Genomic DNA, 70,721 nt, shown 5'->3' on the forward strand with positions numbered 1-70,721 from the left:
CAACTGAGCACAGGCCAGAACCTCGACAGCAAAGGAAGCTGACATCCGTCATGAAATGGTACCATGGACTGCAACAGAGACGAGTTGTTTCAGAGCGCGTGCGCATGCACGCACACACACAAATGGGAGCAGCTAGAGGCTAAAAGTGTGTGTGTGTGTGTGTGTGTGTGTGAGAGAGAGAGAGAGAGAGAGAGCAGGGAGGGAGGGAGGAAGAGAGCACTTTTCCAAAGAGCCCCAATGGAAGACTGATGACTGACTGCGCACCTGGAGCTTCTCGCCAGGGTGGAGGACAGCAGAGGGGTTTCTACTGAAGGTCCAACAGAAGGTCTCACTGGGAGGCTTTGTGTCCAGAAAGAAGGTTCTCACTAAAGGCTTTGAGCAGAACATTCCTCGTAGGAGAGTTTCAGCTCAACGGTTCGCACGGACAAAAGGTTCGGGCACAAGAAGGGGACGATTGAGCCTGGAGGTCTTCTGCACGACTCCACCTGGACCTCCGTCCACCTTCTCCTTCCTCCTCCACCTTCTTCTCCTGGACTCGCACATCTCTGCTCTACTCCGGCTCCTCCTCCTCCTCCTCCTCCGTTCGGCTGCGGGGCTCGCGCTCCACTCCACTCCAGTCCAGGACCCTCTTTCTGGACCACGATGCAGAAGAAGCTGAGCCCGAACGCGCGAGTTCCGCCGCCCCGCCGGGACCCCGAGCTCCAGCAGCGGCTCTCGGAGCCCGGAGGCTCCCCGCTGAAGGAGACGGATCCCGGGCAGGAGCGCGACGGAGCCGCGGGGGAAGCGCGCGCCAAGCGCAGGATGCTCGTGGGATTGGACCTCATGTGCCTCTTCGTAGGTAAAGGGTCGAACTCCATCGTCGGGAGGCAGCGCAGCCGCGAAAGATAGATACGGTCAGCATTAAATAAACAGAGTGACCAAACATGGTCGTCATTAAACACGCTAGCATGGTCGTAATTTACGTGATCATGTACCTGCTGTATATTTATTTATCAGACACTTTTTCTCCAAAGCGACGCATAGAAAATACAGTCAGTGTTCATTACATTACAGAGACGTGCGGTTTTTAGTTTGTTTCACCACCGATGTTCATCACACGAGTAGCTGCATGAAACTTTTTCAGAATATCGACGATTCCTGATCACCTTCCTAGTTCTAATTTTTTTAATAATATATATAAAATTTACATGACAATACAGGAGTAGCTGCGTAAAGGGTTATCTGGCCATCATCTTAAAGTTATGTTGCATGAACATTTGCACCTTACATGAGTTTGAGATGATGGGCGATGAAGTGAGTCTGGAAGAGGTGAGTTATAAGACCTTTTGTAAATGTGGACATAGATTCAGCAGTTCTGAGTGGGAGGGGGAGGTCGTTCCACCACAATGGGGTCAGAACCGAGAACCTTCGTGCTTTACCTTTCGTGCACGGGACCACCGAGCGGGCAGATGTGGAAGAGTGTAGCAGTCTGGTTGGGGTGTAGAGGATGGTCAAGTCTTGTAGATAGTCGTTAAACTATCAGGGTGATGAAACTATTGGGCGAGATGGTGACACAGCGAGTAACACTGCTGTCTCACAGAAATTGGGTGGTGCGAGAGGATGTGGGTTTGATCCCCACTCAGTCTGTGTGAAGTTTGCATGTTTCATGTCTGTGTGGGTTTCCTCTGGGTGCTCTGGTTTCCTCCCACACTCTAAAACATGCTGTTCAGGTTCCCCCATAGTGTGTGTGTGTGTGTGTGTGTGTGTGTGTGTGTGTGTTCGTTCCACTGATGTATGGATGAGTGACCCATTGTAAGTAGTATATCTAGCAGTGTAAGTCACTGCGGTGAATAAAGTGTGTGGGCTCATAACACTACATAGTATCTATTGGAAGTCACTTTGGAGAAAAGCATCTACTAAATGAATAAATGTATTGGTATGTTCACTGACGACCATGTCCGGTATATGCGATGGGACGAGGGCGGCGTGTCCACCAGTGGACAAGTGAAGACACCTGCTGACATCCCGCTGTCCAGCTGCTCTTCCCCTCAGCTTATCAGCAGCAGCTCGGTGCGTTGGCGGTGTGCGTGTGTTGTGCACGCTGGTGTCGGACAGCTTCTTCATCTCCAGGCTGCGATGACGTAAAACTAGGAGAGGCCATGATGTCACGGGGGGCTAATTAAAAGTGTGTGTCGGACACACTCCGTGTTTGCAATTATTACATTTGTGAGCTTTGAGCTCGGCTGGGGTTCCGCACACGCACGTCGTGTTGGACGAGCTGAGGACAGAGTGTTTAACGTTCACCATCCAAGTGCTTGCGGTGGAGCCACTGCTCTCGGCGTTAGCGTCAGCGTTCTCGTTAGCTTCAGCTTTCGAAGCCGCGCCGTCCTGCACCGACGCTGTTAATGCGAGTGTGTGTCCGACCACGATCGCAACCGCAGCCGCCAGTCAGTGAGCGATCCAGCGTCTCCAGCGCTTTCGCTCCCATGATCCTGTAGGATGTTGCTCTAAACAGGCCCCTGCGGGAGCGCTAATGGCGGTGTAAAACCGCGGTGAAGGCCGCTTCCACGTCTTTCTCCTGAAGCAGCGCTCAAGAGCCGACGGAGACCAGCGTCTCCTCGCCTCATTACAGGGTGCCAGGCGTGGAGCGCGCGCGGGTGTGTGTGTGTGTGTGTGTGTGTGTGTGTGTGTGTGTATCTGAGAGAGAGACCCAAGTCCACCACCAAAGTCCTTGACTGCACCTCCATCTGTCCTCCAGCTTTTCCTTCTCTATGTCCATCTGTCTCCCTCCCTTTGCTTCAGTGAAACCCTTCATTCCAAACCCCTGGATGTCTTTATCTGCGGAGCACAAGTGCCTGTCTCGGTGGTCAGAGTTTCTAATGGTTCTACCATCTGTGTACGAGCGCAAGTCCCTGCTGTGTGTTTGAGCTCGTTCTCGAGTCGAGGACACCCCCAGCTGCTCCTTTCGTAACCCTAACCCTTCTCCCTCTTCCACATTTGGCTCCTCCTCTTAATCCTGATCCTTTCCTGGATCCTCCCTCCTCATTGGACCCCAGTTGGGTCTGGGATCTGATGCAGCTTGTAGCTCATGTAGGTCTTTCTCTGCCAGCTTGCAGGAATCTGGAGGAGCCAGTTTATGGGGAGGGTGTGCAGGAGGGCAGAGGGGGGTCAGCATGCGTGTGTGTGCGTGCGTGTGTGTGTGTGTGTGTGTGTGTGTGTGCGCGGGTGTGTGTGTGTGTGCGTGTGTGTGTCCTACTGCTTCTCCTGGTCTTAGTCGCCCACAGACTGCTGTCGTGGTGCCCCCCTCCCCCCCCCCTCCACCTGGAGGCCTGATGAGTGTTCATCTAGGGATCCTTCCTCCCAGTGTGCTCAGTTTTCAGCGCACACACTACACACACCTTATGATCACCTCTTACCTCCACTTACTCATCAGTCACCTCTACTGGTTGATAAGAGCTAGACTTGACCCGTCACCGCACTGCAGGACCTTCGCCTTTCTTCTGGTTTTAAATCACAAGACCTTCATCTCTCATCAGTTTTCACTCATGTCTTATAACCTAGAGCAAACATCGATGACTCATGTTCCAAAGTTCTCTGTGTGCCTCCAGTTTCCATTCCTTTCTTCGCCTGTGAGCTGAAGGCTGTGACCCCGTACCACAGAGGGTTCTTCTGTGGAGACCCCAGCATCACATACCCACACCTGAAGACGGAGTCCATCCCCGACAGCCTGCTCATCGGTGGGGGCATCGCCATCACGGGGCTTGCGGTGAGGAGGGGGGGTTATGGCAATGAGCGTGGTGGTGAGGGGGTGCCATCCTGGAACCCTCTGTGATGCAGAAATTGAAATTTATGCCCAAATTCTCAACTGTTCCAGTACCTTAGGAGACATGAGAGGGAAGCGAGGCATTTCCTCAGATGTCTTTTGACAACGTTGGGTGCAGCTCTGCACACGTGGCTCCAGGAACTTTGCATACGCTGACACTTAACCCTAACACCTAACCCTAAGCATACGCTAACCCCTAACCCTATCCTTGTCAGTGAGCCAAAAAAACACATATTTTACATATTGCAGGAATGCAATGATGAGCATGTCAGACACAACGGTGGTAGTACTGATAATGACACATGATGATGATGATGGATGCTAACAAAGCAACACTTTGCTCCCCTGCCTTCACAGATTGCTCTGGGCGAGTGCTACCGTGTGCGTTTTTGTGATGTCTATTCACGGGCTTTTGTGAGGAACCTCTACGTGTCCAGCCTATACAAGGAGCTGGGTAGCTTCCTGTTTGGCTGCTGCGTGGGCCAGTCACTAACCAACATAGCCAAGCTGAGCGTGGGGCGCCTCCGACCACACTTCCTGTCCCTCTGCAATGTCACCTATGCCTCTTTGAACTGCATGCTCGGGACCTACGTCCCCAGTGTGGTCTGCAGGCTGACTGACCCCAGAGAGGTGGAGGAGGCCAGGTGAGTGTCTGTTAGTGTGTGTGTGAGCTGGTCCATGTGCTGGTATGCTGCTTTTAAGAGCCTGTAGAGGATGGTCATCCTGTCTCTTTCTTTGCAGGAAGTCCTTCTTCTCAGGACATGCCTCCTTTGCTATGTACACCATGCTTTACCTGACGGTGAGTCTCACGATTTACTAAGAGCAACACAACCACAAGAGGCACATATAGCAATGTAGCTAAACAGAGATTCATCCACCTCCTAAAAATAAATGTGCGTGTGTTACAGAAACCAATCAACATCCTATAGAACAGATCTAGGTCCTACAGAAACCCATCTACATCCTATAGGACAGATCTAGGTCATACAGAAACCCATCTGCATCCTGTAGAACAGATGTAGGTCCTACAGAAATCCATCTACATCCTATAGAACATCTGTAGCTCCTACAGAAACCCATCTGCATCCTGTAGAACAGATGTAGGTCCTACAGAAACCCATCTACATCCTATAGAACATCTGTAGCTCCTACAGAAACCCATCTGCATCCTGTAGAACAGATGTAGGTCCTACAGAAATCCATCTACATCCTATAGAACATCTGTAGCTCCTACAGAAACCCATCTGCATCCTGTAGAACAGATGTAGGTCCTACAGAAATCCATCTACATCCTATAGAACATCTGTAGCTCCTACAGAAACCCATCTGCATCCTGTAGAACAGATGTAGGTCCTACAGAAACCCATCTACATCCTATAGAACATCTGTAGCTCCTACAGAAACCCATCTGCATCCTGTAGAACAGATGTAGGTCCTACAGAAATCCATCTACATCCTATAGAACATCTGTAGCTCCTACAGAAACCCATCTGCATCCTGTAGAACAGATGTAGGTCCTACAGAAACCCATCTACATCCTATAGAACATCTGTAGCTCCTACAGAAACCCATCTGCATCCTGTAGAACAGATGTAGGTCCTACAGAAACCCATCTACATCCTATAGAACAGATCTTGGTCCCACAGAAACCCATCTACATCCTATAGGACAGGTCTATACCTACAGAAACCCATCTACATCCTGCAAAGATACATACATGTCCTAGAGGAAGTCATGCACATCTCACAGAAATTCACCCATGTACTACAAAAGCTCACTAAAATATCTGATTTTGTTTTTTGTTATGCAACATTCTTCTCAATGAGGCGGCACAGAGCTCTGAATCTGCACACGCACACACACACACACACACACTCCTCCGAATAGGGATAGAAAGAAACTTCCTGAAAAGACACCATGCTTCAGAGGGAAAGAATGTGGCTGCGAATGAAAGAGAGGAGCAGCAAATGAAAGCAGAGTTGCTTTCGGCTCCGGACAGTAGTGTCTTTGTTGGGGACGGGTCGGGTCGTGAGCTGCCGACCCACGCTCCCTCTCTGCGGGTCCTTTGTGTGTGTGGAGGGGGTTCAGCCTTGGGCACAACTGCGATTGCTTGCAGCGAGAAAGAACTGCAATCAACAAAATGGGGCGAAAAAATTCACGTGTTCCTCTCCACTTCTTATTTATTCATCACGGCATTTTCTTCACTTTTCTTATCTGTTTAGTACACTTTGTTGCGAAGCAAGCGCAGACAGAATTTACCCTTTGAGCTGACAGCTCACAGTAAAGAGTGTGGGGCCACCTTAACACAACTCACCTCCACGGTGTTTACAGCTTGTGTCTGGCGTTGCTGGGGGTCGAGGAGCAATAACACACACACACACACACACACACACACACACACACACACACACACACACATTTTCAGAACCGTTTGTCCCATACGGGGTCACGGGGAACCAGAGCCTACCCGGTAACACAGGGCGTAAGGCCGGAGGGGGAGGGGACACACCCAGGACGGGACGCCAGTCCATCGCAAGGCACCCCAAGCGGGACTCGAACCCCAGACCTACCGGAGAGCAGGACTGCGGTCCAACCTACTGCGCCTCCGCACCCCGTGGAGCAATAACAACTAATGAGAAATGTTGTACGTGTTTATGGAAGAATTGGGGGAAAGTCATTCGTGCCTTCAGTAGCAGTGTGTGGAGAACGAGTGTCGTTCATTTGCCTTTGTCGTGAAAGGTTCCGGCAAAAGGCAACGCCTGTATGAGTCCAAGGAGACCTGTGTTATGAAGCTTGTAGGGATTTCGACTGGGGAGCAAGAGGGGCGCTGCCTGTGTGAAAAGAAGGATTTGCAAACAGATTTAGGCTCCCTGCCGCGTGCGTTTGTGAGCTCGTTTCAGAAAGGGGTCAATGAGCCGAATGCATCGCGTGTCACTGGAAACAGCGGGACGGGGGCACCGCTCACACTTGAGATCCTCGGCACGGGGAACGTGACCGAGGGCCACGCCGTGACCTCCGGCACCTCTGGGAGGGAACGTGGAAGCAGAAGCGTGAGCGAGGAGATACCGAAGCCTGGAGCCGTATCCAGGAGCGCTTTTCCCACCGTGTCCGACACACGCTTCACGCGGTCGTTGATTCACGCCCCCCCCACCGCGTGGAAACATGTCGCCACGGTCACTGCCAGGTAGAGACACAGAAAAGTGTGCTTCCATGAGTCTTTTTGGGTAACTGCAGTGTGGTTTGGTCTTCTGTTGCTTGTGCGCTCATCACATGACTGCTCTTCGTGTCCATGTGCCCCCGCCCCCCACCCCTATGTCTCTCGCCCAGTTCTACCTGCAGGCCCGGCTCACCTGGCGAGGGGCACGGCTGCTGCGGCCTGTCCTCCAGTTCCTCCTGGTCCTGCTGGCCCTGTACACGGGCCTGAGCCGCGTGTCCGACTACCGGCATCACCCCACCGATGTGCTCGCCGGCTTCCTGCAGGGGGCGCTCACGGCATACTGGGTGGTGAGTGTCACGCGTCCCGATTTACGCGTTGATTGCACGCTACAAAGCAGGGGCGCTCATGACCGACTGTGGCGATGCTTCCTTCGCCACTCCCATTCGCTCCTAATTCCTTAATTAATTGCACGAAAAGCGCAGCGTGCGGCTGGAGGTCTTCGCGCGACACTGCTAACGTGGCGCGACGTGTTCCAGGTGCTCGGTGAAAGTCTACGTGGAGCGAAGGGCGGCGCAACTCTGGGATGCAGGAGCCGTCGCTCGGATCACTGTGTTTCAGCTCACAGTTGATCCTCGTGATCCCGCTTTGAACCTTGCTCAACCTTTCCATGGTATTTCTAAGCTGCTCTCAGTCCTCCACAATAACCCCTTGAAGGCCCCGCTGCTCGCGTGCTGATCCCTATATAGTCACTGGCTCCTCGTGTTGCCAATGGTTGCTATAATTGTTTGAGGACACAGACATCATCCAGTTGATTCATTTTCTTTGTGTCCATTGTGTTGAGAGTGTGGAGAATGTGAGAGCAGTGAGCTCACCCTGGGTTTACCCACCGAGGGACAGTCGGACAGCGGCGTTCCTCGGCGCCTCGGTGATCAATAACAAGACGAGGAGCCTTTTGCTCATGTTAATGATAAATCTGTCAAAAATCGGTATTGAACAGAAGTTTGTGGAGACACTTTATTTTTACTTTGTCTGCTTCAGTTGATTATAATGGAACTGAAATTTGATGATGATGATGACAGATGAAGCCGACCCTAACTGAATTATAAATGTATTAAAGTTTTACGCAGTATTTCATCTTTACTATAGCTTAACCCAATCAGCTAATAAATCAAGGGGCATCTTTCTTATTGTATCTCTGAAAAAGTGGCTTTCAAGTTATGAACACATTGAGTTGTGAACAGACTTCCAGTCGCAGTAGTTTGTAAGCTATGGAACCCAAGACTTCAACTGCAGTTTCGCACCGTTCCTGCAGAGCGTGTCACCTTTCGTAAAGACGTGTCACCGAGGTGCCCTGTCCTACAGCGTTCCTCTACATCGGCCCTTATTATGACCGCCGTGTTTCCCCATCTAGCTCATCCCTGCGCTCTCACCTGTCCCGCAGGTGTTCCACATCTCCTCCATGTTCAAGATGTCCTGTGCAGACCTGTCACCCATCACCGTGTCCCTGGAAAGCCCTCTGTCCAGCCAGCAGACGGTGTGCTGACCGCGGCCGTAGGGTGAGAGAGAGAAAGAGAGAGAGAGAGAGAGAGAGAGAGAGAGAGAGAGAGAGAGAGAGAGAGAGAGAGAGACGAAGGACGGAGGATGAGTACGGAAGGGCAGGAGCGATGAGCAGAGGCTTTCTCCCCGTCCACAGCATCGACTGGAGTCCGTCCACGAGGCGGAGAAAGGACGTCTGTGACACGAGGACAGAGACTGAGAGAGGCGTCACACACTCACACGCCCTCCTTCTGGTTACGGTCACACTCGAGCAAGAACATCTCCCAATTGTGCCAATATATATTAAAAGCACAAAATGACAGTATATATTACAGTACGACTGTGAGTACAGCGAATGTTTCCTGTTAAAAAAAAAAAAAAACAAATGTCCTTGTTAAGCAAGAACCAGCGTCTCCGAATTCTCTTCTCAGAGCTGTTTTCCTGCAGGTGGTTCTGTGATGCTGCTAGTTTGACTGCAGTGGTCAAACCGTGCCGACGCGTTCAGCGGTGCCCTCGCCGGGTCCAAGGTTCGGGACGCCCGGCACCGCCCCGCTGCGCATTCTGCACAGAGTCAAAATACTGGATTTCTGCACAATGAGGCGTGTCTGAGGTCCAAGCCATTTCAGCCCAAACTCCAGGTGCCTTTAATCACAATCACGGGATGTTTTCCAGAAAATTCTGCCTTTTTCAACCACTTTGTACCTGTTTGGTAAAGCGGTGACTGACCGTGACCTTTGACCTCCGACCTGCACCTTCAGACCTGACCGGGTCGCCGCGTGGCTGCTGCTGCACGGTCGGCTGCGTTTCTTCATTCGCAGCGCTTGAATCGTGGAGTGGAGCCCTTCTGTTTTCACTAGTCCTCCTACACACTTCCCGTGTAAAGGCAAACGTGACTAATTGTCTGTTTATTGTCTCTCGTCATCGCAGGAATGTTAAGAAGTCGCTAATTGCACTGAGCACTGTGCACACACGGTCCCACGCGCGTCGTCCTCGACACGGTGTCCAGCGACTGAGCCGGCGGCGTAGAAATATGCAATATTTATCGTTTTTTTCATATTGTAGAGTGTTTGGTTTTTCCACGAGTGCCACGGCAATAGAAATAACCACTGTTCTCATTCATTCATGCCTGTAAAGAAGAAATAAATGGAGCGTTATGTCATGTTTTTACTTCTTTGAGTTCTGTCGTCAATTTCACGCTCGACCGGTTCCTCAATTTGTCCCTGCAGGATTACCGCAGAATTACCGCAGGATTACCGCAGGATTACCGCAGGATTGCCCCCTGTCCACAAACCAGGCCCCTCATCAAGACATGTCATGTTCAAGCATGGTACGTGCACGCTTACCTTTACTATACTACGGTACCTTGCTACCTGGTCCATCATGTCTGGCGAGGCGGTGCTCAGGTACAGGTACGTCAGCACAACACCTGGATGCGAGTGGAGACCATAGAGTATCTGCCCGTACGGCTCCATGGGAAGGACCTTGAGAAGGTGATTCACTGTTATCTGGAGGGCAGTTCTGGTCAGGGTTCTGTTTGGGTCAAACCTCCTCTGAGGTCCAGCAGGGCATTTACATTTATATGTATTCATTTAGGAAGGGGGTGCGGCGGCGCGGTGGCGCGGTGGGTTGGACCACGGTCCTGCTCTCCGGTGGGTCTGGGGTTTGAGTCCCGCCTGGGGTGCCTTGCGACGGACTGGCGTCCCGTCCTGGGTGTGTCCCCTCCCCCTCCGGCCTTACGCCCTGTGTTGCCGGGTTAGGCTCCGGTTCCCTGTGACCCTGTATTATGGGACAAGTGGTTCAGAAAGTGAGAGAGTGTGTGTGTGTGTGTGTCCCGCCCCCCAGTCTGAACTGACAATGACGGAAAAGAAAACTTTGTCTCCGCAAACTCCTCCTCAGTGCCAGCGTGTCACTAGAGCACGTGCAGCATTACTCCACCGAAAATGAGCTGTAAACACTGTGGAAGAGAGCTGAACCGAAGCAGTTCCACTGCTGTATTGTGTGTGTGCTCCTTAGGCCGAGTAATGAAAAACCGCATGGCTACAATGGGAATTTTGAGAGAGCAGGTAGGTGGAGAAAATCAACCCTAAATAAAATGGAAAGTGATGGAAATGTTTAATGTGACACTTCCTAGAAGGAGAAGCCAGTGTGATTACTGTCAACATGTTTCACCGACTCCTATTAGCTCCTGTGGGAGCAGCTGTCTCAGCAACAGCGGTAGCAGTGCGTCCGGTAAAGCGGGTCCTTTACCAAGGTCACGCAGACCAAGCGACCCCTGCGTGATCCAGCTGTCGGGCCCAGGTCCAGGTGCGCAGGCGAGAAAAGGAACTACAGGCCAGCTGTTCCGCTGCCGCTCGGCACTGGCGTGGGAGCCGATGGATGGTGCGGAGAAGAGGGTTTGTGCCCGGGTTCGAGTCGGGGCTTGTACTCTTGCGTGCCGACCAGGCTCCGTTTATTTACGTTACAATGTACCGCGACGCGTCCAACAGCGAGCTGCTGCAAAGCTGGTGCTGCTGTGTGCCGTGACCTGTCGGGGCAGGATCAGGGTTCGAGCACAAGTGTGGCAATGAAGAGGAACGGAGAAGCTCTGCCTCTTCACCTGAGCGTCTCTGTTACCCCAGAGCAGCGCTGCACTTTCGCTCTTCCCAGCTGTAACTCACACACGGTCCCTTTATCGGAAAGCGGTCGACATTGTTAAAATTCAAGCATTTTCCCACAATTCCATCGCTGCGGAGGTCCGCTCTGTCCGGAACCCCGCTTCAGGGGGGTTTCCTGGAAATCGGAGCGCTTCGGTGGAAGCCGTGTTTCTTTTTTTTACAGGGCTTATCCGACGGTCACACAGGAAGTAAGCCATGAACTGGGTGCGTTTCAGGCGAAAAACCCACGTGCGAACCCAGTTACTGAGATGTAGCTGCAGTCGTGGTGGACAGGCATGGTGAGGACTCTGAAGACCACATGGTCTTGTGCGGCTCAGAAAGAGCAAAATTTTCACAAAAATTAAATCCTTATGGCGGTGACACGTCTTATTGGCTCTCTGTATGTCTCAGCGTGTGTCCGTGTTCAAAGTCCTGTCCCTGCGTGGAATGTGCATCTAATCCATTGCCATCTCTGGCTCTCCAACAGCCTAAACCATATCTGCATGTGTGTGTGGTGGATTTACATTTCCCTCTGCTCGTGTGTGTCTGTGAGTGTGTGTGTGTGGTGGGGGCGTGTAAACCACCACAATGGACTCCTTTCACTCCATGCCAGCACTCTAACTGGCCTGCTGCCCCATGGTGGACATGGTGGCGCTAGTCATGCTGGGGTTGGTCACGGGTGGAGCTGCTGATGGTGGAGCTGCTCACTGTGAACCCTCTACAGATGGAGACCAGCCAAGGAGGTCACGGATGCCCTCTTCCCCCACGGGACACGGTGAGGACAGTACAAAGCAGTCTAGGCTTCTTTTGGGCTTTCAGCCTTCTTCTGCGGAGAAGCTCTGAAGGTGCCTTTATTGCCCTGGATGCCCGTCACTTGCAACACGGCATGAGAGTAGGTCAAACTGATCGGATTTCATCCAACTGATTGGTTATCAAAGCCCTGGCAACTGCAAGCTCAGGTTTGCCCAGGTGCAGTACAGTAAATCATTACATACGCAACCTGCGTGGAGTGGACCACCTGCTGCAGGTTCCTCACACTCTACTGCATAGTAGAGATTTCCCTCAAGGGATGAAGGAGGATGAAGGGACATTCCAAAAAGCCAGAGTTGTCATTAAGAAGGGGCAGAGATATAGGGAAGGGTTCGAGACCTAAACAAAGGCAATGGGATTCCTCCCTTCAGTCCGTGGTACAGAAGAAGTTGGAAACCAGAGCTACGCTGCCTGGACCAGTTCTCCACTTAAACGTACAGTCGTTGCTGGCAGAGAGAAAAAGCAGGGCACTTGTCGGAAGAGCCACTGCGAAGCAATCAGCAGATGTGATGCGAGATAATGTGCAGGACATGGGCCAACCATCTTCACCAAGAGACTGTGGGTATCTGCCGGAGTTGGACAGCCAAATATATGATTCCAGGCCAATGTAAAGACCTCTCTCCAAAGGGACAAGGATTATAGGCTGAAGCTCACACTGGTATCTCTGACTGCTCTTCCAGAGTTGGGAAGAGCAAAACAGTCTGAGAATCAAAACACAAATTTTGACATACAGATCGAAGCAAAAACCGATTACAAAAATTGGATGGAACCCAGGGGACCACTGCGGTCGAAACTCCAAACCCTCAGAAGTTTCAGGCAAATGAATATAAGAAACTGGAGAAGCTGGAGATGCTGTGTCACTGAGCCAACTTTGTGGTGGGAAAGTGGTCTGAAAAAGGACCAAACCCAGGAGCACCAAAGTGTCAGGAAGGAGCAGAAAGAGTTAAAAGCACAACTAGAACCTCAGTGCTGAGAAGAGGCATTTTCAGGAACCGCTTGTGAGGATGTGCAGAAGGGCAAACGCTGGGGCAGCACCGCCACCATGAGGCCAAAAGCAGGAATGAGCCATAGAGACAGAACATCCAGTGTGGATAAACAATGAGTGAGGAAGATGTTCATATTAACATTTATTTATTTGGCAGACACTTTTCTCCAAAGCAACTTCCAATGAGCTCTGTGTAGTGATATCAGCCCACACACCTTATTCACCGTGGTGACTTACACTGCTAGATACACTACTTACAATGGGTCACTCATCCATACATCAGTGGAACACACACTCTCTGTGACACTCATACACTATGGGGGAACCTGAACACATCTTTGGACTGTGAGAGGAAACCAGAGCACCCAGAGGAAACCCACTCAGACACGGGGAGAACATGCAAACTCCACACAGACTAAGGGGGATGGAACTCACGTCCTCTCACACCACCCAGGCACTGTGAGACAGCAGCGCTACTCACTGCGCCACCCTCTTTAGTTAAACCTTTTTTAAATGCTCTCCTAAAAATTGATGTTTAAGTCAAGAGTAAACAAAAGCACATCCTGCAAGAGACAAAGACCTTTAAATAGAAACTAATCTGTAACCTCTGTCAGAGCACAGCTTGTTTGTATGATAATAAGAAAAGAGAAAAATACAGAACAAATAGAAGCTGAGAATCAAGGGATCTGTGGTAAACATGCTTCTGGTGAGCATGAGACCAAACATAACATTTATTAAGAAAACGAAAAGAGAGCACTTTACAATAAACGGTAAGTTATATTACTGGCAACATGCAAGCTGAAGGAGACCTTCTGAGCGACAGCCCTCCGTCCTGATGGTGTGTGTACAGTGCTAGTTATCTTGAGCACTGATATCTCTGTAGAGATAAGTGAGACTTGTCAGAATAACCCTCTCCTGTATTGTGCTGGCACTCAATGGGCTGGTGGTGGAGCGGAGCCACAGATACAGGGACTCACAACAAGGGCCCGTTTGACCCTATACAATAAACACTTGTTAGATTTTCCACAGCTGGAGCTCAGATCTTTGCTCCTCAAGCAGAACCAGGACAGACTCAATGTGATCCTGAAGGCTCCACGGACTCACAGAGACAAGCAGAGACAAGTAGCAAAGCGGCTGAGGAGCTCAAGGTATGTGACTCCAGCTTCATTGCTCCCAAACAAAGAGCTGCCCATCTCACAGCTCTGGGGTTCTTCTGTCAGGTGGAACAGCGACCTACCTCAAAAACCCACAGAATAAATATATTAAGAAACACTGTTGCGGTGCAGTGAATTACTGGTGTATCAGATCTTTCGAGCTGAAGCCCACTTCAGCGACTAACCACTCAACACTCAGGTATAATTACCCCTCAAAATGTAATAAATGGGACAGCAGGAAGTCACGTTGTGGTTGTGGCCATAACTTTGAAATGCACAAAAAAAAAAGGTTTGAATCCCAGCTCCTGCTGTAGTACAGTGATTAATGTACTTACAGTGAGCTTATACAGTAAAAATTACTCTGCAGTCTGAATGAGTAAATCAGTGTAACCAGTTTAGTGTACAAATCTAACACTGTAAGTGGCTTTTGGAAAAAAGTGCTGCATTAACGGACGAATAATGATATATTCCCACTAATGGTCACATTTAAGAGCTTTTTTCAATGTCTCACATAGCACAGGAGTATCGCATCAAACTGAAATTAGTGTTTATTTTTCATTCTAAAGCTCATCTGAGGTAGACAAACAAAAGAAATGAGACACATTTAGAAAGCAGAGGCAAAGATTAGTCTTCGTCTTCACATACTGGACTTATTAAAAGTGTACAATACACAATAAGAATTTAACTTATGTTAAAATCTCGCTTTTTTCTTTAATTGTACAAAACTGTGGTCTTTCGAGACCTCACGGTTTCTGTTCGCCATGAATGCAGTTACATCTCAGTAACTGGGTTCACACATCAGTTTTTGCCTGAAATGCAATTCATCCTCCTGCGACAGTGTGCTCTTTGGTGGGACTTTATGTATCACTGCAGAGCAAAGCTCTTCCCATACTGACCGGATTTATGCTGCTTTTCACTGGAATGGGGAAGCATGTGCTGCTTGAAGTAACACGGTCAGGAGAAACTCTTCCCACACTCGCTGCATTTGTACTTCTTTTCACCAAAATTAATGTGCTGGTGCTGCTTCAGATACCCCGGTAAAGAGAAACTCTTCCCACACTGGCAACACATATGTGGTTTCTCGTGAGTCAGGTGATGGCTCCTCAGGCAAGCCAGGTTAACAAAACGAACGCCACACTTGTTGCAACGGTAAGCCTCCTCCGAGTGCAGCAACAGATGGTCTCTTAAGCAGTAAGACCGCAGGAAACACTTCCCACACTGACCACAACTGTATGGTCGTTCACCAGTATGAGCCTGCTGGTGGGTTTTTAAGCCGGAGAGCCGAGCAAAGCACTTCTCAGACTGGTCACAAGCGTACGGTTTCACTCCAGAGTGAACAACCAGGTGGCACTTCAGGTTGGAGGACCGAGCGAACCGCTTCCCATACTGGTCACAGCTGTGCGGTTTCACACCTGAGTGGACCACGAGGTGGCACTTCAGGTCAGAGGATGTATAAAACCTTCTCCCACACTGACCGCAGATGTGTGGCTTTTCTCCGGAATGGGTCAGCTGATGTCTTTTCAGCTTGCTGGACAGGACAAAACTCTTCCTACACTGAACACATATATGCACTTTGGCACATGAGTGTACCCTTTAATGGATTTTTAAATCTTCATCACACACAAACATCTTCCCACACATGATGTAAAGGTGTGACTTCTCCTCGGAGATGGGCAGCTGGTAGTTCTTGGAATCAGGAGATGCAACAAACCTCTTCTCACATCTACCACATCTATGTGGCTTCTCACCAGGACAGACTGGTTGGGTTTTAAAGACACCTGTCTGAATAAACTTCTTCCCACATTGGAAGCAGCTATGCAGTGTCTCAGCTGAGTGACTTTGCTGATGTTTTTTTAAGTCTACCTGTCTTTTATAAACCTTACTACACTGAAGGCATTGAAGCTTCTTGGCCTTGAGGGTTAAGGAACCAGCTATGGGTTCCTTGTACTGCTGCAATACATCAGCTTTTGTTTGGATGTGATCTGCTTTGGTAGAAGTGATGTCCATCTTGTAGAAATCTAAATTCTCAGCTGCAGATTCAAAAACTGCCATCTCTGTACCAGATGATCCTTCTTTCTGAGAATGATGGTCAACCGTATCTTCATCACTCTCTGATAAACACTGTTTAGTGAAAGGAGAAGAGTCCAAGCCAAATTCATGCACTTGTAAATCAGCAGACTCCTCCTTTATGTAGGCCGACACTTCTGGTTCCGTTTTAATTTGATCAGAATGTCCATAAGGCACCTCATCCATCTCTCCAACTCTGACTCTCTCTATTTCACCACAATAGGAAGTTTTGCAGAGGTCCTGATCGTCAGGTTCAGTTTTTACAAATGCATCCATGAATTCTGACTCCTCTGAAAGAGAAGTTATCATTTTTCCTCCTGGATCAACACACTCAGATTTAAAAGGTCTTAAATTATTGTTGGGTCCTTGTTCTGCCATCATAATCCTCTGCAATCTTCCAGCCTTCTTCTTTGTTACTCGGCTTGATGAGGTCCTGTGTCTCTCCCGTCAATGTTTACCTATAATTTAGCTCATGCCTCATTTCCTTGTCTCCTGATCTGTTTCAAAACAGCATATTCTGCAGGACCAAAGAGGATAACAGTTGCATTAGCACCTAAACTAGCCCAGAGGATGTGATGCCAAAAATGCATGAAATGGGCTCAAAATCTGTGCAAATAACCAGAAAATAAAATATAGAAAACAATTTCAAAATAAAGCTGAACTAAATACACAATTTCCAGGATTAAAAAAAATGTGTTGAAAAATTACTTACATTATCACGTTGACAGCCAACAAAATTTCTGCTTATTACACAGAGAACATTTCAAAAATTACCTATTCTTTCAGAGTAAAATAAAGGGGCAAATATATGGATGAATTTTCCTTGTCTTAAATATTTCATTAATTAGCATTTTCTTCTTTGTAATGAAGCAATATATACATATCGTATACAGGCTATTGTGTGGTTACTCATGCATTTCATTTTAAAGCATTAACTGTATAAACAAAGGATTGCATTTTTCATGGAATGTAACACTGAAAAGATAGTATTTTACAGCTGTTTTTGTTTACAAAGAACACATACTACAAAGCCTGTGTTATACTTTTATACATTTTTTGTATAATGAAAATTTTATTCACATTTATTAATTTATCTGACACTTCTCCCAAAAGAGATTTTCAATATTAAGATACAGCTGTGTAATTTTACTAGAGCACTTCAGGGTAAGTACTTTGCTTAAAGGGTCTACAGCTGGAGGTGGGATTCAAACCTGCAACCTTTGGATCCATAGGCAACTCTAACTACTGTGCTATCAGATGTATTTACACAGTATGTCATTGGCTGATAGGCTCCAGCTTACAAACCCTCAGAAATAATTTAAAAAACTTGTCATTTTTCACTGGACAAGTGTCAATGGATGGATGGATGGATGGATGGAGACCTTATTCAAACTACAGAGGTGTGAACTCTAGCATCTCCTCAGTAAAACTGTACATTTTAATGGGACTTCAATCAGCTGTTTATACATGGAGCTCCACTGGGACCAAAGTCTACATCCTGAACTGGAGGACTCCGTGGTGAAGGTGAATCACGCCACATTCCGCACCTTTCACAGAAAAGTTAAGCACAACATGACAACATGAATGACATGTCACACAGCACAATATTAAACTGTCTGCACACAATATTCATCCCTTTTTATTATGAGCAGTGGGTCCAGGGTGGAGATGAGCTCCTGAGGAAGGTACCTCCGGGTGGCTTTTTAACCACACACTGCTCTTAAATAGCCATCTAATTATCACACGATTTATAGCAACTCCTTCTTAGAATAAATACTAACATCACATTGTAAGTAAATACTCACAGAATCGGTATTAGACAACTAGTCTATATATATTATGTGTATGAGTCATAATTAAAAACTGCCTCAGCAAAGCGGCATTTTGCGGACATTTCTCTGTTAAAGGACAAACATGCTCTGAGCTCCACATCACGGGACGGATCTTCTCAACACCTCGGTCTCGATGGACCATCTCCTGTTCTTCGTCAGCGCTTTTCGCACGTAAACTGTGTAAAATTGTGTAAAAACGATGTGTGTGATTCCAGTGACCCGCTCCGCGGCGCCGAACGAAAAGCTCGCGCTGGGTGACGTCACATCCCGCGACCTAACCCTAACCCCAAGGCTGAGGTTTGAAATCCTACAGCTGTAGACTTGTTGTAGTTCCCTTGGCCTTGGCCAGTGTACTGTTAATAACCCGGCTGTAAAAATGGGTAAATAATTCTTGTAAGTAGTTTAGGGGAAATAGCGTCGGCGACATTCATTGCTTCGTAGTTTTCGACTCCAGCTCCGAAGTTCCCGCGCCATCATAACATCGCTAATAAATAAAAAAACTAAGCTTCCCGCCCTGTGGGGCTCAGAAAACGTTGCGTAGTGTAGCATAGCAAAGGGCCCGAGGCCTCCAGCTGACTCTGAACATAGCTGACGCGATACACCGTCATTGCGCTACAGTAGCCAAGGAGCATGCGCAGAAGTGGCGGCGGGTTCCGCAAACTACGAACGAGTTTTACTTGACTGTTATGAGTTGTTTTTTGAAAGGAATTGTCCAGTATTGGTGTAATTGATGATACTCTTAAGTTTTAACTGAGGCGAAAATTATTATTTTGCAGTAGTTATTGACACCTTTTTTTTTTATTATTTCCTGTCACATCAGAAAACAGGCCGACTGTTTTTCCCACTAAAACAAACAACCGCCCAGTTTAGTTAAACTTGATTAAACTAAGATGGACCAGGAACATCCTGATGGACCAAACACAGAGTGTGAAAATGGTGAGTTAAACTTACATTTTAGTGAGTTCAAAATGTGGTCCTTACAAATATTTACTGTAGAGACCATTTGTTTTCTTTGAGTTCTTTTATTTTTAAACATTGTTTTATGTTTGTGTCATTGACTTAAATGATAGGTTTACAGCTTAGAGAGCAGGTGAACAAATTTAGCTCTGAACTACAGCTCATAATATTATTAGTACAACAGAGCAGTGCGAAAAGGCTCATTTTACAGCTTGGTCAGGTTTCTCCATGGATGCAGGGATGGAGAGGCAGAGACACTTGTAGAATCTGAAAAGCACGCATGGGAGAGGGACGCACCAGACTAGGTCCATGATGTTATGAATGTCAGCAGCCCTATCCCTCAGTGCCAGAAGTGTGAGAAGAACAAGAATGGGGCGGCACAGAGTAGCACACCAAGTAGCTCTGCTGTCTCACAGCACCTGGGTGGTGCGAGAGGACGTGGGTTCGATCCCCCTTAGTCTGTGTGGAGTTTGCATGTTCTCCCCGTGTCTGAGTGGGTTTCCTCTCACAGTCCAAAGATGTGTTCAGGTTCCCCCATAGTGTATGAGTGTCACAGAGAGTGTGTGTTTCACTGATGTATGGATGAGTGACTCATTGTAAGCAGTGTAAGTCACCTTGGTGAGTAATGTGTGTGGGCTAGTAACACTACATAGTATCCATTGTAAGTCACTTTGGAGAAAAGCATCTGCTAAATGAATAAATGTAGATGTAAGTCAGAGTTGAGACATGTTGGAGCTGCTGTGTTGTTTGATCCAAGTCTTATTGAGAAGCAGAGTAGTGAGGCCCAGTCATAAAGTCTTCCTCCTCCTTTTCCTCAGACTGACTGTTCCATGGAGCTCTGGTGAAAGAGACACTGGAGAGAGATGATAGTTGAGGCTAGAAGCTCAATAGCTTTTATAGTGGAGCCTGTAGTGACATACTGGGTGGGAATGGACAAGAAATACTTGTAAGGTAACGTGAAGACAGAGGAGTGGAGCACAAAAAACAGTCTTAACTAGAAAAGTTACCCAGACCATCTGCTTCAACCATAAATAACTTAATTAGCATAAGTAATTTTCAATTAGGTAACCCAACTAGAGTTTAGCTTAGAGGAATTATTAGTGCTTTGGAGTTAACGTGAAAAGGAGTGTTTGGAGTTTAAGCACTTCATTTTTCTGCACCTTTATCTCGTTTTTATAAGTTACTACTCAGGTGGCCTCATCCAGTGCAGGGCTTCAAGAAGTTTGACACAAGTTTTTTATGATGACAAGGATCAGATAAATAAACCAACAGAGGGAAGTAAAACACCACATGAGAAAGGTACCCCCCCCCCCCCCCCCCCCCCCATTTATTCCCCGCCCTCCCGATTTTACTGTGTTTCCAGATGGGAAGGATCATCTTGGTGAAGAACCAACAGGGCACAGAGCAGTTCCTTTGCATCATAATGTCACAGCTCAGATTGGAGGCACTGCTATCCAAATCAACATTTCAGACTCCACAATTGGACAATCTGTCAATACAGCCATCAACCTTTACGACAGCTGTGGTAAGGAAGATATGACTTCACACCTGACAGGGAGCGATTCTGGGTGTTGGATCTTAAAAAAATCAGAATTGTAGTAAGAAGGAACTCTGGAGGATGTTTTTCAAATTTGCTGAATCAGATGGTATAAAATTTTTCATTATTTTGACTTCCATACAAATTATCCACATCAGTTTGAAAAAGATTTTGAACGCTTTTATTATGCTTTCGATTAACGTCACAGTAGACAAAGATTGAGTCATCTCTTGCTCTTCCAGGTTCAAGGAGTGGAATAAACTCCACTCAGTCCTGTTCTCAACTAGCTTCTGTGGAGACACCTGGGCAACAGGGGCAACACGTAAGAGCCTTCATACTTCTACCCGTGTCTTCTATAGATATTCATTACACCTACATGTGGCCACTGAATACACCATTGTACATTTTGTCAGCTGATTTGTCTCTCCATAAATCGAATAATGATCAATAAGCAGATCAGGTGTCTTTCTTTAGAAAGGTACATCTGTCCAGAAAGGTTGGACAATAACTTGGAAAGTTATTAGAATCAATGACTGATAGGAGCAGAACTAACGGATGCTGAACCAGGACATAGTCATCCCTAGAAATTCTGCTTGTTATCTAGACGGCATCTGTATAACATTATGTCCTGGATGGAATAAATATACAATATAAGCACTCAACAACCTTGCTTCGTTGCTGTCTGATTTTTAATATTTGTCTTAAATGTTAAAGTGTTAAATGTTAAACTTCTCTGTTTTTATAAGAGAGAATTCTCATGCACTGCTGAAGCCCAAGAAAATTAAGTGAGAAACTTTATGAATGATAAGGTCCTGTTGCCTTTTTTGTTTTTCTATTTCTCAAATCTTACTCCAGTTTTCAATGACGAATGAGTCCTTCCTCACTGTTCAGAATAATGAAGATCCAGGTAAGTTTTTGCTATATTTCCACTATTTAAATGTGGCCGATACTTTACTATCACCTCAATACATTATTATTTAATTCCACAGTGAAGTGCTTATATTTCCGGAAGTATGAGTTGGCTTGAGTAGCCAATGAAAAAGTAGACCATGCTTGAACTTTACAGCTAACAAAAATATGACCTTTTCATCAGGTTTTATTCATAGCCCTCAACAAAAAATACAAATATCTATTGTACCACTTGACATAGCATCAGGACAAGTAATTCAGTATTAATTGCTGAGCAAACATCCAAATATGCAGTGTATGAGTATTAGTCATGAGCTCTTATGTTTCTCTATGTAGTTCAGCCATGCTCAAATTAAGCTGTATGTTGTAATCATTGATAAACTATTTCTATATTGTTATTTTTCCTGCAGAAAGAGTTCTTTTGAAAACAGTTCAAAAGGAACATAAATCTACTCTACAAAAAACATTTCAAAACATTTTTGAAGGGATTGCAAAGCAGGGAAACCCAACCCTCCTGAACAGAATTTACACTGAGCTATACATCACAGAGGGAGAGAGAGAAGGAGTCAATGATGAACATGAGGTGTGGCAGATCGAGAGTGCTTACAGGACACACAGTTCACTAGACACTCCTATCAACTGCAACGACATTTTCAAGTGCCTACCTGGTCAAGAGAGAACCATCAGAACTGTGCTGACCAAGGGCATTGCTGGCATTGGAAAAACAGTTTCTGTGCAGAAGTTCATCCTTGACTGGGCTGAAGGAAAAGCCAGTCAGGACATTGATTTAATTTTTGTTCTTCCTTTTCGGGAACTCAATTTAATTAAAGATAAAAAGTACAGTCTTCTTGAACTTCTTCATGAGTTCCATCCAGAAATAAAAAATATCGAAGACATCAAATTTCATAAATACAAAGTTGTGCTGATCTTTGACGGTCTGGATGAAAGCAGACTTCCGTTGAATTTTCATCACACGAGGTTGTCTGATGTTAAGGAGGCCACATCAGTCGATGTGTTGTTGACCAACCTCATTAAGAGGATTCTTCTTCCTTCTGCTCTCCTGTGGATAACAACCAGGCCAGCAGCAGCCAGTCAGATCCCTCCTGAGTATGTTGACCAGGTGACAGAGATTCGGGGGTTTAATGACCCACAAAAAGAGGAGTATTTTCATAAAAGATTCAGTGATGAGGATCTGGCCAACAGAATTATATCTCACATACAGTCATCAAGGAGCCTCTACATCATGTGTCACATACCAGTTTTCTGTTGGATTTCAGCAACTGTTCTTGAGAAAATGCTAGGTAATGATGGTGGTGAAGAAATACCTACAACTCTGACACAAATGTATACACACTTCCTGCTCATTCAGACCAACATAAAGAACAAGAAGTATCATGGAACCAATGAGACCGACTCCAGAAACGTGTCACAGTCAGACAGAGATCTTATACTTAAGTTGGCAGAGTTAGCTTTCCACCAGCTGGAAAAGGGAAATATCATATTTTATGAAACGGACTTGAAAGACTGTGACATTGATGTCAGTGAAGCATCAGTGTATTCTGGGGTGTGCACCCAAATCTTCAAGGAGGAATCAGTGATGTATAAGAAGAAGGTGTACTGCTTTGTGCATTTGAGCGTTCAGGAGTTTCTTGCTGCTCTATATGTTTCTCAAACCCACGGCAGCAAAAAAATGGATTGTCTCACACTATTTGTTAAGGAAAACTCTGGAGATTGTCCTACTGAAATGTCTTTACATGAGTTGCACAAATTCGCAGTGGACAAGGCCTTGGAAAGTAAGAATGGACATCTGGACCTCTTCCTTCGCTTCCTTCTTGGCCTCTCACTGGACTCCAACAAGAGTTTCCTTCAAGGGTTATTGACACAGACTGAGAGCAGCTCAGAGAGCATCAAGAAAACAGTAACATATATTAAAGTACTGTCACAGCTAACTAGGAGTCATTCACCTGAGAGGTATATAAATCTTTTACTCTGTTTGGTTGAACTGAATGACTTTTCCCTTCTAAAGAATGTTCAGAAAGACTGGGACAGTTCTTCAGGGAAGAAGCTCAGTCCTGCAGAGTGTTCCTGGCTGGCCTATGTACTCCTCACGTCAAAGGAGATATTTGATGTGTTTGATGTAGACAATTACACCAAGGCACCACAGGGTCGTATCAGACTGCTCCCAGTTGTGAAATGCTGCAGAAAGGCTGTGTGAGTATTCACATGTGGATCATCTACTTTTAAATGAAAAAGTCTTAAATACTTTGTTTCAATGTTTGCAAACTGCTGTTATTTCATTGTGAGAATCAGACCATATATCGATATACAGAAATGTATATGTGAGTGTAGAGATATATGCATGAATATCATTTTTGGAACAATTTAATGTAAATATGATATTCAGTTAAAATGGGGAAAAAAACAAAATTTATTATGGGAATATTAAGTGATGTGTTCATTCATTTTCTTCTTTGAAATACACAGCTGCTCACTGCTGCTAACTTCTACTACTAGTAGTAGTAGTAACAACAACCACAAGCTGGGGTGGCTGGTAGCAGTGTTTAGATAGGCTGCGTTCTGACCCTGAAGTTGTAGTTTCAAATCCCACTTCCAGCTGTAATAATTTTTGAGCAAAGAACGTACCCTAAATTACTCCAGTTAAAAACTACCCAGCTGTATAAATGGGGAAATAATTGTAATTCCTTTGGAAAAATGCTTTTGCTAAATGACCAAGTCATAATAATAGTAATGCCATCACTAGTACAACAATTTTTTTAGTAATAGTTTCACTCATACCTAATTTTGCATTGAATGAAGTCTATGCACTGTTGTTAACGATATGCTCCATCAATCTTCAGATTAACTCACTGTGAACTGACAGCAGAGTCCTGTGGATCTGTGGTCTCAGCTCTCCAGTCAGTGAACTCACAGCTGACAGAACTGGATCTCAGCTACAATCACCTGAGGGATTCAGGAGTGGAAGAGCTCTGTACTGGACTGATGAGTCCTCACTGTAAACTACACACTCTGAGGTATGGGGTGTGGAAGACTATATTCTCCTTGATATAATACTGTATTGTATTATATGTGGTACAGATTATTAAAAACCATTACAACTCAGTTTGAGTTTATGTTTGTTAGCTGTTCATCAGTACAAGAAGTATGGGTGGTACCCATATATATATTATATATTCAAAAGGCTCTCTCTGCTTCTTACAGACTCGTTGCCTGTAGATTCACAGCAGAGTCCTGTAGATCTGTGGTCTCAGCTCTCCAGTCAGTGAACTCACAGCTGACAGAACTGGATCTCAGCTACAATCACCTGAGGGATTCAGGAGTGAAAGAGCTCTGTACTGGACTGATGAGTCCTCACTGTAAACTACACACTCTGAGGTATGGGGTGTGGAAGACTATAATCTTGATATTTACATGTACTCATTTAACATATGCTTTTCTTCAAAACGATGTGCATTTCATAGAAAATACAGTGTGTACATTACAGTAGGCAAAAGAGACATAGTTGCAGACTCATGATGCTTAAGTGCAGTTAGTTTGTTTCTTTCCACCATATGAACCAATTTTTATCACACAAATTTGACTTTAAAGTTTTCTGATAAAGTTTTACCAGAATATCTATGATTCCTGATAACCTTTCGTGTAATTTTTTTTTTATTTTTTTTTGGAGAAACATATAAACAATTGCATTATGTGACGGGGAAGCTGTGTAAAGGTTTTTCTGGGCATGATCTTAAAGTTATGTTGCATGAACATTTATACCTTACATGAGTTTAAAAGATGATGGACAAAGTGTGTCTGGAAGAGGTGCACTTTAAGACCCTTTTTAATTGTGGAGAGAGATTCAGCAGTTCTGAGTGAGAAGGAGAGGTCGTTCCACCACAACAGAGCCTGAACCGAGAACCTTCGTGCTTTACCTTTCGTGTGTGGGACCACCAAACGGGCAGATGTGGAAGAGTGTAGCAGTCTGGTTGGGGTGTAGCGGACGATCAAGTCTTATAAATATCTGGGAGCGGTTCTGTTGATGCATTTGTAGCCCATAACCAGGGTCTTAAATTTAAACCAGGCAGCTATAGGAAGCCAGTGCAGAGAAACGAGTAGAGGAGATACATGCAAATGCATCGGGAAGTCAAACATAAGTCGTACAGCAGCAGCGTTCTGTATCAGCTGCAGAGGTTTGATGGCAGTAGCAGGAAGCTCTCACAAGAGAGTTTCAATATCTAGACGGGATGTCACCATGGCCTGGACAAGTAGTTGGGCAGAGTCAGTTGTGAGGTGAGGACGGATCCTGCGGATATTATGCAAGATGTGTCTGCAGGACCGGGTTGTGGCTTCAATGTGCTGAGATAAAGATAAACTTGAGTCAATCGTCACTCCCAGACTCATAGCCGAGGAGGTAGGAAAATGAGTAAGTTGTCTAGTTTGATTGATGGATCATGATGGGAGGACAGGCCAGCTGGGAGGTGAAGAATCTCTGTTTTGGCAAGAGTGAGTTGGAGATGATGATCAGACATCTATGCAGCGATGTTCGACAGGCAGGCAGCAATGCTTGTGGAAATGTCTGACACTGCAGATGGAAAGGAGAGGAAGAGCTGTGTATCATCAGCATAGCAGTGGTATTTGAATCCATGGGAGGCTATGACCAGGCCAAGGGAGGAGGTGTAGATAGAAAAGAGGAGAGGACCCAGTACCAAGCCCTGTGGGACAGCGGTTGAGAGAGGCAGAGGAGAAGAACGGGAGCTCCGCCAGACCACTTGATAGGATCTGTCAGATAGGCAGGACTCAAACCATCTTAGTGCTGCTCCATTGAACCCAAGCTGATTAAGAGAAGAGAGTAGAATCCGGTGGTTAACAGTGTCAAATGCTGCAGACAGGTCGAGGAGGAATGGTATGATACTGTATTGTGTTGTATGTGGTACAGATTATTCAAAAACATTAAAACTCAGTTTATGTTTGTTAGCTGTTCATCAATAGGAGTATGTATGGTCTATATATATAATATATATATATATATATATGTGTGTGTGTGTGTGTGTGTGTGTGTGTGTATATGTGTATGTATGTATGTATATACACACACACACACATTTTCAGAACCGCTTGTCCCATACGGGGTCACGGGGAACCGGAGCCTACCTGGTAACACAGGGCGTAAGGCCGGAGAGGGAGGGGACACACCCAGGACGGGACGCCAGTCCGTCGCAAGGCACCCCAAGCGGGACTCGAACCCCAGACCCACCGAAGAGGAGGACTGCGGTCCAACCCACTGCGCCACCGCACCCCCATATATGTGTATATATATATATATATTTATTTATTCAAAAGGCTCACTCTGCTCCTTACAGACTCAGTGGCTGTGAACTGACAGCAGAGTCCTGTGGATATATGGTCTCCGCTCTCCAGTCAGTGAACTCACAGCTGACAGAACTGGATCTCAACTACAATCACTTGGGGGATTCAGGAGTGAAGGAGCTCTGTACTGCCCTGATCAGTCCTCACTGTAAAGTACACACTCTGAGGTATGGGGTGCATCACATTCAGTGTCAGTTTAGATAGACAAGAAACAGCCTGACAGCATTCTATCTCACATTGGATGGAAATGATTTTGAAAGAATATGGACACCTTATTTACACAGATCTGTTTTTGAAGTTTAGTTAACAAAATCAGTTTGATTTATATTAATTTCAGTTTGTATTGAAATAATGTTTTTTCATCTCTCCTCTTTAAACTCCTTGATTGAAAACTTGTAGTCACTGGGGGCAGGAGAAGTTACCTAATTAGAGCTCATAATCTCTTAACACGTTTCACTCTTGAACCTACAGACTCAGTGACTGTAAACTGACAGCAGAGTCCTGTGGATTTGTGGCTTCCACTCTTCAGTCGGTGAACTCACAGTTGACAGAACTGGATCTCAGCGACAATCACCTGACAGATTCAGTAGTGAAGGAGCTCTGTACTGGACTGATGAGTCTTCACTGTAAACTACACACTCTGAGGTATGAGGTGTGGAAGAGAGTGTTATATGTATTTTGTGTCAATTTGGGTACACACACACACACACACATTGACTGAAACCGCTTGTCCGGAGTGGTATTGCGGCGAGCCGGAGCCTAACCTGGCAACACAGGGCGTAGGGCTGAAGGGGGAGAGGCCAGTTCGTTGCAAGGCGCCCCAAGCAGGACTCAAACCCCCGACCCACCAAAGAGCAGGCGCAGGCCAAACCCGCTGTGCTACCACACCGCTGTCAATTTTACTGCTGGCACAGCAGATGTAATTTATTTAAATGACTAATTAAAGCTGTACATTGTAGATATTAATATCTCACTTTTCGTAACAAAAACTTTCAGTACAATCAAAGTAACGTGAATGCTTGTGAAGTACAGTATTTTGAACTGATACATTTTTACTTTTACTCATTTTACTTCAGTAATTGTGTTTTTTTTTTTGTTTTATTTTAAAGTAATTATGCTTTTACTTGAGTGCTGTCTTTCACTGCTCTGGTCACCATTGTTTACCATAGTAAACACTTTTCATCAATTCCAGGCTCACAAATGTTGAAATAAAAGTCAATTCGAGTGGGTCTGTGGTCTCAGCTCTCCAGTCAGTGAACTCACAGCTGACAGAACTGGATGTCAGCTACAGTCAACTGAAGGATTTAGGAGTGAAGGAGCTCTGTACTGGACTGATGACTCCTCACTGTAAACTACACACTCTGAGGTATTTTTGTGGTTGACGTCATTGTCTGTATATGTTTAAAATCAGATGTTTTCCGGAAAACGGTGTTTTCTGTCTTGTTTGGTTCTCGTCCTTACAGACTCATTGCCTGTAGACTCACAGAAGAATCCTGTGGGTCTGTGGTCTCAGCTCTCCAGTCGGTGAACTCACGGTTGACAGAACTGAATCTCAGCTACAGTTACCTGACGGATTCAGTAGTGAAGGAGCTCTGTACTGGACTTATCAGTCCTCACTGTGAACTACACACTCTGAGGTATGGGGTGTGGAAGAATATATTCTCCTTAATATGATACTGTATTGTGTTATATGTGGTACAGATTATTCAAAAACATTACAAGCCTGTTTGAGCTTATGTTTGTTAGCTGTCCATCAATAGAAAGACTATGGGTGGTCCATATACACCAATACAACAATTTTTGCAGTGTGGCAGTTCCACTGCCATCAGGGAATATCGTTGCCATTAGGGGGTGTATGTGGTCTGCAACAATCTTTAGGTAGCTGGTACATGTCAAAGTAATACCCACATGAACACCAGGACCCAAGGTTTCCCAGCATTGCCCAGAGCATCACACTGCCTCCACCGGCTTACCTTCTTTCCATAGCGCATCCTACTGCCATCTCTTCCCCAGGTAAATGATGCACACGCACCCAGCTGTCCATATGATCTTAAAGAAAATGTGACTTATTAGACCAGGCCACCTTCTTTCATTGCTCCATGGTCCAGTTCTGACACTCAAGTGCCCGTGACAGGGGTCAGCATGGACAGTCTGACTAGTCTGCGGCTACGCACCCCGATAAGCAGCAAGCTGCAATCCACTGTGTGTTTTGATACCTTTCTATCATGGCCTGCATCAAGGTTTTCAGCAGTTTGTGCTACAGTAGCTCTTCTGTGGGATCAGACCAGATAGACTAGTCTTTGCTCCCCACGCGCATCAGTGAGCCTTGGGTGCCTATGACCCTGTCACCGGTTCACCAGTTGTCCTTATTTGGACCACTTTTAATAGGTACTAACCACTACATACTAGGAACATCCCACAAGACCTGCTGTTTTGGAGATGCTCTGACCCAGTCGTCCAGCCATCACAATTTGGTCCTGCTCAAAGTCGCTCAGATCCTTGCACTTGCCCATTTTTCCTGCTTCCAAAAGATCAAATTCAAGAACTGACTGTTCACTAGTTGCCCAATACATCCCACCTCTTGACAGGTACTACTATAACAAGAAATGTTATTCACCTGTCAGTGGTTTTAATGTTGTGGCTGATCGGTGTGTGTATGTGTGTTTCATTTATTTATTTATTTATTTATTTATTTGAAAAACTCTCTCCTCCTTACAGACTCATTGCCTGTAGATTCACAGCAGAGTCCTGTGGATGTGTGGCTTCAGCTCTCCAGTCAGTGAACTCACAGCTGACAGAACTGGATCTCAGCTACAATCACCTGGGGGATTCAGGAGTGAAGGAGCTCTGTACTGGACTGATGAGTCCTCACTGTAAACTACACACTCTGAGGTATGGAGTGTGTGATATGCAGACATGTGTTTATTGTGTTGACGGAAGCTGTCAGAGATGTGAGGGATCCAGGAGTGAAGCTGCTCTTCACAGCACTGATGAATCCTTAGGCGACAGTGGCAACAGGTGGTGTGTAGAAGTGTTTTGCACTTTGAAGGTTCCTGGTTTGAATTAAACTCCTGCCGCAGTACCTGATGAACGTACTTACCTTACACTGATAGAGTAAAAATACACAGCTCTATAAATTGGACTGTAGTGGGCTGGTGCTCCATCCTCAGTGTACCCTGATTAGCCGAGCATCATGTGTTTCCAGGATAGGCTCCTGACCACCACAGCCCTTAGTATTGTAAGAGACGGAGAAGATATTCCGTAGTGATTATTGGTGATGTTCTTTGGATCATACAGTAAAGTGCTGAAGGAAGGGCACTTAGTCATTTAGTAATGTTACAGAAAAATTTATTTTCAGGATTAAGATTTTTTTCCTGAAGAAAGATGTTCAAAGAGTTACATTTATTTATTTAGCAGACACTTTTCTTTGAAGTGACTTACAATAGATACAATGTACTGTTATCAGCCCACGCACAATATTCACCAAGGTAACTCACACTGGTAGATATACTACTTACACTGGATCACTCATCCATACATCAGTGGAACACACACACTCTCTCTATCAGCCACACACACAGGGGGAACATGCAGACTCCACAGAGACTGAGTGGGTATCGAACCCACGTCCTATAGTACCACCCAGGCGCTGTGAGACAGCAGTGCTACTCGCTGTGCCACCGTGTCACCCGAATGAATAGTCTCCTTTGCTCTGCTTTGCATCTGGAGTAGTTTTCATATTGATTGTACAAAAGGTTCTTCCAGGTGTTTGAACTGAAGTAAATAGTTTCTCTTGTTGTGCTTTAAAAGCTGTAATGTGACCAACTTTCTTACTGCTTTCGCTGTCTTACTGTTTTTGATTTCCTTCCCACATTTGTATCTGTGAAAGGTTTTTGTACTCTGATAGAGTATCCTGTCTCCTTCTATACACAGGGTAAAACAGTGTAATCTGACAGAGGGATGCTGTGAGGACTTGGCCTCAGTGCTCAAGTGTCCCCAGTCAGGGTTGAAGGACATGGAACTGAGTGACAATGACCTGCTGGATCAAGGTGTGATGTTGCTCTCTGCTGGATTGAAGGAGCCCGGCTGTAAATTACAGAGACTGGGGTGAGGAAATGATTTGTTTGTCACCAGTTTGTACTGTCATTTCTTTATTGGCTTTAAAGGGAATGTAGAATTTTGCTACAGCAGTGAGTCCCTGTTCATGAAACACACTTTGTACTGTAGTGTCTGTGTGTGTGGTGTAGATCCCCAGTACCTACTGTAGTAACTAGAGCAGTACAGACTGTAGGACAGTGTCCATAATCACAGAGCACTTGACAGATCCCTATACACTCAGTGGTCATACCAGACTGTGTTTGTTCACTTTGGGATCATCCTGATTGTCTCTGAAACCGCCAGAGTCACGCTGTGGTGTCCTGGACGCAGTCTGGTGTAAACGGACCGCGATCCGCAGTCACGATGACATTGTGGTTTTGAACTGAACTCATCCTCTATTTTGTTTACTCTGTGAGTAAAGAGTATCACTGGTTCATGATCACACTCACTGCTCCTCAGCTACTGTAACCAGTGCTGTCTCTGTTGGGCTTCTCCACAATACGGCTGCCGTTCACTCATGGTTGTGCCAAGGAAGCTGAAGGTGTCAGTGCTCTCCACACTGGGTACTGATGACCATTCGTGTGAAAGTCCAGCAGCAGCTCTGTGGTTCTCCCAGGGTTCAACTCCAGGTTATTCAGCCAGAACACGGAGCTCACTTGTGTGTGCAGGTTCATCATTACTGAACATAAGACCATAAAACACCTGATCGGGGGGGGGGGGGGGGATGAGGGGGGGATGAGGAGGAGGGACCTGCATACATACACACACACACATACATACACACACACACACACACACACATACACACACACACCTGTTCCGAACGGCATGTCCTATTTAACCAGTTTTCCTAGTAGCAAGAGGAGTGTGAGGGACACACAACAGACCAAGACTGTGGATCCTGAACGGATCATCCTGTCCTTTCAGAGCTGCACACTGATGAGCTCTTGTCTCCTCATTATAGGCTATCAGGGTGTGGAGTCACAGAGAGAGGCTCTTCTTCTCTGGCTTCGGCTCTGGGTTCGAACCCCCGCTCACAGCTGAGAGAGCTGGATCTGAGCTATAATCACCCAGGGGACTCAGGAGTGAAGCTGCTCTCTGCTCTACCGGAGAAAGTGAAGTAAGTACACATTGTGGTCACTTTGGGAACAGTACAATCCCAGTGGTGTGTGATGTTCTCCCAGTGTCACCGAGCTCTGAGTTTCCACACTGTACTTCTGTCTGTCTCTCACTCGCTCCCTACAGTGTGGACCATGCTGGACAATGCAGGATCAGACCAGGGCTCCTCAAGTGTAAGTGTGTTTTTTCTCAAGAACTCAGTTCATTGTGTACATTTAGTCATAAAAGTGAATTTATGTCAGTTTTGTTTCTGTGTCACAGTCTTCTGGTGTTAAAGTGTCTCCGTTTCCTGGTCAGATTTCATACAGTTTTTTACTAGGAAAATAATTGTATCAAAAACTCTAATCGTTAAAATATGGATCATCTCTATGAATAATAGTTGGTGAATGTAGGTCCTGAGTATAAAAGTTGGTGTGTGCGTGTGTGTGAGTACAGTTGTCCATGTGCTCAGTGGGAGTGTCAATCCAGGTCGGCTCAGTTCCCACATACAGAGAGTTTGAACCCCTACAAACAATCCAGTCACAGTATGTACCACGGCGTGTCCCACAGGCTGTACAACAATATGTACCACAGTAAATGCTCATCAGCACCAATCTCATCTCAAGGCAAAGCTGCTCATTCAGTGGCTCTGTGATGCTGCAAAAACCAGAATACTTATAAAATGCAAAAATAAATGCAAAAATGCTCCTTTATCTCAAGTCTAATAATTCTAAGCAGTGTTGTGCTGAGTGTATGACCTGCTGATAGAAAGAGAATAAATAAAAGCCTTGCTGGAAATGTTTATTACTATAATTACTAGTACATAGTGATATAGTAGTAATCTATGCCTTTATTTAACTTTATTAATATAAGTTACAGTCTAAGAAGAACTGTAACTGCACTGCTACCATGTATCACTGTCTGACAGTGTAGCGCCCCCTGTGGTGTTAATGCAGACTGGGGGTTTAGGAAACTATTATTACATTTATTAATTTATGTGACACTTTTTTCCAAAGCAACTTAATGTTAATCTACTAACAATTATTTACCCATTTATACAGCTGGGTAATTTTACTGGCACAACACTGGGTAAAGTACCTTGCTCAAGGGTTCTACAGCTGGCAGTAACGTTCAAACTTGCAACCTTTGGTTCTAAAGGCAGCAGCTCTAACCAGTAAACTACTGACTGCACAGTGTTATTCCCGAAATTGTTTTGGCATTACCCAAAAGAATAATAATAATTGTTGTTGTAAGTGCTCTACATGCCTGTCCTACAGTCCACTGAGAAACAATACACATGCATACGAACACACACACAAACATTTACAGTGTACCCCTCAGCATTATCACAGTAGGTAATGCTACCATAGTGATACAGAGTTGTGAACAGTGTAAAAACAGGGGGAAATACCCCTCTGGCACATGTGGTCACACAGTGGGACAGGAGAGTAAGACAGTTATTACCACAGTGATCGAGTTGAGTGTGCGTGTTTCTCATAGTGTGTGTGACAATTCTCCTTGTCTACAGACTCCTGCCAGCTAACATTGGACCCCACGACAGCACACAAAGACCTGCTTCTGTCTCACGACAACAGGACAGTGACATGGAAGAGAGAGATGCAGCCATATCCTGATTCTTCAAACAGATTTAGCGGTTGGGAACAAGTTCTGTGTGTAGAGAGTGTGTCTAATCGCTCTTACTGGGAGGTTCAGTGGACTGGAAATGGGGCTGAAATAGGAGTGACTTATAAAGGAATCGGGAGGCATGGATACAGCGCTGACTGTTTGCTTGGAAACAATGACAAGTCCTGGGTTCTGTACTATACTGAGCAGAGTTACTCTGTGAGGCACAATAAGAAACGCATTGACATACCTGGACCCCCCTCCCGCAGAGTAGGAGTGTATGTGGACTGTGTATCCGGCACTCTGTCCTTCTACAGTGTTTCCTCTGTTGAACCGACCCTCCTGTACAGCTTCACCTCCACATTCACTGAGCCCCTCACTGCTGCATTTAGGGTTTGGGATTCAAACACCTCAGTGTCCCTGTGTGACCTGAAATAGATACCTGTGTCTATAAGGAACAATTTTGGGTTCTTTATAGAAAAATAAGGGACACTCGGAATTTCTTTGTAGCTAATGTATATGTGTGAAAAAAGAAGTCTCTGCTTGACTGAATTAAATGCTAAAATGAATCTGAGACATTTAATTTGCTTTCAGCTCACTGACATACAGGTCATTTGTAAAAAAAAATAATTTTTTTGAATGTCATGCTAAAGTGGGCGGAGCGCAGCGGCTTGGCTGGGTCCTGCTCTCTGGTGGGTCTAGGGTTAAAGTCCGCTTAGGGTGACTGGTGTCCCCTCCCCCCCACCCTTGACCCCTCCCCCCCACCCTTGACCCCTCCCCCCACTGTCAAATGTAGCGTCCAGGTAACATAGCAATGGCCAATGACAGTCGGACTCACGCTTCACAGCTCTGCTTCACATCCATTTTTTATGAATTGCTTTCCTAATCTTTGACACTTTTATGCCAACTGCAAAGTTTCTGTATGAAATAAACATGTAATAAATACTTTTAAATGTCTCTGGGTGTGAAAGGTTAAAATATACGGGACAAACCGAATGATTTCATATTATATGGGATGATTCGCAACCCTACCTGGGTCTGTTTCCTTTTATTACCAGTTTTATTGTTGGTGTGACTTAAACCAGGCTGTATTTATTTTGTTTAATGTTAATGTTTCCTGCAGACTCTGAAAGGTGATTAGTTTTATTACCCCGAGTTAATAACCTTCTTATGAGTAATTAAATTACTACTGAAACTACTAACAACTAATACTGTAATGACCTGCGTTACTGTGTTTGAGCGGGAAATGTGTTTATTGTAATTGGTTAGCTTTTGGTGACGTACGGGGAATAGAAGGGGGGTAATTGTGTCTGCCAGAGGGAGAAAGAGAGTGTGAGTGAGAGCCTGAGTGTGCTAAGCAGGCTGGGAAGGCTGGCTTGAGGCGCAGGTCCTGGAGGAAACGGAGTCCTTGGACCAAGAGCATTATTTTCCTGTGTGCTGGTGTTCAATAAACCATTTGAGATAAACGCTGCATCTACGTCCTTCTTCACCCCATCCAAACCCACGGCACTCGGCGCCACATTGATGTCAGAAGTGGGATGGAGCGGGGTTCATACCAACCGACCTAGAGAACACATCGGAGGAGAGATCAGGCGCCGGAGATGGAAGACCGGCAGCGGAGGTCCCCTTGCAACGGCACAGGAAGAAACCGGCATACCCCATACAGCAGCCCTGGGAGAAGCACCGCAGCAGACTGCGCTCCACCTGCCATGATATTCAGGAGCAGAGCTGTGGAAGACCTACGAGGTGCAGCTCCAGCTAGTAGCGTGGCACAACAGCTAGGACGCAGCGATTACAGCTAAGGCTGGCCTTAGAAGGCTGTCCGAGCTCACGGCTGCCCTGAGACGCCGGTTCGGGCGGCAAGAAGCAGCAGACAATTACCGCAGGCAGTTCGCAGCCAGGTGGTGCGGCAAAGGGGAAGCCCTTGGAGCGTTGGCTGTGGATATCCAACTCCTGACGTGGCGGGCATACCCACAATACCCTGGAGCCATTCAAGAAGACTTGGCACTGCAGGCATTCCTCTAGGTGCTCACCCCGGAGTGCCTGCAGCAACATGTCAGACTCGCCACCCTGGTTAACATGGACCTGGCGCAGCAAGAGGTGGAACACGTGGAAGCCATCCTGAGGGACACGAAAGATCCCACGCATTCTTGCCGGTCCCTGGAGGACGTCAGTGATGATGAGGCTGAGGGAGAAGTTGCAGGCCAAGTTGAGGCACCGGCCCCATGCCAGCGGCCACCTATCATCTGCTGGCGTTGTCAGAAGCGTGGTCACCAGGTGCGTCTCTGCTGGAAGCCCGCCCCCGCCTCATCTCAGGGAAATGGCAGAGGGGTGACGCCATGAGAGAGGTTTCACCCTGTGACTTTTCCCCCTCTCGGGGCATACCCTCCTTCCCAGTGGGACGTCTAGGGAAGCCCGGCTGCCCTGCCTCATAGAGGGCATGCTCTGCAAAGCCCTCTTGGACACGGGGTGTACAATCTCAATCGTCCGCGCCAGGTTACTGCCTGGAACTGTGCGTCGTGGACCAAGGTGTCGGCGAGCCTGCGCACGGTCATGGGAGAGACCGTGGCAATGTGGGGGAGAAGATGCTTGCGCGTGGCCATGGGCAGCCAGCAGCTGGAGCACGAGTTCTGGCTCATGGAGATCCAGGATCCGTGCACTGTGGGGATGGACCTCTTAGCCAAAACGGGGGCGGTACTGGACCTGGGCAGGCATTTGCTCCAGCTTGCAGATGAGACCATCATTCTCACTCATCCCTGGTGGCAGCGGCAGTAGGAGATCCTCAAGGTATGGGCCCTCTTCCCCAATTCGCGAGTGGAGGAGACGGGGGCTGCGCATGAAACAGCGGTGGAGGGGGAGCCCCAGGCACACAGCGGGGGCACCACTGGTGCGGGGCACATCCCACAGTGCTTGGCAGCGACTTGCGAAGCGGTGCGGAGTTAAGAGAGGATCAACAAGAGCAGTTGAGGGAGCTCCTGGACACTTTCATGGACATCTTCGCGGCCAGGGATGAAGACTGCGCTAGGACAGACCTGGTGCAGCACTGCATCGAGACAGGTGATGCGGCTCCTATCCGCTTGCGGCCACATTGCCTGGTGCTGGTGAAGAGGCAGATTGCAGCAGAAAAGGCGAGGGAGATGGCAACAGTGGGCATCATCAAGCCCTCCAGTAGCCCCTGGTCAGTGCCAGCGGTCCTGGTGCAGAAGAAGGACGGCAGCTGGCGGTTCTGCGTCATCATCGCCCAAACGTGACCAAGCAGGATTCCTACCCCCTGCCACGCAATTGATGATGTGTTAGACTGCATCGTGGGGTCACAGTGGTTCAGCTCTCCAGACCTGCGGAGTGGCTACTGGCAGTTTGCTTTGGTGCCAGAGTTCCGCGAGAAGACGGCATTCACCCTGGAGCAGGGCCTCTGGCACTTCATAGTCACGCCTTTTGGCCTCTGTAACGCAGCCACCACCTTCGAGTGGCTGATGGAGCAGGTCCTGTCGGATGTGCCCAGGAGCCGGTGTATTGTCTACCTTGACGACCTGCTGGTGCCCGCCTCCTCCTTTAAGTCCGCGCTGGCGAATGTAAAGGAGGTGTTCGCTGCCGTCCGTGCAGCCAAGCTGAAGCTGCACCCCGCAAAGTGCAACCTCCTCCAGCGGCAGGTGAAATTCCTGGGCCACGTCCATGCTCCGTCCGCATCCACGGATCCTGACAAGGTGCGGCAGGTGCGAGCCTGGCCCACCCCAGAGAACGTGTCAGAATTGCAGAGCTTCCTGCGGCCAGCGTTGTACTATCGCCGCTTTGTACGCGGCTTCACCGACATTGCTGCACCGCCTCACCGCTAAGGGCACCCCGTTCGAATGGACCCCGAATGCGCACCACACGGATGTCAGAAGTGGGATGGGGCAGGACCATGAGAGGCTGGATTTGTGAGCAACTGAACAATGAAGACGAGGAAGGAAAAATGACGCGAGAACGAAAGCCAGCAGGACGGAAGAATGGTGTCCAGCGAAAGGAGAGCCTGCGACAGCGGTGGTCGAGGCGGGGAAGCCGTTGTGGAGCACGGGTGTCCAAGGGGACCTCGGGGAAGAGCAAGCTGCAGCGGAGAAGAGCTGCAAGGTGCCGCTGGAGAGGGGCAAGCAGGTCGAGTCGGTTCTCCCTGCGTCCACGGTACAAGCGGCAGGAAGAGGCAGTGGACCGCTGGCGAGCGCAGGTGCTGGACAAAGTCACCCCCTGTAGAGTGACGCTTTCTCGGGGAGGTCGGACGATGTGCTGGACATCGCGGAGGAGCGTTCCTCGTCTGTGGACAGACAGGACTCCGCAGCGGAGGTGAGCGAACCCGCCAACGCAAATTTGCCTGCAGGGCAAGATTTCGCCACTTTCATGGGGAAAGCGCCCAGCCTGCCTGGCACCCCAACGAGTTTTCCAAAGTTAGCGCGGCGCGGCGGAGAAAACGCGCACGCGGGAGGGCTGCGCAACAAGACAGAGCTGCTCTCCTGAGCGTGGCAGCGGACTCGGCGTGTGGGCCTGTGGCGAGGCGGCAGGCGCAAGTGGCAAGTGGTGATTGTGTCTGCCAGAGGGAGAAAGAGAAGAGAGCCTGGGTGTGCTAAGCAGGCTGGGAAGGCTGGCTTGAGGCGCAGGCCCTGGAGGGTGGAGGGGTCCTTGGACCGCGGGCATTATTTCCTTGTGTACCGGTGTTCAAAAATCGTTCGAGACGAACGCTGCCTCTGCCCTTCACGCCCATCCTCCAAACCACGGCGCTGCGCGCCACAATACTAACAACTACTAATAATAAATTACTAGCTGGATTAATAACGAACAGAAGTGGGATCCACTGATGGTGTTTATTTCAAACTCTACCTGAAGTGTACACTTGTTGTTGATAATCACATACAGTAAATATGAAACAAACTCGCTCGAACACACATCACTTTCATCACCCAACATGGCGGACAGCAGTGGACCAGAAACTGCACTCACTTCCCACAATGCACCGCTCTCTTAAAGGAGCACTACACTCTAATAGCTTCATGTGCCTGTTCGTCCAGTTCGTCCTGGTCCAGGGGGGATGTTGTGCTGAGTGTCTGAGCTGCTGATGGAGAATGAATGAATGCTCTACAGGAAATGTTTAATTAATTGCAGCTTTATCTAAATGTTCTCAGTGTAACCCATGATTCAAGAGGTAAAGATGTATTATTAGATTTGTTGGATTGATGTTATCGGAAGAACTGTTTTTTTTCTAGGGACCATACATATCATGTCTATTCATGTATATAACAGAATGAATGTAAAGTTCAACATTAAAGATTAAATAAGAAAAAAAGTGTAGTGTGTGCAATGTTGTGCAAAAATAAAATTGTGTCTACCAAATAATATATTGAATAATGACTGGGGCTGTCCGAAGGGAAGGTACACTGTTCTTTGGAGGTTACTGAAACGAAACGCTGGAACACTTGGAGTGCACACGTAAAAGAGTTTATTAAGAACAGCAGCTCGTGTCACAATCTCACTTGTCACCATGGAACCTCTCTGCTCCTGCGCGAAAAAAGCCCGCGTACATAGTGCAGCCTATAACAATCCCACTTCAATAAGAAATAACCAATGACAATTAACCTTTGTCAACTTAGACCCTACAGGCTGGCAGGAACCTTTCTTTTACAAAACTCTCAGTGATTCGTTCTTGGTGTAAAACACCACAATGACCTGAAGCAAAATCCACAGCCACTAAAGTTTAGAAGTTGTTAATCTGAGCTGTCCTTGTGGAATAAAATGTACAGTCCAAGGCATCTCAGTTCAAAGTATTAGTGACGCCTCAAGGCGTTTTGTGTCTGAGGACACGATGTCCGCTTATTTGTTCTGCTCATTATGTGAAACGACAGTCCTTGCCTTTTCTAAGATCTCTGAACAGAGCACGTTGCGCTGCTGTTCTGCTGAAACTTCACTGCTTCCCCCAAAGTAACGATGCAGTGAATGAAGGAATGTGTTTGTACGAGAGAAAGGTTTCCTCAGCCTGGGCTGAACAAGCTGGAAGTATCTACTCACTCGATGAAGCACTTTGAGGCTTCCTTGCTGCACTGCAAAAATGTTGGTTGGTTAGGCTGAATAAACCATCAAAGTATAGTATTTTGAACATTTTTCTGGAACAGTCTAAGGGGTCTAAATCTGCCTTACATTTATTCATTTAGCAGATGCTTTTCTCCAAAGTAACCTCCAATGAGCACTATCTAGTGCTACTAGCCCACACACCGTATTCACCAGGATAACTTGAACTGCTAGATACACTACTTTCAATGAGTCACTCATCCATAAACCAGTGAGACACACACACACTACGGACAATTTAAAGCCACCATTTCACCTGAAAGCATGTCTTTCTGGAGCACCTGGACAAAAGCCACGCAGCCACGGGGAGAACAGACAAACTCCACACGGACTGAGCAGCGAACAAACCCATGTCCTCTCACACCAACCAAGTGCTGCTAAACAACAGTGGACTGTTGAACAATGCTGAAGAGATGGGCTCAGGGCTGCACCTGGATACCGAGCACATTAAAGCTGAGATTGTCATGGCCAAATTAATGGAGGACGGTACCGACCTACAGCTACAGTACAGAACTGCTGAGGGGTTCTGCCCTCCATCAGAACATTTAAATTCTTCTACTTGTGTTCTATACAAACGTTGCAATGGAGAGACAAGTGCAGTTAAATCAGAGCCGTATTTTCAGTTACTGGGAGCTGGTCAGTTATCTTCTGGGACAGAAGTAGCAAATAACTGCTGCTCAGAGAAAGAGGACAGACATCTACATGTTATTCACTTAAGGTGCATTCCTTTTACTTTGTCCAAACAATACAAATCAGAGACAGATTGTTAATGTTGAGCAGAATCTTCCAGAAGAGACATAGCAGTTCATGATGGAGAGCTGTGCAGTAGCTGTACGCCTACGAGCTGCAGTGTGGAGCAGCTCCTCTGCGAAGGAGTCGCTTAAAAGGAAACGGCTACATACTGTAGTACTGTACTGTGCTTCAGGGTGGAGAACAAGTGCAAAGCAGTCAGTGTGGAACTCCGAAGAGCCCAGCTTACTGACAAAGTGTGTGTTGAACACCTGCCTCAAAGTAGTGAATGTGGTTGCGCAGCAGTTTTTCTCACTCCGTGTAGGAACATCATGAGCAAAAAGTAGCACAAGCATCTTCATTCTCCTGTCAGTCGTACAAGAGCTGTTTTGCGAGGTATGTGTGTGTGTGTGTGTGTGTGTGTGTGTGTGTGTGTGTGTGTGTGTGTGTGTGTGTGTGTCTCACATGCTGTTGAAACGCGCGATGTGGAGACACTTGAGTTGAGAAGGTGACCAAACTCCAGAGAAAAAAAAGGTGTCTGCGCCGTTCCTTGGAGTTCGTGAACATTGCAGTGTGTCTGAGAGAAACTCATTTTGTGCTGGAAAAATACATTTTATTTCGGCATTGTAATTAGTGTCAGGTGACCCATATTTCGTTTCGGAAATGGTTGTTGTCTTTCCATAAAAATACAGTAATGGCAATTCGCACAGTCCGCTGATTCGGCGGCGCGAGCGAAGACCGTTATCTGGGCCGCGCGTGAGTGTAGTTTCCGGTGGAGGAGCAACGAGAGCGAACCGCCAGGTGGCGCTGTGACCCCCTGCGAGCAGCACTTTTCTACTTCCGGCGCTACTTCCGCCTTTTCTTCCCTACACGTAACGTGTGTTTATCTCCTCTCTGCTCCCTTTTACTGCTTCTTTTACTCTCCTTTCTACAGGTAAGGCGTGTTCGTCCTGTCCTTCGTTTCAGCTTTTTCCTCGGTGTCCTTTGGGTCAGAATTAATAATACGGTAAAACAGGGTACCGTCAGGGATTTACGTATCGGAGCTACATAAATAAACGACTGAAAAAAGTCTGAAACTTCTTCTTGTTTCGTCTCAAAATTTCGTATTTTCCAAAGGCTGAAAATCTCATTTTTTGATCACGAATAAATGTGACCGGGGGGGAGGAGGGGCGATAAACGCATTAAACGCGGTAAAGGCGGTAAACGAGGCTGTAGTAAAGGAGGAGGAAGCACGCGGAGCGAAGCCCGAAGGAAGGCGGTCCTGCCACGCGGAGTCCTGCTCAGCGCGCGTTTCCCGGCGATATATCATTAATAAATCAAAATCATGTAAACGGAAATAAGAATATATAAGATATGTATACAAACATACCTATAAATATACAGATGTATTTTTTATTGATTGTATAGAAGACAAAGGGAAGTTGTAGCCCATTTTGCTGAGATTGTTTTAATCGGCGAGTGGTACTCTCTCTGCGGGGTGACAGGTCGTTGTGTACATTTTTATTTTCAGTCATTTTAAGTAAGATTTAATTTTAATGTACTTACGAAGTCAATAATAAAGAAGGTCTTATTGCAGCAGTGTATTCGGTCATATAGGGGTGTATCTTGTTGTGCACCCAGTTTGCGAGAGGCTGCGGACTCTGGGCGCCTTTCATTCTGTCTTAATGGTTCGTGTTCAGGTTTGAGATTGAAATTTGTAGTGAAACTGAAGACCAGTGTTCAGTTCCCGAGCTAATAAAAACCTATACGAATGTGTTTGTTTTACAGTAGGATTGCCGATGTGGTAAATTAAACAGTATCTGCACATTTGCAGCTTCATTTGTCATTAAGCTTAAATATTTTGTATTGACAGTGATTCCGCTGAACTTTGATATTGATATTATTTCCTCTTCTTCTTCATCTGTCCTCCAGAGTACATGAATCCAGGAGCAGAGGAGGAGACACATGGACAGAAGAGGAAGTGGACATTGAGAGGAGACAAAGAGGATCTCGCTGAGCAGTACTGTAACGAAGCACAAGGAGGGCGAGACGACTGGAGACGAGGATCATCATCATGATGGCAGGAGCAGGAGCTGAACACCCTTCAGTGTCACTGCACAGCCTCCCATGTGAATCACACTGTTTTGGGGACACGGTGACCTCTTACTCTGAGGACTCAGCAGCACTCGTGGATATGTGTGTAAAAAGTGAGCCTGAAGATGAGCACATTTCCCACCCTGAATATTGTACTGAGGTTCAGGGTTTTGGTGCTGAAGAGATGGGCTCAGGGCTGCACCTGGATACTGAGCACATTAAATCTGAGGCTGATCTGGTCAATGTAAAGGAAGACAAAGGTGATCTACAGCACTGCAGTACTAGCGAGGGGCTCAGTCCTCCGTCGGTGCTGAACGTTTCTGCTTTGGATTTATCCAAACAATACAAATTGGAGACTGAACAAGTGAAGGTAGAACAGTATCCTCAGTTACAGGAACCTTCTTGTGCAGAGAAGGATGTTAATGAAGGTGCCGGTTATGGTGTCAAGGAAGAGAGTGAAGGTTTACAGGAGGTTGGAATCAGCGCTTCTCTTTGTCCTGTGTCTGACCAGTATAAGTCGGAGAGAGATGAAATGAATGTAGAACAGCATTTTGAGTTAGAAATATCATCCAGAACAGAGAGAGCAGTTAAGGAAGCTGAAGATGACCTTTTACAGAAGAATTCTGTGGAACCGGACAACAGTTTGTTTACTGTAAGAGGTGATGTCAAATATTGTTGTATGGAGTGCGGAACAAGTTTTTCTCGAAGCTGTCAGTTAAAACTGCACCAGCTTTTTCACTGTGGAAAAACTTGTCAATTAGTTAAATCAAAACGCCACAACATTATTTGTTTCGATAAGAAACCATATAAATGCAGTCAATGTGGCAACAGTTTTTCTTGTGGAAGTGCCTTAAAACATCATCGACAAATTCATTCTGGTGAGACACCATATAAGTGTAGTCTTTGTGGAAGGAGTTTTTCTCAGAGTTCTTATTTAAAACTTCACCAGCAAACTCATTCTGGTGAGAAGCCTTATAAGTGTATTGAATGTGGAAAGAGTTTTTCTCAGTCTACTCACCTAAAACAGCACAAGCGTGTTCATTCTGGCGAAAAACAGTATAAATGCACTCACTGTGGAAAGAGTTTTTCTTGTAGAAGTACTTTAAAACATCATTGGCGTCTACATTCTGGTGAGAAACCTTATACGTGTATTGAGTGCGGAAAATGTTTCTCCCATGCGAGTTACTTAAGAAACCACAAGGCTATTCATTCTCACGAGAAACCATATAAATGTAGTGAATGTGGGAAGAGTTTTTCTCAGTCTCATACCCTGAAGAACCACCAGCATGTTCATTCTGGTGAGAAACCATATAAATGTACTCAGTGTGGAAAGAGTTTCTCCTGTGGAAGTAACTTTAAAAAGCATGAGATGATTCACTCTGGTGAGAAGCCATATAAGTGTAGTGAATGTGGAAAGAGTTTTTCCCGCAGAGGTACATTAAAACAGCACCAGCGTAATCATTCTGGTGAGAAACCATATCAATGCAGTGAATGTGGAAAGAGTTTTACTCGATATGGTGTTTTGAAACAGCACCAGCGTGTCCATTCCGGTGAAAAACCGTATAAATGTAGTGAATGTGGGAAGAATTTTTCTCAGTCTGGCCACCTGAAACAGCACCAGCTTGTCCATTCTGGTAGGAAACCGTATAAATGTAGTGAATGTGGAAAGAGCTTCTCCTGTGGAAGTACCTTCAAAAAGCATGAGGTGATTCATTCTGGTGAGAAACCCCATTCATGTAGTAAATGTGGGAAATGTTTTACTTTGAAAAGGTATTTAAAAATCCATGAGAGAACACATTGAAGATCTGCAAAACTAATTTGTTGTTAAATAGTATTTTACTTCTGAAAAATCTCTCTTGGGCTTTCTAGAAACTGAAAGAACCATGGACCATCATGAAATATTGTCTTCGGCAGTAACTGAGCTCTGAGATGTGTTGTGTCCACAGTGGATGTTCAATTGCTACATGTTGCAAACAGTTGTACCTTCAGAATTCAATAGCGTGGTACAGAGTATGGAACATGGAGTCCTGTTGCACTGGGCGGTCAGTGGAACAAGTATAGTTCTCGTTTATGTATCACTTTTTTCGTTAGATGTACTGAACAATTTACTGTTTACTAAAGACATTTGTCTAATTTTTTATGTTTTATCTCATGAAGAAATGTATATCTTTGCAGTAAATTTAATCTTCTTTACTAAAAGAATTAGGATAAATTCAGCTAACTGAATAAGTAGTCCGCTAGTTATTATTAATCAGATATTTAGCGGACTCATTTGCCTAATGTGGCTTCTGCTGTTTGGTTGGTATAGTAAGCTGTTTTACAATTATTGATGTATTTTTTACTCACTGTTGATTTACGAATTTACAGATTCTTCCGTCAAAGCTCACTTGTTCTGTGCACTGCAAGACGTAGCTGGATTTGTAGAAGAGTGAGAAAGTGAAAAAGCAGTACTGTCAGCTAAGCACCTGCTCTTTCAGACAGCAAAGAGCTCAGATGGTGGGCCTTGGTATAGTGCACGCTAGCCATGACTTCCAACTCCATCCATCCATCCATCCATCCATCTTCCTCCGCTTTTATCCGGGGCCAGGTCGCGGGGGCAGCAGTCCGAGCAGAGTCCTCCAGACTTCCCTCTCCCCGCACACCTCCTCTAGTTCCTCTGGGGAAACCCCAAGGCGTTCCCAGGCCAGCCGGGAGACATAGTTTCTCCAACGTGTCCTGGGTCTGCCCCGAGGCCTCCTCCCAGTGGGACGTGCCCGGAACACCTCCCCAGGGAGGCATCCAGGAGGCATCCGAAACAGATGCCCGAGCCACCTCAACTGGCTCCTCTCGATGCGGAGGAGCAGCGGCTCTACTCCGAGCTCCTCCCGGGTGACTGAGCTCCTCACCCTATCCCTAAGGGTGCGCCCAGCCACTCTGCGGAGGAAACTCATTTCTGCCGCTTGTATCCGCGATCTCATTCTTTCGGTCATGATCCAGAGTTCATGACCATAGGTGAGGGTAGGAACGTAGATCGACCGGTAAATGGAGAGCTCCGCCTTACGACTCAGCTCCCTCTTCACCACAACAGACCGGTACAATGACTGCATTACTGCGGACGCCGCACCGATCCGTCCGTCAACCTGCCGCTCCATTTTTCCCTCACTCGTGAACAAGACCCCGAGATACTTAAACTCCTCCACTTGAGGGAGCAACTCCCCCCTAACCCGGAGGGGGCAATCCACCTTTTTCTGACTGAGAACCATGACCTCGGATTTGGAGGTGCTGATTCTCATCCCCGCCGCTTCACGCTCGGCTGGAAACCTCCCCAGCGCACGCTGCAAGTCTTGAATTGATGAAGCCAACAGGACCACATCGTCCGCAAAAAGCAGAGACGAGATCTCGCGGCCACCAAAACAGACACCCTCCTTATGGCCGCAACTCCGAACCGCCGCCCCGACAATGGAGGCACGGAACATAGTCCATTCAGACTCGATGTCCCCCACCTCCTTCGGGACCTGGTTGAAGCTCTGTCGGAGGTGGGAGTTGAAGACCTCTCTGACAGGGGCCTCCGCCAAACGTTCCCAACAGACCCTCACTATGCGTTTGGGCCTGCCAGGTCTGTCCAGCTTTTTCCCCCGCCATCAAATCCAACTCACCACCAGGTGGTGATCAGTTGACAGCTCAGCCCCTCTCTTCACCCGAGTGTCCAAGACATATGGCCGAAGGTCAGAAGAAACGACTACAAAGTCGATAATCGACCTCCGACCTAGGGTGTCCTGGTGCCAAGTGCACTGATGGACACCCTTATGCATGAACATGGTGTTCGTTATGGATAAACCGCGACTAGCACAGAAATCCAATAACTCACCGCTCGGGTTCAGATCAGGGAGGCCGTTCCTCCCAATCACGCCCCTCCAGGTATCACTGTTGCTGCCCACGTGGGCGTTAAAGTCCCCCAGTAGAACGACAGAGCCCCCAGTGGGAGCGCTTTCCAGCACGCCCTCCAGGGACTCCAAGAAGGCTGGGTACTCTACACTGCCACTAGGCGCATAAGCACAAACGACAGTGAGAGACCGTTCCCTGACCCGAAGGCGCAAGGAGATGACCCTCTCATTCACCGGGGTAGACTCCAACACATGGTGGCTAAACTGGGGGGCTATTAATAAGCCCACACCCACTTGGGCAACGCCAGAATAGTGGAGAGTCCACCCTTGGTCGAGAAGAGTGGTTCCAGAACCCAAGCTGTGAGTGGAAGTCAGCCCGACTATATCTAGACGGTATCTCTCAACTTCCCGCACCAGCTCAGGCTCCTTCCCCGCCAGTGAGGTGACATTCCAAGTCCCAAAAACCAGAGTTGGCGCCCGAGGTTTGGGTCGGCCGGGCACTTGGCCCTGACCACCGCCCAAATCACAATGCACCGGCCCCTTACGGTCTCTCCGGCAGGTGGTGAGCCCACCGAAGAGACTTCCAACTCTTTTTACGTATTATATCTCTACATTTATTCCTTTAGCAGACAACTTTCTCCAGAACTGCTTACATGTAGTACCCCGAGGCCCCAGTAGAACGTGGGGGGTGGGGTTCAAACTTTTGGACCGTGTTCTGAGCTCACGTTGTATCCATTTAATCAGATATGCACACTTTAATGTGACCTTACAGATGTTTTATGTTTGCCAGTGATAAAGTAGCAGCCCAAAGGACCTAATAACAAAACGTGGTCACTTTATGAGAAAATAAAGGTGTAGTGAAAATGTACATTATTTTTGATACTCAAAATAAAGATTTCACTGTAGCGGTTTGGTATTTTATTGCACAAACAAAAATGCACATATGAACTTAAAACAAAGTCACTGTGATTATCAGTAAAAAAGGGATAAGCACAGAAAGAGTTGGAGGGAAAAAGAGCGGTGGGAGAGCAACGGACGGCGTCCGGGTGCTATAGCTACACTCTGGTGTTTGTACAGGACAGAAAGTCCCTCTGTTTGCCCAATGAAATGCAGAGTATTAAGATGAGAAAAACAAGAAAAGGTGGTGTTTTAAAGCTCATTTCTAGGACTTTGTGTTACATGTAGAAATTGCGTGAATTGCTACATGAGAGAAGAGAATTTAGCTTTAACCAGTGAATGCAGTGGATCACAGAGCAAGTCCACTGCATTGAGGGCACGTGAACGGTGAATTGGCCCCACTGAGTCAGCGTGCACTGTAGTGTAAAAACAGTGTAAAAACAGCGTAATCCCGCGTTCGTTCACCGGTCGGTTCCGTTTTAAACGACTGGAAGCGATAATCCGTTCAGAAGTTACAACAAACTGTCCAGTTTTCTGTTTCAACCGGATACTGTCACACTTAACTTCACTCGCAAGAAAACTTCTCCCGCGTCCACATTAAAGTCCGCGCGCTTTTTTTGTCGTTGGCGGCGCTGGAGGAGCGAAGGGCGCGAACCGCCAGGTGGCGCTGCGACTCCGTGCGAGCAGCACTTTGTCTTCGGCCGAAAGCAGCGGAAGTAGAATAAGAAGAAGAAAAGAAAAGAAGAGAGAAGAGAAGAGAAGAGAAGAGAAGAGCATTCTTTTCTCACAGGTAACTTGAGATCGTTGAGTTTCTTTCTGCTCCCTCTCATTATTATCACCACCACCATTATTATTATTGTTATTATGTGTCTTTTACCGCACTCACTGTGTTCCCTCTATTATTGTAGCCCGTTGTGCCGTAATGCGCTTCGCAGCGCGGTACTTTTCCACTCCAACAGCATTTAAATTGTCGCCTTTTAAAATTGAACAAACTCGTGTCAGTCTGCTTTTTGTCTTCTTACCATTGACATAATAATAATTTCATATTTACCTAAAGGACTTTGCTCCTTAGGAAACACAGTCGAGTCTCTGCACTTCAGTCTTTAGTTTGTCATTTAAACCAAATGTTGTGCATTGAATGTCACTTTTCTGTGAAGAACTACAACTAGTCTCTTAATTTGGGACTTTTGACACAAGTGTCCACAGTGTTGAGTACCAGGCTGTGTTACTATTTACAGTGTCACTGTTAAACATGTTTGATATGAGCCTGTATGCAGGATATTGATGCTCCTTTTCCTCATCTGTCCTCCAGCCAGAGTACATGAATCCAGGAGCAGAGGAGGAGACACATGGACAGAAGAGGAAGTGGACATTGAGAGGAGACAGAGAGGATCTCGCCGAGCAGTACTGTAACGAAGCACAAGGAGGGAGAGACGACTGGAGACGAGGATCATCATCATGATGGCAGGAGCAGGAGCTGAACACCCTTCAGTGTCACTGCACAGCCTCCCATGTGAATCACAGTGTTTTGGGGACACGGTGACCTCTTACTCTGAGGACTCAGCAGCACTCATGGATGTGTGTGTAAAAAGTGAGCCTGAAGATGAGCACATTTCCCACCCTGAATATTGTACTGAGGTTCAAGAGATGGACTCAGGGCTGCACCTGGATACCGAGCACATTAAATCTGAGATTGTCATGGTCAAAATAATGGAGGACAGTACTGATCAACAGCTACAGTACAGAACTACGGAGGGGTTGTGCCCTTCATCAGAACATTTAAACTCTTCTACTTGTGTTCTATACAAATGTTGCAATGGAGAGACAAGTGCAGTTAAATCAGAGCCATATTCTCAGTTACTGGGAGTTAGTCAGTTATCTTCTGGGACAGAGGTGACAATGAATGAAGTAGCAAATAACTGCTGCTCAAAGAAAGAGGACAGACATCTACAGGTTATTCACTTAAGGTCTATTCCTTTTACTTTGTCCAAACAATATAAATCAGAGACAGATGAAGTTAATGTCGAGCGGCATTCTCATTTAGAAGAATCTAGCAGTACAGAGACATTAGTTAAAGAAGCTGAAGATAAACTTTTACCTAAGAATTCTGTAAAACTGGAGAACAGTTTTTTTATTCCAGGATGCAACATAAAATATTGTTGTATACAGTGTGGAAAAAAATTTTTGCACACTTGTCAATTAGAACAACATCAGCTTATCCACTGTGGCAGAAAATATAAAGACAATCAATGTGGAAAGATGCTTTCTCAGTTACGAAAATCAAAACAACATCAGGTTGTTAATTCTGGCGAGAAACAGGGTACACAGAGTCAATGTGGAAAGACTTTTTCCAGAAGAGGTAGGGTAGAAATGCACCAGCTTGTTTATTCTGATGAAAAGCCATATAAGTGTACTCACTGTGGAAAAAGTTTTTCTCACTGCAGTCTCTTAAAACAACACCTGCGTATTCATGCTGTTGAGAAACCATATAAATGTAGTGAATGTGGGAAGAGTTTTTCTCAGTCTGGCCACTTAAAACACCACAAGTTTGTCCATTCTGGTGAGAAACCATATAAATGTAGTCAGTGTGGAAAGTGTTTCTCCCAAGGAAGTCACTTAAAACAGCACCATCTTGTCCATTCTGGTGAGAAGCCATATAAATGTAGAGAATGTGGAAAGGACTTTTCCCATGGAAGTCACTTAAAAAAACACCATCTTGTTCATTCTGGTGAGAAACCATATAAATGTAGTGAATGTGGGAAGAGTTTTTCTCAATCTGGCCATTTAAAACAGCACCAGCTTGTCCATTCTGGTGAGAAACCATATAAATGTAGTGATTGTGGAACGAGTTTTTCCTGTAGAAGTACCTTAAAAAAGCACCAGCTGATTCATTCTGGTCAGAAACCATATAAATGTAGTGACTGTGGAAAGAGCTTTTCCCGTGGAAGTACTTTGAAACAGCACCAGCTGATTCATTCTGGTGAGAAACCATATAAATGTAGCGATTGTGGGAAGTGTTTTTCTCAAGGAGGTCATTTAAAACAGCACCATCTTATTCATACCGGTGAGAAACCATATAAATGCTGTCAATGTGGGAAGAGTTTTTCTCGATCTAGTCACTTAAAACACCACCAGCTTGTTCATTCTGATGAAGAACCATATAAATGTAGTTGGTGTGGAAGGAGTTTTGCTTTGAGGAAGCATTTAAAAATACATGAGAAAACTCATTGAAGCATCTGCAAACTAATCTGTTTTTAGGAGTTTGTTTTCCAGGTGTGTTTTACAATCTTTGGTCCAGGAAAAGATTTCCGCGGACTGGCACATCTGCACATTGATGTGAGATGTTTCATTTTGGAATAACGAAGTCCTGAGAAATATAGTGTGTGCAGTGGAACCAAAAGTGTGGGATATTTCAAATATTCTTAAGATGCCTAATGTTGGACTGATCTAATACGTCTATTTTACATGAGACCAATGAGTGTGTGTGTGTGTGTGTGTGTGTGTGTGTGTGTGTGTGTGTGTGTGTGTGTGTGTGTGAGGTAATTGTAAACACCCCTCTTCCATCTTGAAGGCAGTCGTCCTCTATAAATGGTTGTCCATGTGAATATGTTGAATAACTTCTGGATGGATGCTAGTATAAGCCTCAATAATGTGTGCTTTCAGATGGTCCACATTCTGGATCTCCATTGCATATTGTGTGTTTTCACTTGACTGCTCCTGTACTTTGGTCAAAATGGGTAACACATTGAACGCATTCCATGAAATGGCCTCAGTTTATGTCGGCGTCACTCTATGTTCGCTTAGTGCCTGCACTGTGACGGGGCAAACTTCATAACCAGATATGAAAAAGAGACCACTATTAAGTGCCTTTAGAAATTTTAAATGTTTGTGGTCACATGACCTCTTTTAAATTTGGAACTATTGAGTTGAATTCAAGATGATGGCAGGTCTTGGTCTAATTTAAAATTGTGTCATTAGATGAATTCAACATTAGGCATCTTAAAATGTTTGGGTGGTTGCAGACTTTTGACTCACTCAGTATTTTCAAATCCTCAATATTCCAGACAGTTGTTCTTTCCTCCAGGAGTGCATCAGTACCTCAACCTTGTGTCGGAAGATCACTAAGCGTGGAACACTGTCCTTGTTGCACTGAGTGACTGAAGATGCACAATTGTTTTATTGATGCATTCTTGGGTTAAATGTATTGAACAGTAAATTTACTAAAGACTGTAGTTTCTTTTTTTTGCTTACAGTTTTAACTCATGGAAAAATATCTTTTCATTAGACTGACAGGCATCCTTATGGTTAGAACCACTGCTTTTGGATTTGAAGATAAGTTCAAATCCCACATCCTGCTGTAGTACACCTGAGTACGGTACTTATCCCGAATTGCTCCTATCAAAATTACTCCACTGTATAAATGGCTTAATAAAGTATGAGAAAAAGTGCAGCTAAGTGAATAATTGTAAATAAATAAATTGCAAAATTGAATCTTCTGTGTCAGATATAAAATAAATTTACATGTATTCATTTAGGAGATTCGTTTCTCCAAAAAGGGTGACTAGGCTCCGTGCCAGAACACTTGATAAGATCTACCTGATTGGTATTAGTCTCACGACTTCAGTGCTGATCCTTTGATGCCAAGCTGTCCAAGAGAGGAGGGTAGAATTTTGTGATTGATAGCATCAAAAAGCTGTAGAGGAAAGTGAGGAGTTGATGATAGTCTTAAGAAGAAAAGAGGTAAGTTGCGGGGAAATGGGGACAATAAGGCAGCTGATTGCAAAGAGGTTACAGCTGCTGCTTTTGAATCCAAAAATTTCCAGGTCAAATCTCACCTACTGCTGTAGTACCCTGGAACAAGGAACTTACCTTATGTAGATCTACAATAAATCCAAGACTTGCTCGGACCTGGATGTCTACAAACAACTCTTAGCTACTTTTCACTGCTTTCTCCTCAGCTAAAACAACCTTCTTCCGCAACAAAATACTAGGGCTAGGGTTAGAAAAAGAGTTACGGTTAGAGCTAGGGTTAGACTGATAGAATTAGGGTTAGGGCTAGGGTTAGAAAAAGAGTTAGGGTTAGACTCATAGAATTAGGGTTAGAAAAAGAGTTAGGGTTAGACTCATAGAATTAGGGTTAGAAAAAGAGTTAGGGTTAGGGCTAGGGTTAGAGTCACAGAATTAGGGCTAGGGTTAGAGTCACAGAGTTAGGTTTAGGGCTAGGGTTAGAAAAAGAGGGTTGAAGCTAGGGTTAGAGTCATAGAATTAGGGTTAGAAAAAAAGTTCGGGCTAGGGTTACATACAGAATTAGGGTTAGGGCTAAGGTTAGAAAAAGAGTTAGGGTTAGAGTCATTGAATTAGGGTTAGATATAGTTAAGAGTTATACAGTTAGGGTAATTTCTGAAACAGAGATGTTTCAGGGCACAAATACTTCAGATGGTATTGTAGTGAGTAGATGATGTTTTTATATCTTTTTGAAATAAGATGATCTGTAGCAGGTGTATCGCTTCATAACTTTTCGAGCTAAGATGGTTGTGAAGTATATCTATATTTTTTAGTTATGATGGTTGTGCAGTGAGAATATACCTTTATATCTTTTTGAGGCAAAATGGTTGTGTCATATTTCTCTTTATATCTTTCTGAATTAACATGATACTGTAGCAATTATGTATCTTTATATATTTTCCAACTAAGATGGTTGTAAAGTGAGTATATCTTTTTGTTTTTGAACTAAGATGGTTGGGGACAGCTGGTAGCATAGTAGTTAGAACTATTGCCCTTAGACCTAAAGGTTGTGGGTTTGATCCTCACCCCTGGTTGTACTACCCTTGAGCAAGCTACTTACCTTAAAATTACTCCAGTAAAATCACCCAACTGTATAAATGGGTAACTGACTGCCAGGAGGAGGTAGCTGTATCCCATAAGGAAGTAAATAAGCAATAACTAAATACAAACTAATGTGGGGGAAAACTAGCCAGCTTTATTATGAAATCATTCATTCACATGTATTTGTTTAGCTGACACTTTCACCCAAAGCAACTTACAATTATTTACCCTTACAGCTGGGTAATTTTAGAGGAGCAATTTAGGGTAAATACTTTACTCAAGGGTACTACAGCTGGAGGTGAGAATTAAACTTATGATCTTTGGGTCCCAAGGCAGCAGCTCTAACCACTGTACTACCAGCTCTTCCCATTTGAATCTGCTCACAGTTTTCCAAACTTACATTCAATGAAAAAGATGCCCTTTACATTCCTTCATAATTCTAGGACTTAAAGACTTACACATTAGATGATCATTAAATTCCTGCTGAGGTCTCTAAGTTACCCTCCACAATTTAACAAAGCAAACACTTACCTGCAGGGTTTATTTTAAAAATATATACATTTTTTTTATTAACTCCTGGTCCTGGTCAGGAGGGTGCACAGCCTATTCTGAAATCACTGGCTGCAAAATTGGGGGGGATTTGGAGTAATACCCTGCACTGGTGAGACACCAGTCCATCGCAGAGCAGTCACACATGTAATGTAGCGTCACCAATCCACCTGAACCGCATGTCTTTGGAGTGTGGGAGGAAACCAAAGCACCCAGACAAAACCCACGCCGACACAACATCATGCAAACTCCACAAAGACTATAATATAAAGCTCAGGCGATGTGAGGTTATAGCGCTAGTCTCTGCAGAACCGTGCTGCCCACACAGCTGCTCAGTATGTCATGCGTTTCAGTGGACGGGTCTTCAGATGGTGGCTTTCCAAACGCGTTTTGAGCCCTTTGTCTTTCCGTATGTTTCCCCGTCGCAAGATGGCAGACACTTCGTTCCTTTGTACTCTGAGGGAAGCTCAACTGTCGTCAAATAATAAAACATTTGATTTGCGTGTAATGACTAACAAAGATCATGTATGTACAGTACTGCTGTTTCCTGGAAGACTACAGTAAACTAAATATTGTATCTGTATTAATACTAACATGGATGGGGAAGAGTAAGAAGAACCTGGCTGTCTCTGTGTGTGTGGAGATATTAAAAGCGAGGAATTCTAACTAAGTCAGCGTAGACAGTAGACACTGACACTTAGACACTGAAGGGCCGACTCACGACGCGACACAGTGACTGACTGAGTCACCCAGCAGCAAGGCTTGCAAGCTGCTGAACTGAACGTCTCATTATTTTCACATTAAACGTCGTCAAGTCTGCGCCGAGGATGCCGATAGCTCCGGTTAACGAGTCCGTCCGAATGTAGAAGCGAGCACTTTTACACTGAAGTGACGCGAAGCTGCCGAACGAGCGACTCCGCTACTGCCCGCCATCTTGTGAGGAGGAGGCGCCAAGAAAGTGGGAGCGCCGCACACGTACGGAAAGACGAAGGGCTCAAAACGCGTTCGAAAAACCACCCCGGGTTCCTTTCACGTTCTTGCTTCGTGTTTTTCGAAAAACGAAAACGTTGCGAGCCGCTTCGCTTGGACGTACATTTCATATATTTGTGTCTCCAGTGAGAGACGAAGGAGTCGAGTTAACCGCCTGAAAAAGTCCCCTGAACTGGACGGGGACAGTAGTGTGAGGCGGGACATTGTAAAACTTACTAAAAAAGAAACTGATTTTGACGGGCAGGGGGTGCGGTGGCGCAGTGGGTTGGACCAGGTCCTGCTCTTCAGTGGGGCTGCGGTTCGAGTCCTGCTTGGGGTGCCTTGCGATGGACTGGCGTCCCGTCCTGGGTGTGTCCCCTCCCTCTCCGGCCTTACGCCCTGTGTTACCGGGTAGGCTCCGGTTCCCCGTGACTCCGTATGGGACAAGCGGTTCTGAAAATGTGCGTGCGTGCGTGCGTGCGTGATTTTGACGGGCCGCTTAAACACGACCTTCGTCAGCAGGTCCTCGTCACACTGAAACGGGCTCATGGTAAAACTGTGGAACATGTACTGTAACACCCACTGAGTGATCCTGTATGCTTTAAAAAACGTGTGTCATCTTTAATAGTGAACATTATTGCAACGTGTAACATTAATAGGGACACCACACACACACAGCGAGGCGTGTTAAAGCGCTTCCGAAAGACTTTGTTGCTTCCAGACCAAGATGAAAATGGAGGCCCCAGATGAGGTTGCAGATGCGGTGAAAAAGTTGACGTAGACGAAGGTGCGGTTCAAACGGGGGCGCGTGCGTGGTGGACGAGGCGCTCGACAAACTACGCGATGAGCGACACGCCGCCACCGGCGCTGAAAGGGAGTCCCGGGGCCCAGAGCTTTAGAGTGCGGAGGCCGGATAGAAGAAAGGCCCGAAGCGAACGAAGCCGCTGGGCAACGGTGGACTGACATGCGAGCTGGAAGGCAGAGACGACACCCGACAGAACCGGAGCGCTAAGTAGATGGCAGCGACGGCGAACCGGACGGAAACTAAAAGGGAGACGTGGGCAGTGAGGCTGGCGGCCAGAGCCAGGCAGTTAGGGTAGACGAGGGCGGGCGAGCGAGGGCGAGCGAACACAGCTGGCGCGAGGCATAAAGAATACGAGAAAACTGCATACGCATCAAGGAGAAGAAAAGGGGTCACTTGTGTGCCTGCAGATCACCAGGTGGTCACGCATACAAGTTTCATGTTGGTCTGAGTGCAGTGTTTTGGTGCTGTGTCTCTAGGAAAGGTAGCAAGACAGCAGTGAAAAAACGATGATTTTGCGTTACAGCGTATCGTTGCTGTTGCCTTGGCTGAAACCACCTTCTCCTCCAACACAGTGTAGTGTGCAGTCAAGAACCCACACACGCACTCCCTTCACCCTGCACAGAAAAGCATACTGCATAAACTGCAATGTAACATTTTATTTTAGCCTTTTACAGTTGTGGAGGCACAAGTCTTTACAAATTTTAACTTGGTAAACAGTAAACACTAGTTTTTACACCATGCAGGAGAACATGTAACATGATCCATACAGTAAATCCATGATTCAATGCAGTTAATTAAAAAGTAATGCATAAGGGAGAACTACTTTTTTGTTCTTCCTCAGAAATCATCCATACGTAGTGAGCACCCTGCCTGCACATGGTTCTGAGTTAGAGAAGCAGTCTGCGTCACTCTGCAGAAAACTTCTTTCACCCAACAAAATGTGATTAAAATTCTGGAAAACAGACTCTAAAAATGGTTTAGACTCCATAAGCAGGAAATGAGCATGCATCTCTTGCTCCCAGGTGACCATTGGTCATTCTGGAGCGGGTTTTGCTTGAGTTCAGGGTTCACAAGAAACGAGTTAAGACTGGACAGGTACCTGGACATGGGATTCATCATCTGGCTTCCAGATACGAAGCAGGATAACAGTGTGCAGTAGAGACTTCCTTATGTTCACCAAGAATTCATATGAGTTTCTTTCTGTTCCCTTTATAAATCTAATTTGATTACATGGTAGAGATTCTAGCATTTTCATTTCACACAACTGCAGCTGTATCATCTACTTGACCGTTACACACAGATGAAATTCAATGTGTTTTCTCATGGATTTTTAAATGCTGCCTCAGAGCAAAACACTTTCCGCACCGACTGCATTTATACGGTTTCTCACCGGAATGAACACGCTGGTGGTTTTTTAAGTGACTGGACTGAGAAAAACCCTTTCCACACTCACTACACTTGTATGGTTTCTCGCCAGAATGAATGCGCTGGTGCTGTTTTAAGTTACCAGACTGAGAAAAGCTCTTCCCACATTCACTACATTTATATGGTTTCTCGCCAGAATGAAGCAGTTGGTGTTGTTTTAAGTGATACGTCTGAGAAAAACACTTTCCGCACTCACTACATTTATATGGTTTTACACCAGAATGAACAACCTCGTGTTTCTTTAAGTAATTTTGACATGAAAAATTCTTTCCACACTGAACACATTTGAATTTCTTCCCAGAATGAACAAGCTGATGCATTTTCAACTTGTTTGAATGAGAAAAACTCTTCCCACATTCACTACATTTATACGGTTTCTCCCCAGAATGAAGAAGCTGGTGCTGTTTTAAGTGACCACCTTGAGAAAAACTCTTCCCACACTGACTACACTTATAAGGTTTCTCACCAGAATGAACATGCTGATGGAGTTTTAATGTATGTCCATGGGAAAAACTCTTTCCACACTGACTACATTTATATGGTTTCTCACCAGAGTGAACAAGCTGATGTTTTTTTAAGTGACTAGACTGAGAAAAACTCTTTCCACATTGACTGCATTTATATGGCTTAACACCAGAATGAATAAATTCGTGGGTTTTTAAGTAATTTTGACAAGAAAATCTTTTTCCACATTGAATGCATTTAAATTTCTTGCCCGAGTGAACACGCTGGTGCACTTCTAAGGTACCTCGTCCAGAAAAACTCTTTCCACATTGAGTACATATATACAATTCCTTACCAGAATGAATAAGTTGGTGCTTTTTTAAGGTATCAACACGGGAAAAGTTCTTTCCACACTGAGTGCATTTGTATGGTTTCTCACCAGAATGAACACGCTGGTGCTTTTTGAAGGTGTGTCCATGGGAAAAACACTTTCCACATTCACTACATTTATATGGTTTCTCACCAAAAGGAAGAATCTGGAGCTCTTTCGACTTGTCCAACTGGGAAAAACTCTTTCTGGATTTACTGTACTCACACTGTTTTCCGCAATGAACAAGCTCGTGTTTTTTTAAGTCACAATTCTGAGAAAAACATTTTCCACACTGCACACAACAATACTCAACCTCTCCTAAAACAGATGACGTATTCTCCAGCTTCACAGAAATCTGCTTTAAAAGGAAATTGTCTACTTTATTACCTGTCAGCTCTGTGCTGGATGATCCTTCCAGCTCGGAATTCTGCTCGATCTTAACTTCAACAGACTTTGATTTACACTGCTGGGATAAACAAGTAGAAGAATTTAAGTGCTCTGATGGAGGGCAGAACCCCTCAGTAGTTCTGTACTGTAGCTGTTGATCGGTACTGTCCTCCATTATTTTGACCGTGACAATCTCAGATTTAATGTGCTCGGCCTCCAGGTGCAGCCCTGAGCCCATCTCTTGAACCTCAGTACAATATTCAGGGTGGGAAATGTGCTCATCTTCAGGCTCACTTTTTACACACACATCCACGAGTGCTGCTGAGTCCTCAGAGTAAGAGGTCACCGTGTCCCCAAAACACTGTGATTCACATGGGAGGCTGTGCAGTGACACTGAAGGGTGTTCAGCTCCTGCTCCTGTTTCTGCCATCATGATGATGATCCTCGTCTCCAGTCTTCTCTCCCTCCTTGTGCTTCGTTACAGTACTGCTCAGCGAGATCCTCTTTGTCTCCTCTCAATGTCCACTTCCTCTTCTGTCCATGTGTCTCCTCCTCTGCTCCTGGATTCATGTACTCTGGCTGGAGGACAGATGAGGAAAAGGAGCATCAATATCCTGCATACAGGCTCATATCAAACATGTTTAACAGTGACACTGTAAATAGTAACACAGCCTGGTACTCAACACTGTGGACACTTGTGTCAAAAGTCCCAAATTAAGAGACTAGTTGTTCTTCACAGAAAAGTGACATTTATTCAATGCACAACATGATTTGGGTTAAATGACAAACTAAAGTGCAGAGACACGACTGTGTTTCCTTAAGGAGAAAAGTCCTTCAGGTAAATATGAAATTATTATTATGTCAATGGTAAGAAGAGAAAAAACAGACTGATACACGAGTTTGTTTAATTTTAAATTTAAAAGGCGACAATTTAAATGCTGTTGGAGTGGAAAAGTACCGCTGTGTGTGAAGCGCATTACGGCACAACGGGCTACAATAATAGAGGAAACACAGTGAGTGCGGTAAAAGAGAGTAAAAAAAAGGCAGGAAGAGAGAGCAGAGAGGAGATAAACACACGTTACCCGTAAGAGGAAGGAAAAAAAAAAAAAAAAACGCGGTTCTGCTGCAGCGCGGAAGAAGCGGCGGAAGTAGAAAAGTGCTGCTCTGCGGAGGTCACAGCGCCACCTGGCGGTTCGCTGCCATTGGTCCTCCACCGGAAATGACGCACAGAGACACAGCCACAGACACACACCCCTCTTCCCCAGTTCCCACTGTGAGGGTTCCACTTGCCATCATTCCATGAGGAACAAATCTCTGTCTCCCCAAAGAAACAAAAGCAAAAGAAAACAAAAGTAAAGTGTGATAGTGCAGCTTTTCTGTACCTTATAATTTTCTTCTGTAAAGTTATTTCCAACTTCTCTGCAGCACCGTGGCTCCGATCAGGAAAAGCGCTTCATGAAAATTGAAAATGGATGGGTGTAGTTTGTGTGCTTTCACATTTTCCTTGACTTATTGGCAATAAGTGCTTCTCCGGCACAGGTTTCACACGCACAAAGCCTGTCCTGCAGACCTGGGTCGTGACCCAGTCAACAGCCTGGACACAGAAACTTTCCGCAAATGGCCCAAAGCTCACCAAAGTTCATCACGTATAACTGTGAAGTTACTGAGATCATTGCCCATGTCTGCCTACATTACGCCCATTTCAGGAGGAGATTAAGGCTTTTCATTTGCCAGTACTGCTGGATATTTATGAGGGCTGAACTGCTCTAGGAAATATTTTATAAGTAGCTTAACACTGGAAGATGCTGTGAGAAAAGGTGTCAGCTGAATAAACTGGGGTAAATAAGAAACGAAAAGGGACTGTCTAGACACTGAAGAAGCAAAGGAAGGTAAAACTGTCTCGCCGTTGGAGTTTTTCCCGAAAATAATAATGTAGCAAATCACATGTTACTAGCGTTTGCGTGGCTTTCCGCTTTCAGTCCAGCCCAACCACACGTGTGCGGTGCGCTCAGTGGCAGCCTGAGTGAATCCCTTGCGGGGATTCGTTAAACAATTATCAGTTTTATTAGGGTTAATAAAAGAGAGCGGCGATGTGTATCATCGGCAGGGCCTGCGGAGGGGCGGAAAGCGCACAGGTGAGCTGACCGCAGTGGCCCAGTGGAACAGAGAAAACCCAAGTGGCCCACCGGGACAAGGCCTGGCGCTCCCGATCGCCGCTGCGGCGTTCGTGCCCACTGCTTGCCATCAGCGCTCTCTGTACACGTGGCAAACTCCTGCATCTAAGGGACAGGATGAGGCATGACCTGAGTACAAGGAGAGGCTACAGGAATCTCAAGAGGCTCTCTGGGTCTGAGGGCTGAGCTCTGGCTCTGGTTGTGTGTCTCCAGTCCAGGTCTGAGTGATGCTCCGGCTGTAGCATGAGTGAGGTACTTGCTCTCAAGTGATTATGGCCAAAATGAGCAAGTTGTATGAACAGGGAAATCACTGCAAGTGGCTTCACCCTGTAAGGTGCTTTGAAGGAAAGTCATGTTAACAGTATATATATTCCATACATTCACCTGTCTGGTACAGGCTGAGATCTGATCGTCCCTGGCCAGCTTACCGGGTGAGCACCCAGCAACCAAAGGCTACACCACGAAAAGGTGTCCACGTGCATCGCTAGATGTGCATAATAAAAAACTCATGAACACATTTGTGTCTCCTTCGTTTGAAGCAATTTGGTGACATTGAGAAGGTCTGTTCGGCTGAGATTCCCTCACATATCTCAGTATACAAATACCACAAAAAACACAAATTGACATTTTATTTTAATGCTTCATAATGTTGTTCTGAAACACACAACCATTCTGTAAGTTCACATTATAAATTTGAATGGACTGATCGGGGTTGAACCTTGTTTTTACAGGAAAACATCAGACAGCAAATGTCAAACTGCAAAACGTTGAAACAACAGAACGAAACATCAATTTTTCATCTGCACTGAACTTGCAACACAAGGCTCTGAACTACCAATGTTGTCCTGGGCCGTAGTCCGTGGTCTTGCCAGTCTGGGGAAACACGGCTTCTCGATACAGTACAAAATGTGAATGAAAAAGTCCTGAAGAAAAGTGTCTGAAAAAAGATTATTTTGAAGAGTTCAGGTGCGGAACACGAACGTGCGTCTCTTGGTCTCAGATGGCTGCGGTGGTCACTCTGGGTTAGGTTTCACGCTTTGGTTAAGTTCAGGGTTCCGAAAAAGAACGCGGAGTCAGACTGGAGAGTGACCCCAACCCACCACTCGGGTTCCAGAGGTGATCTAGAAGACCGGTACGTACAGTTTGCACACACCGCCGTACAAGCTCTCTCATGGGCCCCAACAATTCACCCGAATTTAAATGTTCCAGCCGGTTTCCTTTCTAAATCGCACTCGATTACGCGCTGGAGAGTCGAACATGTTTATTTCGCACTTAAATGCAGCTGCATCAGCCTGAGTTCACGGGTCAGTTTGCACCGTTCGTACAGAAGAAACTTCAGTGCGTTCTCTCGTGGTTTTTTAAATACTGCCTCAGAGCAAAACACTTCCCGCACCGACTGCATTTGTACGGTTTCTCCCCAGAATGTATCGGCTCGTGCTGTTTTAAGTGGCTGGACTGGGAGAAGCTCTTTCCACACTGACTGCATTTATACGGCTTCTCACCAGAATGAAGAAGCTGGTGGTGTTTTAAGTGGCCTCCTTGGGAAAAACTCTTCCCACACTGACAGCACTTATACGGTTTTTCGCCAGAATGAAGCAGCTGGTGCTGTTTCAGATGGCTGGTTTGGGAAAAACCCCTCCCGCACTCACTACATTTATGCGGTTTAACGCCAGAGTGAATTATCTCGTGCTTTTTTAAGTAATTTTGACATGAAAAGTTCTTTCCGCACTGAACGCATTTAAACTTCTTCCCAGAGTGAACAAGCTGGTGCATTTTCAACTTGGTCGAATGAGAAAAACACTTTTCGCACTCGCTACACTTATACGGTTTCTCCCCAGAGTGTAGAAGCTGGTGCTGTTTTAGGTGGCCTCCTTGGGAAAACCTCTTTCCACAGTCACTACACTTATATGGTTTCTCACCAGAATGAATAAGCCGGTGCTGTCTTAAGTTTCCCCTATTGGAAAAACTCTTTTCACACTGACTACATTTATATGGCTTCTCCCCAGAATGAATAAGCTGGTGCTGTTTTAGGTGACCTCCTTGGGAGAAACTCTTCCCACATTCACTACATTTATATGGTTTCTCACCAGAATGAATAAGCTGGTGCTGTTTTAAGTAACCTGCTTGGGAAAAACACTTACCACACTGCATGCATTTATATGGTTTTGTGCCAGAATGAACTCGCTGGTGCTGTTTTAAGTAACTAGATCGAGAAAAACTTGATCCACACTGCATACAGCAGTACTTGTCACCAGAGTGAATCTGCAAATGTATTTTCAGGTGTGACTGACTTTTAAAAACTTTTCTGCATTGAAGGCACTGCCATTTATGGGCCTTAATACCATCACGACGTGGCAGTTCAGCGGTCTTGTGGGTGATACCGTTGCTGACAGATCCCACACATTGTTCCAAAGTACCCTTTGTCTGGACTTCATCTGCTGTAATAGTTAAACTGTTCTCCAGCTCTACAGGGTTCCTCTGCAAAAGGTCATGTTCAGCTTCATTAACTGCTGTCTCTGTACTGAATGATCCTTCTAACTGAGAATGCTGCTCTACATTAACCACAGCTGCCTCCGACTTATATTGTTTCAATAAAGGACACAGGAAAGTGCTTAATTCCTGTACCTCTATGTCTACATACTCTTCCTTTATGCCATAATGAGCAGCTTCATTATTATCCTTCTCTGGAGAAGGTGTTTCCTGTAACTGAGAATGTTGCTCTGCCTTAACTTCAGCTGCATCTGATTTATATTGCCTGGCTGAAACACAAGTAGAACAGTTCAGCTGATCAGCTGGAGGGCGGAGCCCTGCAGTGGTGCTGCACAGCTGTAAACTGCCATTGTCATCCATTATTTTGACCGTGACAATCTCAGATTTAATGTGCTCGGTATCCAGGTGCAGCCCTGAGCCCATCTCTTGAACCTCAGTACAATATTCAGGGTAGGAAATGTGCTCATCTTCAGGCTCACTTTTTACACACATATCCATGAGTGCTGCTGAGTCCTCAGAGTAAGAGGTCACTGTGTCCCCAAAACAGTGTGATTCACATGGGAGGCTGTGGAGCCCGTGTGACAGTGAAACCTATTTGGGTCCTGGCTCTACCATCATGATCTTCTACAATCTTCTCTCGTGTTTTCTTACACTGCTCAGTGAGATGCCGCTTGTCTCCTGTCAGGGATCTTCAGCCCGTGTGCCATCTTCACTGCTCTAGGGTTAATATGATTGAAGGAAAGATAAGGAAAAGGATGGGGGATAACCATCAGTATCAAAAAACAGTCTCCTTTTTAAGGAAGTCACTCTCAAACAATATGAAACATTCAATGAAAATATTAATATGCAGATGCGCTGCTGCAGTTCCTTGATGACCAATTTAAGTTACCCTTCAAATATTTTAGCAGTAGTAATACAGAGGAGCAGCTTGAGAAGAACTCGTTCAGGGATTGTTTCACGATTTCACGCATCCTACTGGCACAAAAACTGTAACAGTTACAGGAAACAATCGCTATCAAGAAGCACATTCCTGTGATTTTCTATATCCTCCGAAGACCCATCCAGTGATTTTATTCGCTCTATAGGATATGTTACAATGCTGACTGCTACTTCAGCTTAAAGAATACATTCTATGCTCCTTAATGATACATTTAGCAACCGGGCTTGGAAAAAATATTCTTTCTGCCGAAAGAAAATGCTGACCATTTCCACAAGGACATTTTACCGATAAAGCTCAGTGAAAATCATTTAATGTGACTAATTTCACTTTTATTTTTTCCATTTATGTTTGTCTTGCAAGTAATTTAATGCAGTTGTGTGACCACGTCTCAGAAAAGAACTCACTGACTCCTTGGGTTATAAATGCTCAAGGTCTAAATTTTGAAAGTTATGTTTTTTCCATCTGCTTATAATAGAATTTTCTTCTCTATCATCAGAAATGAAATAGAGCAATCTTCCTTGGCATTTCTGCATCCTGACATCATGCAGGAATTAGGAGCACCCACAGAAAAGGGGAGGAGTGTTGGACTGCTTCCATTTGGCTTACTGCTGTTGTTTAAAAGTCATGTCTGGTCTGATAGTCTGTGATCTATAACGACACTGCTGCAAATGTAGATTAAATTGGTCAAAAATGGGCATCAAATGTGAGATTGTGAGGATAAAATTGTCATTTTTAGTTTTTTTAAATTAGTCTAACAGTTTTCTTAGCTTTAAGTTACGTTAAGTCTAAGTTTTTAATACAGCTATATCTGAGACTTTTACAGAACAGACCCAAGAAATAAATCTAGGTATTGGGTAATAGCAAATGCTTTTCTCCAAAACAACTTACAATATTAGTTTTGTACCCTAAGCTACTTACAATGATTTACTATTTATACAACTGAGTTTTAATGAAGCAATTCATGGCAAAAACCTTGAACAAAGACTTGACAGTAGGAAGTGCGATTTAAACCTTGGGCCTTCAAATTCAAGGTAGCAGTTTAACAACTGCACTACCAGCTGGCCCCAAGATTACTTCTTTTTTTTTTTTTTCCATTGTAAAGATAATAAAAGTGGCAACATTGGCAAACACTGCATGTTACAACATAGAAGTCCTGCAATGGGATTCGGTCCAGATTTATGTGTTTATTTTTTAACAGAACAGAGTCCATTAACAAATTTAGGGACATTAAGATTATTATTATTTTTTTTTTTTTTTTATTGACTGCAGAATAGTGGCTGGATTTTAAAAAATGTGAAACAAACAAAAAAGTTAAAAACAGATTTCTGGTTCAAACTGCATAAGTTGAAAACCCAAGAAAATCTGTAAAACTGTATATACCATCTCCTGTGTAGAACACACTTGAACTTCTTAGGGTGCTTGTTCTTGCCCACACAGATGGAACAATGTTTAACTTTGAGTTCTTCTATCAAAGAACATCATCTGTGATATAAAAAAAAAAAAAAAAAAAAAAAAAAAAAGGACTTTGCACTGAAGCGAAGGCTAAGACACTCTCTAGAGTTACCCACCTGTTCTCTGACACGTACTTGTCACAGTAGTGAAACACCAAATAAGAAAAAACATCACCGACAAAATGCTGCAAAAAGAAAAAAAACACACACACAAAAAAAAAAAAAAAAAAAAAAACAGAAGAGGTATCTGCAATGATGGTGAGAATGAGCTTATTATAATCAAATGGTCTGGGAACAAACAAGAAGTTACAGCTTGGCACAGAGCCCAAGACACATGCAAAAGATGGTCACAAAAACAGAAAACACATGCGTCTCCTGTCGAGAATCAGCGATCACAGAGAACACCACCAACATAGGGGTAGGGCTCTGCGTGTCAGGATGGTCTGCTTGTACAAGAAAGTGTACAAGACAGCAAACCACGAGCTCCAAAACTGCACTTCTTTGATGTTGTGGCAACAAATTCATAGATTCTGGACAAGCAACACAGACAGGTTCAGGAAAGACCTGCAAAGAGGACACACCAGTTCGATGAATTCAAAACGCTCCTGGTTGAGCACGATTGCCCAGGAACAATCTGGTGTCTTGATGATCCACATCACATGCACCTCAGCAATGAAGACTGCGTTTCTCCATGCAAGAAGAAGACACAACAAGGAGAGACTAGTGTAAGACAGTATGGTGTTCAACACCTACCAGTGATGACTGATGGCATCCATGTGTCCAGATGCAGAAGCGCTGGCTGCAGCAGTAAAATGTATGTGAGGTGCAACATATTATTGTGTGTATCAAAGAATCCAAACTATTTCAGGGGTTTCCACTCAGAATAAAAAACAGTAACTGCAAAAAAAAATAAATGTAATAAAACTTATAGTTTAAAAGGCATTTTGATTGATTAAATAAAAATGTTTAACAAAATGTGAGTATTCAAGCTGTTGACTGACTTGTCTTTCACAGTTTGTGTATTTCCACATAAACGAAGTTGTGATGTTCGCTCAATTATCCAAAGAAAATATTTTCTGGAAAAAGTCTTGTCAGGGAGTTTTTGTCCACTTGAAACCTTTAGAGAATGAGGGCAAAACCTAAAGACACTTCTTGCTGTGCCTCAGGAGGAAATGTGTTGTCAGACTGCTGTGACAGGACTGTAAATAGGTGGCACAGTGAGTAGCGCTGCTGTCTCACAGACCCTGGGTGGTGCGAGAGGACATGGGTTCCATCCCCGCTCAGTCTGTGTGGGTTTCCTCCGGGTGCTCTGGTTTCCTCCCACAGTCCAAAGACATGCTGTTCGGGTTCCCCCATAGTGTGTGAGTGACACAGAGAGAGAGTGTGTGCGTGTTCCACTGATGTATGGATGAGTGACCCAGTGTAAGCAGTGTACCTAGCAGTGTAAGTCACCGCAGTGAATAAGGTGTGTGGGCTGATAACACTACACAGTGTTCACTGGAAGTTGCTTTTGGAGAAAAGCATCTGCTAAATAAATAAATGTAATATAATGTATATATTGAACCAACTAAGACCCAAAAAGGAGTTTCTTTCGTATATGAACGAACTGAAAATATCTGTACAAATGACAGGTGTGAAAGACATTTTTTGACCAGTTAATTGTCTAGTTTACATATCAGTAACACAGGAAAACATCATCAGCTTACAGTGCAGGGCTGTTAATGTTATGTATCTACACACAGAACTGTACGTACCGTAGAAGTGGGTCAGTCCAAGTGCGGTGTAACGTCCCGTTTTACTCTCATTTTACTGTTTTCAAAGCCGCGCAAAAAACAGCCTCTGATTTCTATGACAAAACGCCGTTCGTTTCACGTCCACAGACAGGACAGACTGATGATGGGGAGAGTCCCGGTGTGACACTGACAGTACCCTGCCTGTTTTACCACATAAACTAAAGACGAGTTTGGACTCGGAGTGTCCAGTGACTGAGTGGCAGGCAGTGTGGGAAATAATTCTTGTAAAGCGCATACGGCACTACGCGCTACAATAAGAGGGAACAGTGAGTGCGATAAAACACACATAATAATAATAATGGTGATAATAATGAGAGGGAGCAGAGAGAAACACAACGAACTCAAGTTACCTGTGAGAAGCGAAAGCGCTGCGCTTCTCTTCTCTTCTCTCCCCTTTTCTTTTCTTTTCTTCTTCTTCTACTTCCGCTCCTTTCGGCCGAACACAAAGTGCTGATCGCACGGAGTCGCAGCGCCACCTGGCGGTTCGCTCCCATTGGTCCCCCAGCAGCGGAAACGACGCTCACGCGCCGCCGGTCGGCCGCAAGAGCCAATTGCCATTATTATTTTTTCTGAAATAGACGAACGCGATCGCTTCCCGGGTGAAACATGTAATTTAAAAGGTTCGAAAGAGCAGAATAAGAGGTGAAGATACTGCGCGTCTTGTTCTCTTTCTCAACTGGTGGCGCAAAGTTCTGCGCAGCTCAAGTTCCCGCTTGACTTTCTCCACAGAAACAAGGTTGCAGTCGCCCAGTTTTTGGAGAACATTGTTGCAATAAATAAGTGTAGGCGGATGCGGTGGCGCGGTGGGTTGGACCGGGTCCTGCTCTCCGGTGGGTCTGGGGTTCGAGTCCCACTTGGGTGCCTTGCGATGGACTGGCGTCCCGTCCTGGGTGTGTCCCCTTCCCCCTCCGGCCTTATGCCCTGCGTTGTTGGGTTAGGTTCTGGTTCCCTGCAACCCTGTATGGGACAAGCGGTTCAGATAATGTGTGTGTGTGTGTGTACACCTGCGATAAGTGTCGCGGTGACTGCAAAGCAGGGGTTCGAATCTCCTGGGTTGGGGTTACAGTTAGGGAGGCACGGCGGAGCGGAGAGGATTGTTGACCAGCAGCAAAGTGAAGGCCCAGAACAGAGCACGGCAGGTGGGCGGCTGCAGGGCTGCATCATGTCAATGGCAACGCAACAAGGTCCTCGCCCGATGCTTTTCCTCTCCTGTCCCTACTTGTGTGCAGAATGATCAGCTAAAGCAGTACTTTGTATTCTAGAACTTTCTACAGCATGGAGCTGACAGCAATATGTCACTGACCAGGGGTTTATGGAGCAATATAATTCTGTCTTCTGTGATGTAAATTAAGTCGTTTATATTTACTCACGAACGCTGGGCTACAGCAACATTGGGACAAAAACAGCTCATCATATTAGTTTTCATTTAAATGTACACCAGTGTTGTAAAGTGTATTAAAATGAGACGTCAGTTTTTCTCCAGCTGTATCTGAGACTTTTACAGAAGCTTCTTCATAAAGACGGAGATATTTTAAGCTTCGATCGATCGAGTAGATTATAAACTGAAAAGCAGATTCTAGCTGGTGAGCATCAGAAATGCTGACATGAGGTCAGTGGCACCGCGCTGCAAGTTGTGGAGAAAATGTCTTTTTCTGTTAAATCAGTTTTAAATTCAATGTATTTTTGAGGTTAATAAAAAGGAGTAAAAGTGTTTGTGGCGAAGCAGCACAGCCCCATGCAATGTAACTTTCTCCTTCCTGCTCCCACAATAGTCTGCAGACACTGACTCTACTAGACAAGTGGTTTTTCATAACAGAAGGACAGAAGTATAAAGTACCTTTTTTAATTCAGTAAAGCTTTCTTCTGACATCCTTTAAAGAACCCAAACCTTTAAAAAGTTGACTGATGGACATGACTACAGCGCTTTTCCAGTTACTGATACACTACCGGCCTCATTTACATTTGCAGTTTAGGAACCCGTGTAAGAGCATTTCAAACCCCCGAAAGTGGAAGTAGCCTGAGAGGATGGCTTCCCTGAATCAGTTGTCCCCTTAAATGAAGGGAGTGTGGACACTGTGTTTCAAGGTGCACTCTTAGGAAGAACTAGTCCCCCATCAATTACAATTATATGGTTTCTCACCAGAACGAACATGCTGGTGAACTTTAAAGCGCTTAGAGTGATGAAAACTCTTACCCCATTCACTACACCGATATGGTTTCTCAGCGCAATGAATAAACTGGTGCAGTCTTAAGCTGCATGCATGTGGAAAAACTCTTCCCACATTCACTGCATGTATGGCTTTTTCACCAGAATGAAGAAGCTGGTGCTGTTTTAAGTTACCCGAATGGGAGAAACTCTTTCCACAATGACTACATTTATAAGGTTTCTCACCAGAATGAACACGCTGATGGACTTTTAAGACACCACAACAGGAAAAATTCTTTCCACATTCACTGCATCTATAGGGCTTTTCAGAAGAATGAAGAAGCTGGTGCTGTTTCAGGCAAAAAGTTTAAGAAAAACTTTCCACACTCACTACACTTATATGGTTTCTCACTAGAATGAATAAGCTGGTGCCGTTTTAACGTTCCGCCACAGGAAAAATTCTTTCCACATTCACCACATTTAGGGTTTTTCAACAAAAGCAACAAGCTTGGACTTTTTGAATTTTCAAAGTGAGAAAAGCTCTTTTCATGCTGACAGTACTTACACTCTTTCTCACAATGAAAAAGTTTGTCATTTTAACTGACAGACTTGCAAAAAAACTTCCTCCACACTGCATACAACAAAATTTCACATTTCCTACAGTAACAAAACAGTTCTCCAAATGTACAGAATTATTCTGTAAAAGGTCATTTTCAGTGAATACTGTCTCTGTACAAGAGAGTCCCTGTCCCTTAACTACATCCATCTCTGATTTATACTGTTCAGAAAAAGGACAATGAAAAGTGGTAAATTCTTGTCCAGTAAACCTTCCTTTATGCCACAACAAGCAGCTTCATTAGAATCCTACTCTGTACAAGGAGTTTCCTGTAACTGAGAATGTTGCTCTGTTCACTCCACCTGTCTCTGATTTATAACGTTTGGATAAAACAAAAGTATAAGGCCGGGAGGATGGCTTGAAGCGCACGTCCTTGAGGAAACGGGGTTTTCGGACCGAGAGCATTATTTGTGTACCGGTGTTCTAATAAAACGTTCATTATGAACACTGCCTGTGTGTCCTTCTTCACCCCATCCAAACCCAGAGCGCCGCACACCACCGTAGAGAAAGTCAAAACGCGTTCGAAAAATTGAGAATGTCCTGAACTCATCCCCATTGAAATATAGGTATTTCAAGTAAGACATCCCAAAAATATACATGAATTGAAAAGTCTTGAAAAGAAGAATGGGCCAAAATAACACTTGATCTGCAGTGACAGAAAGCATTTGGTTGAGGCTACATCCAACACTAGTAGACATTTTCCAATTTCTCTCCACACAACTGCAGCTGTACTTAATTTGGCTTCAATAACTGGTTTATAAGGTTTATGTTAAAGAAATTAACAACAAATCCTTCACTTCATTACATCAGGGATTTTTAAATACTGATTCAATGTAAAAACATTTCACATCTAGCACCCAGGTTTTGTTTCTTAAAAAATGAACAAGCCCATGTGTGTTTATTTTTTAAAAAGTTACTTCCATGTAAAACCCTTTCAACATCATTCTGTTTTCGCAACACAATAAACAGGCTGGTGCTTTTTAAATGGGCCCATCAAGAAACTTCACAGTTACATTTGTATGGTTTCTCACCACAATGAGCAAGCTAGACTGTTTAGATTACTTTCACGGGAGTAAATTATTTTCACACCAACACTTATATTCTTTCTCACCAGAAGAA

General features: G+C 45.3%; 3 protein-coding genes, 1 long non-coding RNA gene and 1 pseudogene across 12 annotated transcripts; 3 read left to right on the plus strand and 2 right to left on the minus strand.

Annotated features, from left to right (window-relative positions):
• Positions 1 to 202: 202 nt before the first annotated feature.
• LOC108919730 (phospholipid phosphatase 3-like) lies at positions 203 to 9,827 on the plus strand. 6 transcript variants are annotated; one of them, XR_003797725.1, is made up of 7 exons: positions 203 to 838; positions 3,588 to 3,745; positions 4,160 to 4,446; positions 4,544 to 4,601; positions 7,130 to 7,306; positions 8,401 to 9,133; positions 9,423 to 9,827. XR_003797725.1 is itself a non-coding variant. In XM_029252551.1 (7 exons), the coding sequence occupies exons 1-6, from the start codon at positions 643 to 645 to the stop codon at positions 8,500 to 8,502; spliced, it is 978 nt and encodes a 325-aa protein (XP_029108384.1). In that variant the 5' UTR covers positions 203 to 642; the 3' UTR covers positions 8,503 to 8,515; positions 8,653 to 9,827. The 6 variants fall into 6 exon arrangements, 4 of the variants coding, with proteins under 4 accessions (XP_029108384.1, XP_029108390.1, XP_018583481.2 ...); XR_003797724.1 differs by having other exon boundaries at positions 8,401 to 8,837; positions 8,943 to 9,827; XM_029252551.1 differs by having other exon boundaries at positions 8,401 to 8,515; positions 8,653 to 9,827.
• Positions 9,828 to 18,277: 8,450 nt separating this feature from the next.
• Positions 18,278 to 34,297, plus strand: LOC108919739 (NACHT, LRR and PYD domains-containing protein 12-like). Its single transcript, XM_029251960.1, has 17 exons — positions 18,278 to 18,356; positions 18,797 to 18,912; positions 20,297 to 20,458; positions 20,713 to 20,792; positions 21,326 to 21,377; positions 21,790 to 23,590; positions 24,238 to 24,411; positions 24,599 to 24,772; positions 26,740 to 26,913; positions 27,218 to 27,391; positions 27,939 to 28,112; positions 28,210 to 28,383; positions 29,465 to 29,638; positions 30,680 to 30,853; positions 31,809 to 31,964; positions 32,090 to 32,136; positions 33,471 to 34,297. Exons 2-17 carry the CDS (start codon positions 18,867 to 18,869, stop codon positions 34,001 to 34,003), a joined length of 4,269 nt encoding a protein of 1,422 aa, XP_029107793.1. The 5' UTR covers positions 18,278 to 18,356; positions 18,797 to 18,866; the 3' UTR covers positions 34,004 to 34,297.
• Positions 34,298 to 41,243: 6,946 nt separating this feature from the next.
• LOC108919711 (zinc finger protein 493-like) lies at positions 41,244 to 51,663 on the plus strand. Of its 4 annotated transcripts, none has more exons than XR_003797710.1 (3): positions 41,244 to 41,318; positions 42,296 to 44,499; positions 44,825 to 45,045. XR_003797710.1 is itself a non-coding variant. In XM_029252300.1 (3 exons), the coding sequence occupies exons 2-3, from the start codon at positions 42,438 to 42,440 to the stop codon at positions 50,446 to 50,448; spliced, it is 2,667 nt and encodes an 888-aa protein (XP_029108133.1). In that variant the 5' UTR covers positions 41,244 to 41,318; positions 42,296 to 42,437; the 3' UTR covers positions 50,449 to 51,663. The 4 variants fall into 4 exon arrangements, 3 of the variants coding, with proteins under 3 accessions (XP_029108133.1, XP_029108126.1, XP_018583443.2); XM_029252300.1 differs by lacking the exon at positions 44,825 to 45,045 and adding an exon at positions 49,572 to 51,663 and having other exon boundaries at positions 42,296 to 44,227; XM_029252293.1 differs by lacking the exon at positions 44,825 to 45,045 and adding an exon at positions 48,856 to 51,663 and having other exon boundaries at positions 42,296 to 42,617.
• A 4,355-nt stretch (positions 51,664 to 56,018) lies between these two features.
• The window catches only part of LOC108919712 (zinc finger protein 729-like), a 16,802-nt pseudogene continuing 2,099 nt past the window's right edge, over positions 56,019 to 70,721 (minus strand).
• LOC108919742 (uncharacterized) lies at positions 63,228 to 67,268 on the minus strand. The gene is made up of 3 exons (XR_001964951.1): positions 67,191 to 67,268; positions 65,801 to 65,846; positions 63,228 to 63,373 (listed from the first exon to the last, which is right to left on the minus strand). It is a non-coding gene; the product is annotated as an uncharacterized LOC108919742 (long non-coding RNA).

Source organism: Scleropages formosus, chromosome 1 (assembly GCF_900964775.1).
Source record: "Scleropages formosus chromosome 1, fSclFor1.1, whole genome shotgun sequence".
NCBI lineage: Eukaryota > Metazoa > Chordata > Actinopteri > Osteoglossiformes > Osteoglossidae > Scleropages > Scleropages formosus.

Coding starts and splice junctions, on each gene's coding strand:
- LOC108919739 (XM_029251960.1), top strand. CDS start 18,867: ATGGACCAGGAACATCCTGATGGACCAAACACAGAGTGTGAAAATG. Junction 18,913..20,296: donor AAACACAGAGTGTGAAAATG/GTGAGTTAAACT, acceptor CTGTGTTTCCAG/ATGGGAAGGATCATCTTGGT. Junction 20,793..21,325: donor CTGGGCAACAGGGGCAACAC/GTAAGAGCCTTC, acceptor ATCTTACTCCAG/TTTTCAATGACGAATGAGTC.
- LOC108919711 (XM_029252300.1), top strand. CDS start 42,438: ATGATGGCAGGAGCAGGAGCTGAACACCCTTCAGTGTCACTGCACAGC. Junction 44,228..49,571: donor AAATGTTTTACTTTGAAAAG/GTATTTAAAAAT, acceptor GACTTTTTCCAG/AAGAGGTAGGGTAGAAATGC.
- LOC108919730 (XM_029252541.1), top strand. CDS start 643: ATGCAGAAGAAGCTGAGCCCGAACGCGCGAGTTCCGCCGCCCCGCCGG. Junction 3,746..4,159: donor TCGCCATCACGGGGCTTGCG/GTGAGGAGGGGG, acceptor CTGCCTTCACAG/ATTGCTCTGGGCGAGTGCTA. Junction 6,987..7,129: donor GTCGCCACGGTCACTGCCAG/GTAGAGACACAG, acceptor TCTCTCGCCCAG/TTCTACCTGCAGGCCCGGCT.